The sequence below is a fragment of the Erinaceus europaeus genome, chromosome X (assembly GCF_950295315.1).
Source record: "Erinaceus europaeus chromosome X, mEriEur2.1, whole genome shotgun sequence".
In the NCBI taxonomy this organism is placed as follows: domain Eukaryota; kingdom Metazoa; phylum Chordata; class Mammalia; order Eulipotyphla; family Erinaceidae; genus Erinaceus; species Erinaceus europaeus.
Window position 1 is genome coordinate 22,166,203 of NC_080185.1, and position 72,089 is coordinate 22,238,291.

A 72,089-nucleotide genomic window follows, 5' to 3' on the forward strand; every position below is an offset into this window, starting at 1 on the left:
TGGGGGAAGGAAACTGCTCCCCAGGAAATGGGAATGGTGACAGGTGTGTCTTAGAAAGGTAAAAGTCAAGCTTGGGTGTAATAAACTAGATCTGTGGGTGTGGCATTCTCTTCCTAGGTGAGCCTTCCATTGAGATGAGAGTAGGAACTCTGAGGGGCACCTCTCTCTCTCTCTCTTTCTTCTTCTTCCTCTTCTTCTTCTTCCTCTTCTTCTTCTTCTCCTTCTCCTTCTCCTTCTCCTTCTCCTTCTCCTTCTCCTTCTCCTTCTCCTTCTCCTTCTCCTTCTCCTTCTCCTTCTCTTCTTCTTCTTCTTCTTCTTCTTCTTCTTCTTCTTCTTCTTCTTCTTCTTCTTTCCTCCTCCTCCTCCTCCTTCTTCTCTTTCTCTTGGCCTAACATGTGACTGTTCTCAATTTTCTTAAATAAAGTTTAAAATTCCTGAAAATTATGCTCTCTCCTCAATTCTTTGTTGTGTGATGAACTTTTAATGTTGGAGATACAACTCGGCTGGTCAATTCCCTCCGATACAGAGGGATGATGCTAAAAGAGATTGTATTTCACAATGCACACAAAGCTAAAGCTGTTTCTCAACATCACAGCTGCTAAGCAACACAAATATTTTCCCCATCTCCCAAACATTTGCTTATGCACTTCTGCATTCCAATGATGGCATCCAAAGGTTGTGTTGGAGTTCTCTATGATTCCGCTGCACAGAAGGAATATTTATTCCTTATAATAAATATTTTTTATTTATTATCATTCCATTTGCTGTAAGTCTGTGCCCCTCCCAACTTCCTATGCTGAGATCCTAACTCCCAGTGTGAAAGTATTTGGAGCTGAGGCATTTGGGAGGTGATTGGAGGTGGAGTTCTCATGAACGGGATTTGTACCCATTTAAGAGACCTAGAGGGCTTCCTCCCCATTCTTCAGTGTGTGGATAGAACAGATAATGGCTGACTCTGAACCAGGACACTGAATCAGTTGGCACCTTGATTTTGGACCTCCCAGCCTCCAGCGCAGTGAGAAATCTTAAATATCTGTTGTTTATAAGCTTCCAATCTGTGGTTATTTATTTATTTATTTCCCTCTGGGTTATTGCTGGGGCTCGGTGCCAGCACTACCAATCCACTGTTCTGGTGGCCATTTTTTCCATTTAACTGGATAGGACAGAGAGAAAGAAATTGAGAGAGGAGGGGGAGATAAAAAAGGGAGAGAGGAAGATAGACACCTACAGATTTGCTTCACCACTTATCCTCCACCCACTACTGGGGAGCCGGGTGCTCGAACCACGATCCTTGCACAGGTCTTTACACTTCGTATTATATGTGCTTAACCCAGTGTGCCACTGCCCAGTTCCACCTGTGATTATTTGTCATAACAACTAAAATGGACTGATTGACTTCAGAATTAGAAGTTTACAAGGTCACCATTCTTGACTGGACAGTGAAAGAAGGCAGTGGATGAGGTGACCATGGTTGCCTGTCTGAAACACAAAGACCAAAACTCTACCATTCAAGCAAGGTCTTGTCATTCATCAAGTCTAAGTGCCTATGCAGCGATATTACTTTTAAAAAATAAATCTTTGATTTTCAGTTTTCTTTACTCATTTATTGGATAGAGACAGCCAGAAATTGAGAGGGACAGGGGTGGTAGAGAGGGAGAGAGACATAGAGACACCTGCAGTACCACTCACAAAACTTTCCCCCTGCAGGTAGGGGACCAGGAGCCTGAGCATTGTAACATGTGAACTCAACCAGGTGTGTCACCACCTGGTCCCACAGAGATAATCTTTTGTATTATTAGGGTCAGGTCACCCAGGAAGTCAAGTAGAACTCAAGTTCATTCTCGTTCAGTGTCTCTACAATGTTTATCAGAGAAGGTGTTTTGAATACCTAGTATATGTTTATAATTTGTTTATACTTCCTTCTTTTGTTGGTTAATAAGTAAGGGTGTTTGGCCGGCTACATACTGCTTCCTTTTATAGAGGATGTGAAGTGGGTCACATATATTGATGTCACATAACAGGATTTAAAAAATGATTGATAGGGGAAATATGAGCCAGGGAAAAAGAACCTGGGGGTTGAAAGTACAGTGAAAACAGTACACAGAGGTGTACACAAGGACCATAACCCTAGAGATCGGCTTCCTGTTGTAGAAAGGAGAGAGGACCCCAAGATCCGGTACACGCAGTGTACAAGATCATTCAGACATTTGCTCAGGGTAAACGCAGCAGTTTTTCCTGGAACTGAAGCCTGAAGCCACTTGTGGAGCCTATTAGATTGGGGACAGTGTGCTCAGACAGACATATACCTTTGAGATTTGATCTTTATTAAATCAGTTTGAGTGTACCAGGGATCGCCCCTAGGGCCTTAACATATGTGAAGTGCGTGCTCTGCTACTCAGCCCTCCCTCCAGTCTCTCCCTATGCCTTTTATCTTAAATAGGTTTTTAATGCTTTTGTTTTGTTTTATTTTAAAGGTTTATTTATTTGTATACTTCTTTATGAGAAAAAGAGAGAGAGAGAGAGAGGACCAGAGCATCCAACACCTCAGCCACTGTGCCACCTCCCAGGTCACTCAAAATCAATTTTCTTGAGCTAGGGAGATGACTCAGCATTAGGACACAGCACTTGCACACCTGAAGCTGCACAGGTTCTGCCAGAAGCCAGAGCTGAGTGGTCCTCTGGCATCTCTCTCTCAAAAGGAAATAAGTAAATCTTTGAAAATGGAAAAGAAACTAACTTTAAAAACAATTAAAGGGGCAGGGGCAGATAGCATAATGGTTATGCAAACAGACTGTCGTGCCTGAGGTTTCAAAGTCCCAGGTTCAATCCCCTACACCACCGTAAACCAGAGCTGATCAGTGCTCTGGTAATAATTTTAAAAAAATTAAAGGAGCTCTATTATGGTATCTTTGACATACCATAAAATTACTCATTTTCAGTATATGACTCCCTATGTCTTCTTAAAGGTTTATACAGAAGAACATCTAAGGAGATTTTATAATCAGAGGATGGAATCTTTTCTTCAGATAAAGAGACTCATATAGGTAGTCATTCTTTTTATTTTTCTTTTTTATTGGGGAGATTAATGGTTTACAGTCAACAGTAAATCCAGTTGGTGGTACATGTGTAAAATTTCTGTTTTTACAAAACATGCTAACCACACCTAGGTCCTCCTCCACCATCACGCACCAGGACTTGAAAGTCCCCCCAGCCCCCCGCCGGAGTCCTTTATTTTGGTGCAATACACCAAACTCAGGCCAAATTCTGCCTTGTGTTTCCCCTTTCTGTTCTTATTTCTCAACTTCTGTGTGTGAGTGAGATCATCCCATATTCATCCTTCTCTTCCTGGCTGATCTCACTTAATATGATTCCTTCAAGCTCCACCCAAGATGAGATTAAGGGAGTGAATTCATCATTCTTAACAGCTGATATATATATATATATATATATATATATATATATATATATATATATATATATATATATATCACAATTTAATCAGTCACTCATCTGTTGTTGGACATTTGGGTTTCTTCTGAGTTTTGGCTATTACAAATTGTGCTACTATGAACATAGATATGCACAGAACTTTTGGGGTGTGTGTGTTTGGTTCCTTAGGATATATCCCCAGGAGAGGAATTGCAGGGTCATAGGGTAGGTCCACTTCTAGCCTTCTGAGAGTTCTCCAGACTGCTCTCCACAGGGGCTGGACCAATTGACATTCCCACCAGCAGTGCAGGAGGGTTCTTTTGTCCCCACAACCCCTCCAGCATTTTTTGTTGCAGTCATTTCTGATGTCTGACATTCTCACAGGAGTGAATGAAATCTCATTGTTGTCTTTATTTGCATTTCTCTGACATGACTTGGAACATTTCTTCACATGTCTGTTGATCTTTTGGATTCCTTCTTGGTGAATATTCTGTTCACATACTCTTCTTAGTTCTTGATAGGATCATTTGTATTTGTTGCTATCTTGCTGAGTTTGGGGAGCTCTTATATATTTTGGTTATTAGCCTTTTGTCTGATGTGTGTCATATAAAGATCTTTTCCCATTCTCTAAGGAGTCTATTTGAGTGGTGGTTTCTTATGCTGTGCAGAAACTTTTTAATTTGCTGTAGTATGGGAAGTCATTCTTTCTCTTTAGCAAGCAGTTCTGCAATTGTTAGCACATTCCTTCCAACCAATAATTATAAATATCCCAGCACTCATTCCATCTTGCAAGATGGCAAGCCATAGAGCAGAAAACATTGAGCAATTTAGTTCAAGTCAGATATTTAGCCATGACTTAACTTCCAACTGGACTGTGACACAAGTGGTATTCTGTTCCCCATTACTTAATATGGGTTGATTTTCCCCTGTGTGAGATTGCTATTCTTGCACTGTGTTTGATCACACTCAATTGAAGTCCAGAAATGAGAAATGCCTCCAAGAACTCAACCACCCTTAAGGCCCTCATTCCAGATTGCTAAAAACAGATTAAGTGTAAGTAACACCACTCCAGTTCTGTAAGTGAAAAGATGCTATGTTTGTTCTTTTTTTTATTTCTGGAGAAACAGATGAAAAATTAATTTTGAACCTCAAAATGTAGGTAGTACATTGGTGCAGAGATCTGTTTCTCAAAGCTTTGTTGCTGTTGGGTAGTGAACGCAATGTACTAGAAAGTCACTCACAAGCAGAATGTGACCTCTGAAGATGATATTGTGAAAGACCTTGTTAATGACCAGTTGTACATCAACAGAAGTATAATACAGAGTCCAAAACATTTGTAAATTCATCCTCAATGTTTGTCTCACAGTTTTGAACTCCTTGTAAATTATCTTACTGTGTCCAATAAGGATTTGACCATCCTGGAGCCCATAGCTCTCAAGTGGGGTATAATTATGATCTTTCCAGACTTGAGCCAAAGGGACAGGGATACCAGAAACTTTCGGGCATCATTTAAGAATTTATCACAGTGGGGGGCTGAGTGGTAGCACAGTGGGTTAAGCGCACATGGCACAAAGCTCAAGGACCAGCTTAAAGATCCCAGTTTGAGCCCCCGGCTCCCTACCTGCAGGGGGGTTGCTTCACAGGCAGTGAAGCAGGTCTGCAGGTGAAAAGAAAATAAAAAATAAATAAATAAATAAAAGGGAAAATAATTTATCACAGTGTTAGATAAAAATGTTATTAAAAGATAGCATGTGCAAAGTGTTTACAATAATTTTTATTTCATTTTTTGTGCTTACAACAATTTATGGCAGTATCTGAGGCGGTAATGTGCTGGTAGAACATATCATTTCCTTGTGTGTGGTCCTGAATTCAAACCCCAGAACTGCCTATGCCAGATTAATGCTCTTGTTTTCTTGCTCTTGCTCTCTTTATCATTCTCTCTCTCCCTCTCTCTCTTCCTCTCTCTCCCTCTTTCTCTCTCTCTCTCTCTCTCTCTCTTTCTCTCTCTCTGAATTAATGTTTGAAGGTAATCATGGTAGATACTAAACACCCAATAAGTACTACCTGGCTTATGTTTCCTGTTGACATCCTTACATTTCTTTCTTTTTTTCTTCCCTTCTTTCTTTCTCTTTTTTTTTTTTTTTGAGTTCTGATATTCTGATGGTGATTTCTTTTTTTAAAAATAAACTTCTTTTATTTGGGGTATACTGGGAATCAGTTCTTGGACTTCAGACTCACAAAACATTCATTACCACTAAGCTACATACCTGGCTGATTGATTCTTGATTCTATTTTTTTTTTCACATTCTTCTGGACTTCTATTTTAAATACTACCTATATAGTTATGAATCACAAACTTATCTCTGGGGTTCTTTATCCATTGAGTCATTTTTTCAAATAGCAGCTTGAATATTTTTGAGACTTTTGTATCAGATTTGTTGGTGAAATATTGAGTGTTTCTCTCTAAGATTGCTAACATGGCAAGGATGTCCACTCATAATCATTTTGTTCAACAACATATTGTAGGCCCTCGCCAGTGAAATAACAAGAGAAAAAAATTTTAAAAAAACATACAAATTAGAAAAGAGGGAGTAAACTTTTAATTCAGATAACATAATAGTATATAGAAAAATCAAATGCATCTACAAAACACAATTAGAGCTAGTAAGTGGATTAATCAAGGTTATAGGATACCAAGTCAATACATTAAAATGAGTATATATATTTACATGCAACGACACATTGGGAAACCAAACATTCAAGCACATTATTATTTATGATAATATCATAAACTTCAAAGAACCAGACAAATTACCCAGAAAATCAACATTCAATAAAATAAAATACATTCAAGTGCTCCTTTCTTATATTTGGGAGCTATTCTCTGCCCTGATCTAGCTTTCTACTCCTATTTCCAACTCTGACACCATCTCCCCAGACAATACTTTTTACCCCACCTGCATGTTAGCTGTGGGGCTCAGGCAAAAATTAGTAAAGTCATGGGCCCCTTGGGAGATATCTAAAATAGACCTACTAGCTTTTTCCAAGATGGAGACCCCAAATCTCACCTGCTATATTACTACCTTTAAGTTCCTGATTATTAAACAATTTGCTTTATATCTTAATGCTTTTTCAGCCACCAAGTTGCAAATGTTGAAAAGACTAGAATAGACCCTTTAAAGAAAATAGTTGAAGAGGTAATACAAATAAAATGTTCCCAAGATTATTAGTCATCACAAATGAGTGGAATTGGAGATGTTTTGAGTAAAGAGATGACATACGAGGTGACAGGCAACCACCGAATTGTTTTGCTTGTGTATGGAATATAAACAACTAAAGCCAACAAACTTGCAAAAATACAGTAATCAAACTATCTCCTAGACTTTGTAGATTTGTGGTAGTTACCAGAGGGAAGTGTGAGGGAACAAGAAGTTTTGGAGGCAGGGAGATGTGGTGAGTTATATATACACCTATGTGGGTGTGAATCCATATTCCTGAAAGATTACAGTTTTGTAAACCAATGTTAAAATCACCAGTAATAAAGATTATTTAAAAAATAAAAAAGATAGAATAAATGTGATTATTAGTCATTTGGGAAATGTAAACTAAAAATGTAATGAAAGTTCATGTCACACTCCCTAGATTTATTAAATAAAAGATTAACAGCATAAACTATTCCCAGAGCTAGGGAACTGTAGGGAATCTCACCCATTGCTGGGTGGGAGTGTAAAGTAGTATATATCGATGTGCAAAACTGTTTGACCGTATGTCTTCCCTGTGGCCTAATAAGTCTACTCCTAGGTATTTATCCAAAATAAATACAAGCATACAGCCATGAAAGGATTCATTCATCACCAGTAAAAAGAACAAATTACTGAAACGCAACACTATAGATTAATCTAAAAAAAAAAAAAAAAAGTTGACTGCAAGAAGCCAGAAGAATGCTCATAGCAAATTTGTTCATGCAGGGAAAAAAAAAAGAAAGGAAAATCTGGGGGCCGGGTGGTGGTGGACCTGGTTGAGCGCACGTATTACAATGCACAAGGACCAGGGTTCAAGCCCCTGGTTCCCACCTGCAAGGGGAAAAGCTTTGTGAGTGGTCAAGCAGTGCTACAGGTGTCTCTCTTACTTTCTCCCTCTCTGTTTTCGCCCACCCTCTCGATTTATGGCTGCATCTATCCAATAAATAAAGTTAATAAAAATTTTTTAAAAAGAAAAATTTTTGACCAAAACGTACTTACATTAACAGAAGAAAGGGTAAAGCGTGATAACTAGTCAAAATATTGGGTCATTCATCACCAGTAAAAGGAACAAATTACTGAAATGCAACAATATAGATTAATCTAAAAAAAAAAAAAAAGTTGGCTGCAAGAAGCCAGACATGAAAGTGTATACCGGGACTGGGTGGTGGCACACCTCATTGAGCGCATATGTTACAGTGCTCAAGGACCCGGGTTTGAGCCCCCAGTCCCCACCTGCGGGGGGAGGGGGAGGGGGAGAGCTTTGCAAGTGGTGAAGCAAGTACTGCAGGTGTCTCTCTTTCTCTCTCCCCTACAGTCTCAATTTCTGGTTGTGTTTATCCAACAAATAAAGATAATTAAATTTTTTTTAAAAAATGTATAAAAAAGTGTACACCAGATGATTTTATTTCTGTGAACTTCAAAAATAGGGATAATTGATCTGTAGGGTCACTCAGTGGGGGGAGGGGCACTAGAGAACTTTCTGGAGTTGTGGAGATTTGGTTCTGTGTTTTCACATTTTCCACTCTGCACACTGGGTTCGCAGCTCCTCTCCTGCCTCCCTCCTTTCGAGTCCTTGAATCTACCCCTAGAGATCATAACTAAGTTGGGGCCTGGCAGTGGCACACTTCTTTTAAAAAATTCATTATTAAATAAATTAATTTATTTCATATTTATTTATTGGATAGAGACAGCCAGAAATCAAGAGGAGATGAGAGAGAGGGAGAGAGACAGAGAGACACCTGCAGTCCTGCTTCACCACTTGCAAAGCTTTCCCCTGCAGGTGGGGACTGGGGGCCTGAACCTGGGTCCTTGTGCACTGTAACACGTGCGCTCAACCAGGTGAGCTACCACCCGGCCCCCAGTGGCACACTTCTTAAGTGCACACATTACCATGCACAGGGACCTGGGTTTGGGCCCCTGTTGCCCACCTGCAGGGGGGACAAGCAGTGAAACAGGTCTGCAAGTGTCTGTCTCCTAATTTCTCTCTGTCCCATCAAGTATAATAGAAAGGAAAAAATGGCCACCAAGAGCAGTGGATTCATAGTGCCGGCACTGAGCTCCAATGATAACCCTGGTGGTAATAAAAAGGAGGAAAAAAAAGTAGGGGGCAGGCAGTGACGTACCTGGTTCAGTGAGCAAGGACCCAGGTTCAAGCCCCTGGTCTCCACCTGCAGGGGGAAAAGCTTCATGAGTGGTGAAGCTAGACTGCAGGTATCTCTCTGTCTCTCTTTATCTCTATCTCTCCCTCCCCTCTCAACTTCCCTCTGTCCCTATCTAATAGCAAACAAAATAAAAATATTAAAAAATAAATAAATAAAATACACCATAACTAATTCTAAGTTTCATCCTGTGTTACCCCTGTCTTTCTTACTGCCACCTCCAGTCATTTTACTTGGGAGAATAATGGTAAACTGTTGACACATGGGTGCAATTTTTTATCTTTCCATTATAAGTGTCAGTACACCACTCCCATTACCAACCTAAGTCCCTCTCCACCACCAAGTACTGGTGCCAGATGCCCTCCACTCCTCCCCCACCTGCATCTTCCCCTAGTCCAGAGTCCTTTGCTTTGGGGAAATATGCCACACCCAGTCCAAGCTTCACCTGTTTTTTGCTTTTTCCCTTGTTTCTTAAACACCATCTATAACTGAGACCACCTGGTATTTGTCCTTCTCCTTCTGGCTTATTTCACTTAACACAATTCCTTCAAGTTCCATCCAAGCTATATAAAAGGAAAAGGTTAACCCCTTTAGACAGCATCTTCAGGACTTCTTTGTTAGCTATTTTCTGGTTGCAGTTAAGCAATGGGAGACACTGACAGGTGATCAGAGGTGGGGAATGAGGTCATGACACTCATTACCACTGCTTGCTGTCCCTTCCCTTTCCTTCCTTAACCAGATCCTGTCTGTGCCTGTGTGCCTTTGGCTCTGGGTCCCCATCCTTGGTGTTTCACCATCTTTTGGTTGTTGCTTTAAGCCTTCCTGTATCTCAGCTAATAGTTAATGGGATAAACATTTAACATTACCATGTAGATTGAACACAAACATATAGGTGTATGTGTATTTATGTATGTATATACATATAGAGCAAATAAGCAACATTAGTAATAATATAGAATGATTTATGATTTGGTTATTGCAAGCAAAAATATACAGATGTCTTGAATTACAGAAATACTGTAGAAGAGGACAAATTTGAATTATATTTTATAGGTAGAAACCACAGGACTTTATTATAGGCTGAGTGGGGGATAAGGGGGAGAAAAAGGAATGCAAAACAATGCTTGGGCCTTGCCTTCATCATGAAACAGCAGTGGTAGGGACTGCTACACTCTCCGAAGGGAGGCTGGGTTATCCAGCCCTGCCACTCAAGGAAAACTGGTGTGGGACTATGTGAAAACTTAGTAGTGCTTAGGGGAGCTCTCCCTCTCCCATGCTTGGATGGAGGTCTGGAAAGACACCCCACTTGTTCGCCTCTCTCCTTATAGAGATGAGCCAAGAGGGAAAAGTATTCCAGACTCAGTTTCTCCTTGTTAGTCTCTCAAGCTCACAGAAAGCCTACAGGCCTCTCACACTTAGTTTCCCCTGCTAGCAGCAGGCCGAATGGTTGCCTGCTTTAGGGTTTACTCAAAGTTCACACATCCACTTCACCTTTTGATCATAAAGGAGAACACACTCTATCATACACCTTCCCAACACCAGGCAGTGAAAAACCCCAAATTCTATTTCCTTGTGCCCTTTGATATCTGTGATTTACATCAATCTCTGTTTTTCTTCTCTACCTCACCTTACTGGTTTAACCCCTATGCTTCTCTCAAATGCCTTTGGATAATTGACTTGCCTGCCTCATGGAGACTAATCGTTTTGAACTTTATGTATCATATCAATTCTTGTCATACCAGCCCCCTACCATAGGGGCAAGCTGACCTGTAAGCAACCTGTAATTTCTGACATATGTGAAAAATGTTCTTTGTTTAACTCTCTATAAAATCTATAAAATCCTGTACCCATCTCCAAATAAATGAATGTTTTTACCAGAATATTCCCCGATGTCTCCTTTCTGAGTCACACAGCCCCTTGAGCTGGTGAGGGAGGGTTGGAGGCTTACCCCCTGGCTGGAGCCACTCCATGTGAGCACCAGCAAACTGGTCCTGAAATGAATGCAGCCTAGAATGTGCCTAGATGTGACCTTGAAATTTGAACTCAGACCAACTCAGAAGTTATACAGGATCCTGTGCTAAATATACTAAATATATATATGCCCTAGATCAGATAGATGGAGTAAACAGTTAATTTTATTCATAGATTTTTTTCAAGAATGGGAGCTACTCCTTGCTCTACTCTAACTTTCTAGCCCTTTACTCTGACACCATCTTCTCAGATGATACTTTTGTCTAATTCCATGTTAGCTATCAAACTCAAGCAAAAACTACGATGGTCATGGGCCACTAGGAATATGCCTAAAATAGAATTCATAGCTTCTTTCCACCCAAAAAAACCTATTCTCACCTGTTCTGTTCCTACTTTTTGTTTCTTGTTCATTAATCATTTTACCCTGCTTTACATCTTGCTGCCTTGAAGCCACCAAGTTGCAGATGCTACCATGAAGCCATCCTGACTTCCCTGGGTAGATGACCTCACCAGTGTCCTGGAATCTCAGCTCCCCAGATGCCTCCCCCACTAGGGAAATATTGAAACAGGCTGGGGGTATGGATCAACCTGCCAACACCCATGTCTAGTGGAGAAGCAATTACAGAAACCAGAACTCCCATCTTCTGTACCCCAGAAATAATTTTGATCCATACTCCCAGTGGGGAAGAAGTGATAAAGGGAAGATTACCAGAGGACTCTGAACTCCAACTCCAACAGGACCCAGAGAAAGAGAGGAAAAAGGGAGGGACATTTGGATGTAGTAATAGGTGTATGTGTGACTTGGGAAGGAAGAGAAGACAAGACCTTAAAAGAAATGGGCAAATATATACAAATATAAGCATATAGTTGTAGAAATACTAATTAACCCATATCTTCAACCTTGGAAGAACTTCTGTAGTTTACAATTGAGGAACTGGAGATTCAGAACTCTGGTGGTGACAATGGTACAGAGTTGTACCCCTGTTATTTTGTAAATAAATATTTTGTTATTTTGTAAAGAAATATTTTGTAAATAAATATTAAATCACTAATAAAAATAGAAAAGAAAAACATTTCCTAAGGTCAGGTGGTGGTGCACCTGCTAGAACACAGATGTCATCATGTACAAGGCAGGTTCAAGCCCCTGGTCTGTCTCTACCATCGTGGTGGGGGCAGGGGAGCCTCACAAGTGATGAAGCAGTGCCACAGATGTCTCTCTTCCCCTTTACCTCCCCCTTTCATCTCCATTTCTCTCTGTCTCTTTCCAATAAATAAATAAATAAAAAGAAATGCAAGACCTGGGTTTTGGACTTGAGTAATTGGTGGTGCTCTTTACCATGGCAGGAAATTTGACTTGCAGAGGTACAGATGTGGGAATCAAGGACATACTGTCTACCATGGTACGTTTGAATTGTCAGTTGTATGTCTGAATGAAGATGTCATATATATGTGCCAGCACACAGGTTTGAAGCTCAGTAGAGGGCTTGGCTAGCAATAGAAATCTGGGAGCTATCAGTGTGCTGTAGTATTTAATGCACAGGGGTAGGACACGATTACGTGCAGAGACAATGTGGTGAGAATCCCTACTATGTGAGTCATGCTGGGAGACAGGACCCACCTTCCTGAAAAGTCAGACATTCACATTCCCTGACCTCTGGCAGCCTGGAATGGTCATGTGACCTAGGTTCAACCATCCTAGGACCCATATTCAAGACTCTGAATCTAGGTCCAGTGTTGCAAAGAAACAAAAGAAAGTTTCAAATTCATTCTGATGATGGTGGCTGATGTGGTTATGGGCAATAGTTAGTGGTGACAGTGTCTGCATTCAGTGCTCAATGGGGATGGCAAAACCACCTAACCACAGGACTTGGGTTTCAATCATTTCCATTTCTGATTCACCAGCTTTTCCCCTCCACATGAGTTTCTGCCAGATAATTCATGTTCTCCTTAAGTTAACCAGAGTTGGTTTCTGTTGATTATAACTAAGAGCCCTTTAGCACAATGCTTTGAACTTGATAGGCAATGAAAAAATATTTGCTGAATAAGTGTCTGAATAAGTTTCCTCTTAATGTGAAAATACTCAGGATCCACATGCTTTCCCACCATAGCTGTCCATAGTCTAATAATAAGTATTCTTTTCAATCCATTGACACCATTCATGGAATTTTCTTCTTTTTCATTTATAAAAATGAAACATTGACAAAACCATAGGATAAGGGGGGGTACAACTCCACACAGTTCCCACCATCAGAACTCCGTATCCCATCCCCTCCCCTCCCCTGATAGCTTTCTATTCTTTATCCCTCTGGGAGTATGGACCCAGGGTTATTATGGGTGCAGAAGGTGTGAGGTCTAACTTCTGTAATTGCTTCCCTGCTGAACATGGGCATTGACAGGTAGATCCATACTCCCAGCCTGTCTCTTTCCCTAGTGGGGCAGGGCTCTGGGGAAGCGGGGCTTCAGAACACATTGGTGGTGCCATCTGCCCAGGGAAGTCTGGTTGGAATCATGGAGCCTGGTGGCTGAAAGATGAGTTAACATATAAACCCCCAAAATTGTTGACTAATCATGAACCTAAAGGCTGGAATAGAGCAGATGAAGATTTGGGGGTCTCCGTTTTGTAGATAGCTAGTAGGCCTATTTTAGTTATATTCCAATGGGCCCATGGCTATACTAGTGTTTTGTTGTCTGAGCCTGACATCTGATATGCAGGTGGATTCAAGTTATTGTCTGGGGAGATGATGTCATGGCTGGAAAAAGGATGAGAAAGCTGGATCAGGGAAGAGTAGCTCCAAATATTGTTTTAATTGCCTCCAAGGTTATCACCAGGATTCAGTGCTGGTACTATGGATCCACTGCTCCTGGTGGCTATTTTTTAATTTTATTTTATTGACTAGGACAGAGAGAAATTGACAGGGCAGGGGGAGACAAGGATAGAGAAAAATAGACACCTGTCGATCTGCTTCACCACTCCTGAGGTGGACCCCCTGCAGGAAGGGGACAGGGGCTCAAACTCGGGTTATTTGGCATGGTAAAATGTGCATTTAACCAGGTGTGCCACCACCTGCCTCCTGTCTACCCTCAGTCCCCATGTTTTACACAGCAGTTGTAGAAATCCTTGGACCCCCTAATGTGAAAGCATGTATCCATAATGAAACCAAGAACAATTTTTTCTTTTGCAGCTGGAATAAAGAGCTCACATTTCCTTTTTCAAAACTCCTCAAAGTATTCTATTCCTCCCTCCCTCTCAGTGTTTTAAAATGAAAACCAACTGTTAATCTTTGAGGAGACTTACATTATTGAAACAGCTGGAGTCTAAATGGCTTTGGCAACAGTAAAAACGACATGGAATTATCCTACACTGTTCTATTTTACTTTTTATTGATTTGGAGCTTCATGACGGGAAATGTGCTGGGACTTCTGAAAAGAAACCAACTTTCTGTCTCCAAGTAACTCCAGACCCAAAGAGTAGGCCAGTTCCCCAGCTGGAGTTTGAACTCAATGCAAGAGCATGGATGGTCAGTTGGAGCTACTGTTGATGGGGCAAAAATGGAGATGTCAGCCCATGGAGAAATAAGTGAACCTGCGGAAGAATACTACATCTGATGATAGACCCTGTTTATTCTACCTTAATAACTCTGGCTTACCTATAACCTAATCACCTGGGAATCTTGCTAGAATGCAGATTCTGATACATAAGGTATGTGGTGGAGCCAGAGGTTCTACCCAAGTGACTCTCTCCCAGGTGATACATACTACTGGTCTTGAACCCCACATGGACTTGCCAGCATCTAAGGCCATCATAGCAGCTCTGATGTGGGTCTTTGCAGCATCTTTTTAACTGAACTTCTGCTTACAGGCTTGATCATATTGTCAATTGATTCTTGACAGATGTCAGGTTGTGTTGCAGGGGAGAGAGAAGAGATCAGGAAGTCGTGGCTGAGCGGGAACACAATGCTTTATTCATGTGGATGCTCCAGAGTTGGATGTGAGCACAACGGTTTAGGCCACGTGGAGCTAGCAAAATGGTTGCCTCCCGCTATACACGCCAGCCCTTCTCCAGTCGGGATGCGGAAGAGAAAGAGGGCAAAACCAGAACAGCAGCGGGCTTTATAGGGCAAAAACTGGAAGTGGCAAGTCGGGAATGGGATTGGCTAGGAAAGGGGGTGGAGAGAGGCAAAAGGCATGCTGGGAAGCTGGAAGCATCCTTAGCAACTGTTGCAATGGTTTTAACTGAATTAGCAATACCCTGAGGGGATAACATGGTGGGCATCTTTCAGGCAAAGCAATGATTATGTAAATAGACCATAGTGTCAGCAATGCAGCAGAGCGGGGTGGGGGGGGGACTGGCTTTAAGGCCCAGCAGACAGAGAAGATATAAATGATTAAATTAGAGGGTCATCTTAGATCTTCAAGATTCTCCCCTCCTTTCTTTTCTTTCTCTTTCTTTCTTTCTTTCTCTCTTTTCTTTTTTTTCTTTTTTTGCCTCCAGGGTTATTGCTGGGGCTCGGTGCCTGCACTATGAATCCACTGCTCCTGGAGGCTATTTTTTTCCCTTTTGTTGCCCTTGTTGCTTATTGTTGTTGTTATTGCTTGTTGGATAGTATGCCAGCTCCCCCTGGCTTCTGCTTAACCATATGCCTATATAGGGATAGATTTAATCCCATTCAAAGCTTTGGTCTATTTACATAAATCACTTTTACATTTACATAAAGCACCACACTCCCTCCAGGGCATTGGTGGTTTAGTGGTAGAATTCTCACCTGCTCCACCCCCTCTCCTTGTCACACCCTGATCCTCTCCTTGTCACACCCTGATCTTCCACCAGTCACTTTTCGCTCCACCCTCTCTATATCACATCCTGTTTCCACCCTACTTGGAGAGTATAAAAACAGCTGCTCTTCTGATTAAAGACACTTGGAAATTGCTTTCCGGCTCCGAGAGTTCCAGAGTGTATCTCCTGCGAAGTTAGTGCGGCACGAGTTCCTGATCCCTCTCCCACGCAGCAGCCTAGATCGGCTCCAGTTGAGTTCTCTCCAACCCAGAGAGCACTAGCTCGGGAAGAAGTACCCTCAGGCTATCCCGGCAATTGCTGTCATTGTTGTTGGGTAGGACAGAGAGAAATGGAGAGAGGATGGGAAGACAGAGAAGGGAGAGAAAGATAGACACCTGCAGACCTGCTTTACCGCCTGTGAAGGGACTCCCCTGCAGGTGGAGAGCCGGGGGCTTGAACCGGGATCCTTAAGTCAGTCCTTGCACTTTGCTCACTTTGCCAAGTGCACTTAACCCACTGCACTACCGCTCGGCCCCTTATCCCCTCCTTTCTCCACTTAAATCCCCCCAGTGTTCTTAGAAAGCAATTAAAATATTTTATCATGGTGCTAAAGGTCACTATGCCCAGAAACCTCCAAATACCACTCTTCTCTGTATGCTTCTGAACTCCAGCCTTCCCACACTGCTGTTCTCTCTCATAGCAATATGTCTTTCAAATCTGGCTCAAACTTCTTCCAGTGGACTTACCCTTTCTATCGGTGTAGTGAACCATTCTCTGGCAAACATTTTCTTTCCCTCTAGAGTTCCTGCCTCCTTCAGATTTCTTCCTCACATGTTTCCCTACTGAAAATAACTCTACCATCAATTCTATGAAAATATGCTCTAATTGCGTATGCAATTATTCCCTAGAGCTAAATTGTGAGCTCCTCAAAAGCGTAGAGCTGTGTACACCCTCTGGTACATCAACCACCTCAGTGACAGATGACAAAACTGAGATTCCGCGAAGCCAAGTAAATCATCCAGTCAAACAACTTGCTGCTGACAGAGCTGAGATTGAAGTTGAGCCCCATTGACTGTCCAGCTCTCTTCCCATGTTGAACCCTGTACTTTGTGCCCTTCACAAATTTACCACCCCAGCACTGCAACCTATATTCAAGACACTGTGTAGCCCCATATTCCCTTGCTCTCTCTAATAACACCCCGCCCCTACAAAAACAACTATTCTCTCTAGTTCCTATAACCCAGATGCATGTTTGGTGTAACTTAAAAAGGGAATCTGTGCTAAAGTGCCAATGAGAGGCAATGGCTTGTTGTGAGTTAGCATCATCAGGTCAACTGCTTATGGCAAGTCAAGGATTAAAGTCGTTTATTGCAAAATCATTCAGGAAGGCAAGGTAACCAACCCTGTGGCTAAGAGTTGAAGTTTCATGGTATAAAGCCTTGGGTTCAAATATTTGTTATCACAACAATGTGCCTTGGAGCTCCGCTTCCCCAGAGCCCTTCCCCACTAGGGAAAGAGAGAGAGACAGGATGGGAGTATGGATCGACCTGTCAATGCCCATGTTGGGCGGGGAAGCAATTACAGAAGCCAGACCCTCAACCTTCTGCATCCCACAATGATCTTGGGTCCATACTCCCAGAGGGCTGAAGAGTAGGAAAGCTATCAGGGGCGGGGTTGGTATACGGAGGTTGGGTGGTGGGAATCTGTACCCCTCTTATTCTATGGTTTTGTCAATGTTTCCTTTTTATAAATAAAAAATTCTTTAAAATACTGGTTATATGGGCATTGGGAAAAGTACTTGTTCTTTTTGTGCTTTTGTTTCTTTTTTCTAAAAAATGGTTGTGATACCAGATTCTGTCACACTGCTGTGAAAATTAGAGAGTCTATGCAAGGTTCTTAGCACCATGCCAAGCATATGGTAACTCATCATAATTGACACATTTTTGCAAACTTAGACAATAAAAAGATGCATCCAAATGTAATTATTCCTTGGCAGTCTGGACGCTTCTGTACTCCCAAGTCCAGTGGTGTTCCTATACATGAATATACCTAGCCAACAACCAGACTAGTTTCATGAAAATAAAATTAAAAAAATATTGTTTGCCCATTTTGTCCTGCTTTCCACCTTATTGCCTTTCAGCCACCAATTTGCAGATGCTACTATGATTCTAACCGGAGTTCTCTGGGCAGATTGTCTCACTTCCTGGAACCTCACCTCTCCAGAGCCATACCCTACTAAGGAAAGATAGAAACAGGCTGGGAGTATGGATTGGCCTGCCAACACCCATGTCCAGTGGAGAATCAATTACAGAATCCAGAACTCCCACCTTCTGCACATCATAAAGAATTCTGATCCAACTCAATAATGGCCTGTTTGGTCAATATTACACCACTGATCATCTGGGGGCCTAGTTAGGGATTCCTTGGATCCCAATACACATATTATGGGCCTTGACCTCTAAAGGGTCCCTCTCTCTACTACCACTGGTTGCTTCCATAAGGAACAGCCTCTTGTGGGCCCTCTCATGGACCTTGACTCTACCATAAAGCAATGACGGTAGGGATAGTCCCAGTCTCCGAAGGTAGGCTAGGGGTATCCTGCCCCGCCACTCAAAAAAGACTGGTCCTGAAATGAATACAGCCTGCAGTATTCCCTAGATGTGACCATGAGCTATACGCTCAGACCAATAGGGACTTAAAGGTTACATGGGCTCTGGCACTAAATATAAATATGCATTTACATATGGGCCCTGGAGCAGGTGGATGGAGGTAAATAGTTAATTTTAGCCACAATTTTTTATAAGAATAGGAGCTACTCCCTTCCCTAATCCAACTTTACAGCCCTTTTCTCCACTCTGACACCATTCTCTCAGACAATATTCTCATCCAACCTCACTCAGGCTAGCTACCAAACTCAATCAAAACTACTATAGTTGTGTGCCCCCAGGAACATACCTAAAATGGTTCTCCTAGCTTTCTTCTACCCTAAAATCCCTAATCTCATCTGCTCTGATCCTACTTTCTGGTTCCTGTTCATTAACCACTTGTCTCACCTTAGGTCATGTCACCTTCCAGACACCAAGTTACAGATGCTACCATGACTCCACCCCAACTTCTCTGAGCAGACAACCTCACCAATGTGTACTGGACCCTCACATCTCCAGAGCTCTGGCCCATTAGGGAAAGATAGAAAGAGGCTAGGGGTATGGATCAAATTGTCAACGTCCATGCTCAAAGGAGAAGCAGCTACAGAAGCCAGAACTCCTACCTTCTGCTCCCCATAAACAACCTTGATCCAGACTCCCAGTGGGGGAGAAGTGATAGGATGAAGATAAGAGGGCTCTGAACTCCAGCTCCATCAGTATCTAGAGAGAAGGAAAAGGAGAAGGAGGACATGTGGAGGTAGTTATGATGTCATGAATGGCCTAGAGGAGGAAAAGAGGATTAAATCAGAAAAAGAGAGGGCAACCATGTATAAATATGGACAGACAGCTTTAGAGAAGATGGTTGGCCCATGTCTACAACCTTGGAGGAACTGTGGTGGATTGTAGTGGGGAGAGTGAAGATTCAGAACTTCAGAACTCTGGTGGTGGGAATGGTGTGGATTCAAACTCTGTCGACATATAATTTTGTAATATAAAAATATAAAAAAAGAAAAGAAAAAATAACTCTAAGGGCAAGAGACTAGCATACTTTAATGATGCCTCTTTAGTCACTATCAGGCCATCCCATCAGCTGGGGCTCTATTTGGGGAGTCCCAAGATTCCCATACAGACATGACGGGCCTAGACCTCAAATAAATCCCTCTCTCCACTGTTAGCGGTCATCTCTATCAAGAACAACAAAATAGACCCCTTTGTGGGCCCCCCCCATAGGACCTTGCCCTCAACTTGGATCAACAACGGTAGAGAATGTTCCATCCTCCAAAAGGAGGATGGACAACATACTCTATGCTACTCCTGAGGAAGATGGGTCGATACTGGGGCAGCTTGGAATGTTTCTACTCATGACCCCAGAATGTGAGCTCAGATCTACAGGGAAGCAGAGGTCACATAGGCTCCTAAGTTGAATATGGGCCCCAGACCAAATCAAATCAATGGGGTTTACAGTCAGCAATATTTATACACCTTTCCCATATTAGGGAGCTACTCTTTTCCCTGATCCAGCTTTATGTTCCTTTACCAGCCATGACATCATCTCCCCAGACAATAACTTGGATCCACCTGTGTATCAGATTTTAGGCTCAGGGGGAAAAAAACTAGTATAGCCACAGGCCCTTTGGAATTTAACTAAAATATGCCTGCTAGCTATCTACAAAATGGAGGACACCCCCACACACACACAACTCTTCATGTGCTCTATTCCAGCCTTTAGGTCCATGTTTGCTCAACAATTTGTTTGGCTTTGTATGTTAACTCTCTTTTCAGCCACCAGGTTCCAGATGCTAGCAGGATGCCAACCAGACTTCCCTGGACAGACAACCCCACCAGTGTGTCCTGGAGCTCAGCTTCCCCAGAGCCCCACCCTACTATGGAAAGAGAGAAGCAGGCTGCTTATGGATCGACCAGTCAATGCCCATGTTCAGCGGGGAAGCCATTACAGAAGCCAGACCTTCCGCCTTCTGCATCCCACAATGACCTTGGGTCCATACTCCCAGAGGGATAAAGAATAGGAAAGCTATCAAGGGAGGGCATGGGATATGGAGTTCTGGTGGTGGGAATTGTGTGGAGTTGTACCCCTCTTATCCTATGGTTTTGTCAGTGTTTCCTTTTTATAAATAAATAAAAAATAATAACAAAAAAAAAGAAAAAAATAACTCACACAAAAAAGAAGTCACTTTCAGAAAAATAAATAAATAAATAAACAACCTCTCTGTGGTTTCTAAAAAAAAAAAGAATTTTGGCCTATACTCCCAAAGGGACAAATATCATAAGTAAACCAGAGGACTCTGAACCTCCATTCCACCAGGACCCAAAGCATTTGCCACCAGAAATCTTGTTTTTATATCATCACTGAAAGGGAAGTGAATCTGGAAAACACCAGATGCACTGTTTCTCTTATCTGAAAGATAAAGAATAGGAAAAAAAAAGAAAGACACCTGGAAGTATTAATAGGTGTAGGAGTGACTCAGAAAGGAACTGAATTCAGCACCACAGGAAAAAAATGGCAAGAAAAAATGCATATGGATATAGGTATAGGTAGTTATAGAATCAGCCCATATTGGTGACCTTAAGAGGGCTACTGCAGTTTCCAATGGAGGGGATGGGAGTGCAGAACTCTGGTGGTAGGAACTGTACGGAACTATACCTCTATTATCTTACAATTTTGTGAATCAATAATATATATATAATTTGCCTTTTATAGAGATTTTTTGTTGTTGGCAAGGAATATGTTCATAAAAACAGAATAACAGTAGATGCATTGGAACCAAAATGGAGAACTGAGGCTATTAGCCAGAAAATGTGAGATGTCAGAGATCAACTGGAAATAAATTTCAAGTGAGACAGCTTTAGGCAAACCGAAGTCAAAGTCTCCATCCACTTGCTATGCTCAGCTTTTCTTATCAGTATCTAGAAGGACAAGTGAATTGAATTTAGAAGTGACATAAGGCTTGGAAGGGACAGATGCATACCTTGCAGAACAGATCAGGTTTCAAATTGATTCAGAAAGCAATTAGACTTCCTGACCCAATCAAAATGGAAGGATCCTTCTTACAACTACAAAGCTCTGAACGTAATAGAATAAAAATACGGGAATTCTACAAGGTGTGTGTGTGGGGAGAAGTATGTAAACTTGCTTAGGAATCTTGGGACTTTAGGAACAACATGCCAGTGAGTTCTCTGGTTTCTTGTTTGCCTTTCCATGTGTCCAGAGCAAGGCACTTGAAAAACAACATAGAAATACCTAGAGGTCCATATTGAAAAAGGGTTTGCTCTCTACCCAAAGAAGTGTAAAAAGGATGGTTTAACAAGACAGGAAATTTTTAAAAAAAAATTTTGCCTCCGTGGTTATTTCTGGGGCTCCATGCCTGCACCACAAATCCACTACTCCTGGAGGCTATTTTTTCCCCTTTTGTTGCCCTTGTTGTTTAACGTTGTTGTGGTTATTATTGTTGTTGTCATTGATGTCGTTGTTGTTGGATAGGACAGAGAGACATCGAGAGAGGAGGGGAAGACAGAGAGAGGGAGAGAAAGATAGACACCTACAGACCAGCTTCTCCACCTGTGAGGCCATCCCCCCTGAAGGTAGGGAGCTGGTTGCTCGAACCCGGCACTTAACCTGCTGCACCACTGCCCTACCCCTGACAGGAAACCTTTTTTGACAATACCTACCCCACTACAAAACACCACACTGTGTGTTTCCCCCTCCATGAATACCACACTATCCTGTTACCAAGCTATACACTAAGTCTTCTATTGAATAGAATGAATCCTCCCACTTTATTCTTCTTTTGTACAATTTTTAACTACTTTGGCTCTTGTCTTTCCATTTTAAGTTTATTTAAAAAAATCTTGACTATTTCTGCAAACCTTTTTGTATTAGTAATAATTATGTCAAATCTGTAGGTCATTTGGAGGAAGAATTGACATCTTTACTATGCTGAATCTTCCAATCTGAAAGAACAGTGCATCTATCATTTATTTATTATTTTATTCATTTCATCAACATTTTGGCACCTATAATATATAGATCTTATACAAGTCTTTGTTAGTTTCATTTCTAAGTGTTCTATTTCCTTGGCAACAATTTTTAATGGTGGTCCGTTTTAATTTATATTTTTCACATGTTCGTTACTGGTCCATAGGAAGTAACTTTCTTTTTTGTTTATTTGTTCATTTTGATCTTGCACCTGTAACCTTTCCAAATCCACTTTTCTTCTTCTCCGCATCCTCCTCCTCTTCCTCTTCCTCCTCCTCCTTTCTGGATAGAGACAAAGAGAAATTGAGAGGGAAGGAGAAGAAAGACAGGATGAGAGACACCTTTAGTACTGTTTCACTGCTCCTGAAGTCTAAATATGAAGCAAAGTTATACAATTTTTAGGAGAAAAAAAAACAGGTTAAATCTTTGTGACTTTGTGTTTGGCAATAAAAATTTAGATGCAGCACCAAACACAAAGTCATCATGTGATCATTTAGGTACAAGACCAAACACAAACTCATGTGACCCATAAAAGAAAAATGATATGGTGTCAGGTGATAGCGCACTGAGTTAAGTGCACATAATAAGAAAAAATGGGCCGAGGACATAGCATAATAGTTATGCAAGAGACATTCATGCCTGAGGCTCTAAGGTACCAGGTTCAATCCCCAACACCACCATAAACCAGAGTTGAGCAGTGTTTGTATCCATCTTTCTGTCTCTTTATCTCTATCTATGTAAAATAAATAAAATATTAAAGAAGCAAAATGCACACTGTAAAAAGAGAAAAATGGGACAGATACTCAGTGAAGTACTACTCAACAATAAAAGGATTATCTTGTTACTGCCTTTCAGCCACCAACTTGCAGATGCTACTATGATTCCACCCTGACTTCCCTGGGCAGACAACCTCACCAATGTGTCCTGAAGTCTCACCTCTCCAGAACTTTACCCCACTAGAAAAAGGTCAAACAGCCTGAGGGTGTGGATCCACCTACCACTGTCCGTGTCCAGCAGAGAAGCAATTGCAGAAGCCAGAACTCCCACCTTCTGCACCCCTTAAAAATTTTTGGTCCATACTCCCAGAGGGGTAAATGATAGAGAAATTAAACCAGAGGGCACTGAACCCTCGTTCTACTAGGTCCTGAAGCATTTGTCACCAGGAACCTTGTTTTTATAACCAACCATGAAATGGAAGCAAATCTGGAAACACCAGAGGAAGCCAGGCACTGTTTCTCTTACCTGAGAGAGAAGAGGAAAAGAAGAAGAACAAGGAGGAGGAGGAGGAGGAGGAGGAGGAGGAGAAGGAGAAGAACTCTTGGAAGTAGTAGTAGGTGTGACTTAAAAAGGCAGTGAAGATGGGACTGTAGGGGGGGAAACAGGGGAAAATGTGTATATATATATATATATATTTATGTATATACATAGTGATATAGATAGTGATAGAAAGTCAACCCATTATCTGTGACTGTGGAAGAATGACTGCGGTTTCCAGAGTAGGAGATGGGGACATAGAATTCTGGTGGGGGGGAGGGTTGGGAGGAAGCTCATTGGATTAAGTACACATGGCTAGAAACGCAAGGACTGGCGTGAGGATCTCGGTTCGAGCCCCCGACTCCCCACCTGCAGGGAGGTTGCTTCACAAGCGGTGAAACAGGTCTTCAGATGTTTATCTTTCTCTCCTCCTCTCTGTCTTCCCCTCCTCTCTCCATTTCTCTCTGTCCTATCCAACAACAACGACAACAATAACAACAACAATAATAACCACAATAAACAAGAGCAACAAAAGGGAAAAAAATAACCTCCAGAAGCAGTGGATTTGTGGTGCAGGCATGGAGCCCCAGCAATAATCCTGGAGAAAAAAAATTCTGGTGGTGGAAATAGTGTGGAATTATACCCCTATTATAATTTTATAAACCAATATTAAATCACTGATAAAAATAAAATAAAATGGATTGAGAGATATATTACAGAATTATTTTAAAAAGGACCAGTGGAATCTTTCCCTTCCATATGGTTACAATGATTTGATACACATATGCATAATGATTTAAATATTAATTTCATTTAGAAATTCCTTCACAGAAATCTCTAGACTGATATTTGACCAAACAGTTGGACATGGTGACTTACCCAAATTGACATACAAAACTAAGCATCATAGAGAGTATTTAATTTTCTGTTATAAAATGTGTAGAGGGGGCCAGGTGGTAGCAGCAGGTTAAGTGCACATGGTGCAAAGTGAATCACCAGCATAAGGATCTTGGTTCAAGCCTCCAGCTCCCCACCTGCAGGGGTGTCGCTTCACAAGCAGTAAAGCAGGTCTGAAGGTATCTATCTTTCTTTCTCCCTCTATATCTTCCCCTCCCCTCTCAATTTCACTCTGTCGTATCCAAAAATAGAAATTGAAAAAGTGGCTGCAGGAGCAGTGGATTAGTAGTGCTGGTACCAATAACCCTGGAGGCAAAATAAATAAATAAAATTTATAGAACCCCTATTAATTCATCTCAAAAAGTTTTGTAGAATTCTCCAATGAAATCATCTGGCTTGGACATTTATTCTTTTATTTTTGAAAATTTAAAAGTACCAATTTTATTTCCTTAGGTGTTCAAATGCTATGTTTCAAGTACAGTGAGGTAATTTGTGCAGTTATTATTATTTTAAGAACTTATTCACTTCATCCAAGTTGTCAAACTTATGTATATAAAGTTGTTTGTATTATGCTAACTCTTTATTATCCTTTTTATGTCTTCAGGGTCTGTAGTGCTAGCCCTTGTTTTATTTATGACATTTATGATTTATATTTTTGCCATTTGACAATTTTACTCAAAATATTTTTTTCACTTGTACTATTTCAAAAACCAACTAGTTTAACTGGCTTTCTCTATCATTTCTCTATTTTCCATTTCACTTCTTTTTTTTTAATAGAACCCTTTTAAAATTTTTATCTTATTTACTGTATAAACACAGCCAGAAATTGAGAGGAAAGGAGGTGATTGAGAGGGAGAGAGATAGAGAGACAACTGCATCACCACCCCTTCACCACTCGTGAAGCTTTCCCCCTGCAGGTGGGGACCAGGGACTCGAACCTGGGTCCTTGCACACTGTAACATGCACTCAACCAGGTGCACCGCCACCCGACCCCCTCCATTTCACTTTTCTACTATCTTTATTATTTCTTTCTTGATGCCTAGTTTGAGTATACTTTTCCTCTTCTCCTAGTTTCCTGAATTTGTCCATATATTATTGATTTGAGACACTTCCTTTTTCTATATAGTTCAGTGCTACATTTTTCTCATCAGTTTTAATGTAATTATGTCTCTCAAATTGTACTTTCATACTAATTTTGTTTGATGTACTATTTTATTTCCCCGGAGCCTCTTTCTTTGACTCATGAATTATTAAGAATCATGTTATTTAGTTTCCAAGTGCTTGGAGATTTTTCTGCTGTCTGTGTTGCTGGTTTCTACTTTGATTCCATTATGGTGGGGAAACATACTCTATATGGTTTAAACTCCTTTAAATTGGTTGTGAGTTACATGATAGCTGAAAATAGACTATTTTGGTGATTGTACCTTGAATGCATGAAAATACTGTGTATTCTGCTGCTGTTGAGTGTAGTGTCCTGTAAATGTTTATTAGTATTCAGCTGCTGTTGGGTGTAGTGTCCTGTAAATGTTTATTAGATATTGCTAATTAATTGCATTTCATAGTTCTATATCCTTGCTGATTATCTGGGTAATTGCTCTATCAGCTACTAAAGGTCACTTGTTAGAGTCTGTAGGGCTGGAGGGGGTCACGGGGCAGAGTATATGATGACTTGCACCTATCATGTCTGGGTATGAAAATACACCTCAAATGCAATCATTTTGTAAAATAATATTAAATCACACATAAAACATAAATGTGGATTTTCTATTTCTCCTTTCAGCAGGATCTGTTTTGATTTTGTATCTTGAAGCTCAATTATTTAATATTTTTGAAAATTTAAAAGTACAAATCTTATTTCCTTAGCTGTTCAAGTGTTGTATCTCATATTGAGTGAGGTAGTTTGTTTTATTTTTTTTAATTTTTTATTTTTTTATACTTTTTAAAATATTTTATTTATTTTTCCCTTTTGTTGCCCTTGTTGTTTTATTGTTGTAGTTATTATTGTTGTTGTTGTTGGATAGGACAGAGAGAAATGGAGAGAGGGAGGGGAAGACAGAGAGGAGGAGAGAAAGATAGACACCTGCAGACCTGCTTCACCGCCTGTGAAGCAACTCCCCTGCAGGTGGGGAGCTTGGGTTCGAACCGTGATCCTTATGCCGGTCTTTGTGTTTTGCGCCACCTGCACTTAGCCCGCTGTACTACAGCCCAACTCCCAGTTTGTTTTATTTTTTGAAGAACTGATTCACTTCATCCAAATTGTCAAATGTATGTATTTTGAGTTGTTTGCATTATAGTTCAAGAGATTCCAGCAAGGCTCTGCCCAATAAATTGGTGCTAATATCAGCTACCAAAGGACAAAAGTGTCCGGTAGTCCCTTCAGGGTCTTCCCACACAAACGAATCTCTTATGAGCAAATCTTGTGTCAAACCTCCAGTGCCATGTAGATGTGGTCCTGGAAGGAGTTCCCAACTCTGGGGAACCTCTGCTTGCCTTAAAATTGTTTTGTCTGCTCCAGTATCAATCAAACACTTAAAAGGAATTTTACCAATCCTTACTGTCATAGTAGGGTGACCCCTTTATAAAACAGGGGTGGTCCACAAAATCTCAGGCTCTGAATCCACACTGTTCGCTTGCTCCAGCCAGCTATTTTTACACTGGGAGTTCCCATACGCCACGCACTCCTCCTTCCACTCACCCTCTGCTGTTGTTACATGGTGTGGTGGGCAGAGCGGGTTGGGTCCCAGGCTGGGCTCTTGTTTACGGAAGAAAGGTGCTGCACCAAGCAGGCGACCCGTTTGACTCCCTCTTGAAGGCGGGGCTGAGGGATGCACACACCTAGTTTAAACAACTGTTTAAATCTAAATTCGGCAGGGACATGCCATTTTTATGGAAGTTAGACCAACAATCTTTCCTCAAATGAAATCTTTTCTGGCATCTAGGACAAGGTGTTTGGGACCTCTGGTTCCCTGACTGGAAGTGGGGTCGCAGTTTATTTTCTGAACATTGGTTACACCAATGCCCTTGGAGACCACACTGAAAGCAAGCCCCCTTTTGCTTATCTAGGGCAGCTGCAAAGGCCTGTGTCATAAGGATTGCCTGATAAGAGCTTGATCCAATCTCCTGTGTCACTAAAATCCAGGTGTCTGGGTATTCATTTTTAAGACTGAGGCATGCCTGATGGAAGTCAGAAAGCTTGCCATCCCAGACAATAGAACACAGAAGGAGAAAACAGGCATCAGGATCAGAAATCTTTCTCTTCAAACCTGAATGGACCCTGGTAATGAATTTAGCTAGGGATTCATCAGGTTCTTGGTGAAGGGAGATAATGGGGGCTGAGGACACTCCCATGGGGGGTGTTAGCCTCTCCCATGCTTGTAATGCACAGAGGCGTACCTGATCAAAATAACCGGGTGGAAACGTGGTCTCTGCCTGTTGAATTCCGGTTCCCAAACAACCCATTCCAAAAAGAGCCTCAAAATCTTGCTCAGGCTGATTCTGGCTATTTCTCCGGGATTGCTGTAAACATTCATCTCTAAAAAATGCCTCCTATTGAAGGAAGAGTGGGCCTGGGAGCATAGCACGAGTTATGACGCTCCAGTCTTGGGGGGTATTAAGGTTCTGAAGAAGGCCTTGTAAAATGGATCTGGTCCAGGGAGCATGAATGCCATCCTCCTTAATTGCCTAATGAAGTTCTTACAGATCTGTGGAGGAATATAGGTACCACGCCTGAGTTCTCTGTCTATTGGGGGCAACGTTTACCGGGAATGTGTGGACTTGCTCTGGAGGAAAAGCTCTGTAGCAAAGCTGGCAAAGGTATTCTGTGTCCGATGGCAGAGTAGTGGCGGGGGGGGGGGGGGCTGAGGTAGGAAAAGTTGCAGAAGTGGTGGCGGTAGCCAGAGATGTGTCTGCTGAAACGGAAGCCTCTGGGTGAAATGCAAAGGGCTTAGGGTGGGTCAAGCTTTGCTTTCTCAAGAAAGCATGTATGGTGCTGGGTAAGCAGAGTAACCTGTTCCCTTAAATCTTGGATTTCAGCCTCAAGGTCCCTCAGCCTTTTGGAAGGGGATCCTGCACATCTCCTGAAAGCTGTGACCATGATCAAGAGGATCCAAGGTGCTGCCCAGAGCTTAATGTCCCAGAGATAGAAAACATGTCTCATGAAAAAAGAGTAGAGGGTTTGGGAAACCTCTTCATAAGGAGGAAAGTCACCCATGGTAGAGGGGTCTCAGAAAAATAAGAAGAGGGAGAAAAGGAACTGCAGTGCCTTCATTAAACACGAGGCTGCAGAGAGCCAAGCGGCATATACTTATCTGGGGGCTGGGCAGGTTGGGTCCCACGTTGGTGTACCAAAATTCTGGGCTAGCTTCACCAGGGAGGAATGGTAATACAATTCTTTATTGGTGCAGAAGTTGAAAAATAAGATCAGAAGAGAAAACACAAGTAGAACCTGAAATGGAATTGGTATATTGCACCAAAGTAAAAGACTCTGGGGTGGGTGGGTGGGGAGAATACAGGTCCATGAAGGATGATAAATGACATAGTGGGGGTTGTATTGTTAAATGGGAAACTGGGGAATGTTATGCATGTACAAACGATTGTATTTACTGTTGAATGTAAAACATTAATTCCCAAATAAAGAAGTAAATTTAAAAAAAAAATTCTTTATTGGTGCGGACGCCCCAGAGTCGGGTGTGAGCACATCAGATTTAGGCCACGTGGAGCTAGCAAAATGGCCGCCTCCAGCTATATACACCAGCCCTTCTCCAGGTCTTCTCCAGGTCGGGACATGGAAGAGGAAGAGAGTGAAACCGAAACAGCAGCGCACTTTATAGGGTAAAAGCGGAAGTGGCAAGTCAGGAACGGGATTGGCTAGGAAAGGGGGTGGAGAGAGGCAAAAGGCATGCTGGGAAGGTGGAAGCGTCCTTAGCAACTATTGTGATGGTTTTAACTGATGGTTTTAACTGAATCAGCAATACCCTGAGGGGATAATGTGGTGGGGATCTTTCAGGCAAAAGTGATTATGTAAATGGACCATAGTGTCAGCAATGGAGCATGGAGCAGAGCGGGGTGGGGGGGGCTGGCTTTAAGGCCCAACAATAGTAATTCTTTATTATCCTTTTGATATCTTCAGGGTCTGTAATGCTAGTCTTCCCAGTGAATAGATTCTTTTGTCGTTGTGGAATTTCCCTCTTTTACCTGGCAATGTTTTGGGCTTGGTCTGAAGTCTATTTTATATGTTATTAAGACAGCTCCTCTCAGACAAAGACAACTAGCTGGTAATCTCACTCATAATGAAACTCAAGAAATAAGGGCAGAGAGGGAAAACACAAAGTGAAACTTGTCCTGGGTTGGATGTATTGCACCAAAACAAAAGACTGAGGAAGAAGGGAGGGGGTGGAAAGAACCTTGGGGTCATGGTCCTTGGTGATGGAAAAGCACCTAATCTGGGGGTGAGAGTGTTCTGTAGACATCTGTCACAGAGATAAACTGTGCCCCTGTGTCAACAACTGTTCTGTAAACCATTGAATAAAATGATTTTTAAATTAAAAATCCTTTAAGTGAAACCCCCAAATAAATATTAAATAAAACCTTTGAATGAAATGATAAATTATAAAGGTGATTAAAAGACAGCTTCTCTCACCCTTTTGTTCAAAATCATTTCATGGGGGTGGTGTTATTTCCAGTAGAGGCCTTTCACTTTCAGTCTGCCTATGCCATTCTATTTGACATGAATTTCTTGCAGTTGAATTATGTTTCTTAAAATATTTATTTATTTATTTCCTTCTGTTGCCCTTATTGTTTTATTGTTGTAGTTATTATTGTTGTTGATGTCGTCATTGTTGGATAGGACAGAAATAAATTGAGAGAGGAGGGGAAGACAGACGGGGAGAGAAAGATAGACACCTGCAGACCTGCTTCACCACCTGTGAAGCGATTCCCCTGCAGGTAGGGAGCCAGGGGCTCGAATCAGGATCCTTATACCAGTCCTTGGCTTTGCACCACCTGTGCTTAACCCCCCACCCAACTCCTTGAGGTATGTCTTTATTGCACTCTGATATTCTGATTTTTATTGTTTTAAAGTTAATTACATTTAATTGTTAATATGTTGGGATTTGTTTTTACCAGAACACTGCTCAGCTATGGCATGTGGTGGGGCTGGGAATTGAACCTGGGACCTTTAGTGCCTTTGGCATGAAAGTCCTTTTGCATAACCAGTATGCTATTTTCCCAGCACAATAGTTGGAATTTAATCCTGTAATTTTGTTTGTTTTCTCTTCTTTCTTTGTTTCTTTTTTTTCCTGCCTTCTTGTGGGTCACTTGAACATTTCAGATTTAGATTTTTGTTTCCCTTTATTTTTTAAGCGAAGACAAATTTTGTCTTACCAACATTCTCTTTATAATAAAATATGTATTCTCTAAAATAACATAGGCTTTTTCTACTGTGCTTCTGATATCCTCCTGAGTCCTCCTTGGCAGAATCTTAAACACCAATATTTATATCAACAGACTTTCTCAAGACCATGTAGGCTTTTTTTTTAAATCACGCTTTTCAAAATTCTACCAGGCTCCAAGTGTCACCCAATTCCAAAGTTACATTAACATATATATATATATATATATATATATATATATATATATATATATACCTACTTTGAAAGATTTATTTATCTTTATGAACTCTGCCATATGTATTGTTAGGGATAGAACTTGGGGCCTCTGGGGCCACAGTGAACAAGTCCTGTTCTCTAATGATGACATATTTAGATATTAGTTCATTCTTATATTTACGTATTAGTTGCAATAGCATTTTGTTGGCAGTAAAGTTTGTACCAGTCAGGCTTCAACAAGAGAAACAAAACTGATATGAAAATACATATATGCACATATACATATGTATACTATTTATTGCAAGAAATCCATTTATGAGTTTGTGGGGGCTGGTAAGGAAAGCCTGAAAACCACTGGCTAGAACTAGAGAAAGAACAGTCTGAAACTCTTGGTCATGAGTTGAAGGTGCGGTTCACAGGCAGCATTTTTTCTTCTGACTGAGGAAAGCCTCAACAAGGCTCTTCAGCCTTACTATCCATTTGCAAGCTTAGACTTTCTCCTAGTATTTAAATCCTTGACTATGATTTGTTTTATCCGAGTCAGAATTCAGTTTATGGAGTCTGGCTTCAAGTTAGGGAGGAAATATTGTGGTCTAAATTGACCTTGCGTCTTTTTTTTTTTTCATATGCAATCTCTTAAGAGTCGTTAGTGAAGATACTTAGAGTAAAGCACAAAATGTTTTGTTTGTTTGTTTATTTATTTATTTTGTTTTTGCCACCAGGGTTGTCACTGGGGCTCAGTGCCTGCATGACTCCACCTTTTCTGGTCACCATTTTTTCTTCTCTAGATAAAAGATGAGAGACAGAGAAAGAGACAAAGACAGAAGGAGAGACATTGTCGCATCACTCCACACTTCTTGAAGCTTTCCCCCTGAAAATGCTCCCATGTGGTAACCCAAGGCTTAAATCCATGTCCTATGCATGGCAGCATGTGCATGCTACCTGGAAGGCCATTTGTCAGCCCCCTCCAAACATAAATCATTTGAACTAGAGAGGAACCCAAAATAGAAGGTAAGCTCCTCTGGAGTTCTGGAACCTCTGTAAAATGGAGCTCATGTCAAGTCCTAACATTATCTTTTCAGAAGAGAAAAGCTACTTCAAAATACTATATCATCTATCCAGTCTGCTGATGGGGGCACACGTTTCTAAAATTTGCCTCTGTCAATTGACATAGAAAATAGTTTATGATGGCTCTTTAATAACATCTTTGCATTCCAGGGCTGCTACAGTGGGTAGAGCATTCAATTTGCAGGCATGAAATCATGAGGTCATGAGGTCACGAATTCAATCCCCGGAACTGCGTATACCAGAGTGATGTTAGGGAGATCTCCCTCTTTCTCCCTTTTTCACTCTCCCTCACATTAATTGATAAATACATATTTTATTAATCTTTTAAATATTTTATTGGACAGAGACAGTGAAATTGAGAGGGGAGATAGAAGATAAAAGGGAGCTAGAGAGCAACAGAGAAACAGACACCTACAGATCTGCTTCACCACTTGTGAAACCTCCTCCCTCTCTGCAGGTAGGGACTGGGGCCTTGAACTCATGTCCTTGCACATGGTAATTTCTGAGCTCAACCTGGTGCACCACAGCCTATCAAAACTAATCCTCCAAAACTAAAGTCCAGCTATGTAGAAAACCCACCAGATATTTATGCTCACTATAACGTGATTCCATTTTAACTGTTTAATTTAGTAGCGATGACATCGATCATAAAGGATTGTCCTAGTAAGTGTTGGTCAACCTGACCCTGTTCAGAATGCAATGCTTATTTTATTATATGGCTGCAAAATATTGTCACAAATATTTATGACTACAGAGTACATACAGTTATTAAAACATTCTGTTACTCAAGAAGTAGGAAAATTACACCAACAAAATAAAGCCAGAAGCAAGCATATTTCATTCGCTTAACTAGGGCTAAAGGAGCCATTGAAGCACAGCTTCTGACAGGCTTCAAGGCAGCAGTGAGATGATTTCAGTGATGATATGACATGATAAATTGCCTTTGCCATTACACAATTTCCACTCCAGAAGATAATTCATCACATTGTTCTTTCTCACTGATGCGTGTGTCAGTTTTGTCATCTATGAAGTCTAAGCAGGACAACATTTGCTTTTGTAGCTGTAGCTCCAAAGATGCAAGACCATAGAGTAAAAGAATATATATATATATATATATATATATATATATATATATATATATATATATATATGCCCCCCACCCTGGCACAGCCTGTTGAACACCTTTCTACAATGTAAATGGCACCATTTGGGTTTCAGTTGCATGTGGTTGTGGAGGATCTGAAAACAGTCCTAAAAGGTATCTTGAGACAAGGGCAGTCATGCTAGGACTCTATGGGAGCTTACTTGTGGAGTCTTAGCACTTGTCAGGTGAGTGACTTGGGACAGCTTGCTGCATTCTCTGTTCCTTCACCATCAACATATAGGTGATAATACAAATCCCTGGTGTGGTTATAAAAACCAGGTAATGTTGAGAACGTAAGGTGTCCACTCTTAGCGTTTCTTTCTGTTAATTTGTACCTGATATTATCATTATGTCATTTAACAGAGAAATATCACCCCACATCTACTTGCCAAGCACTAGGCTGGTGCTGGGAATACAACAGTGAATAAAGACATCAAAATCCCTTTCTTATTAAATCTTAAATCTACTGGGAGAAAGCAAACAATAAATGAAACAAATGGGTGCAAGATGTAATTTTTCAGAAAGCAGTAACATCCAGGGAGGGACGAAGAAGCAGGGACGGAGAACAGATGGAACTGAGTGGGGAGTTCCAATTGTTGACGGGTGGGGTCCAAGATGGTGATATGTAAGCAAAGACCTAAAGGAAGGGAATGAGTAAGCCACGAACTCTCAGTGTTTCTAGGGGAGCATGTCTCAGGCAAAGGGGATAGCAACTCAAAAGCACTGAAATAGAAGCTTGCTTGGGATTGTTCAGAGTTGCAAGGTGGCCAGGGCAATGGGGCATGAATGCCAGGGAAGAGTAACAGGAAATTACATCAAACAAGTAAGGGGACCCAGATCATGTAATGCTTTGCAGTATCTAACCTATAACAGAGACTATAGAGGGAATAAGTATCATTTTTAATATTTATTTTGAGAAAGAGAGATTAGCCAGAGCAGCACTCTGGTATATGCAATTCTGAGAATCAAACTGGAAACCACAAGCATGAAAGTTCAGAATTCTACCACTGTGCCACCAAGTTGTTATGTAATACCATTGCCTTCATTTGACTTAAGTACATAACTACTTATTTATATATTTAGGGGTTCCAGGGATTTTATCCAGGGCTTCAAAGATGAGAAACCTACTCTCTACTACTGAGTTACATCCCTGGGCCATGACTTAAATATTGAATGAGTCACTTCTTTGTGGGTTGAAAATAACAGAAACCACACGTGTGATATGGCGCCCACTATATTGAAATAACCATATGAGGTCCAGAGATATATCTCAGTTGGACATTGTGTTGCTTTGCCATCAGTGCAAGCCTGGCTCCCAATGCACTGAAGGAACCATTGGTGTTATGATATCTTTCATTCTATCTCTCTGTCTCTAATAAAATCCACAAAGATGAAAAGTAGATTTATGATACTAAGAGGCTGGAGTTGGTATGAGTGAGGAGTGACAGCTAACCAGTAAAAAGAATGTTCTAGAAGTAGAGAATAGTGATAATTGCCCAACTCTATGAATATCTAAAATTACTTAATTGCACATCATAGAAAAGTAAAATTAAGGTGTTCAAATTATGTCTGGATTAAAAAATAATAAGTCAAAAAGTGGACTGGGAGGTAGCACAGTGATAGAACACAAGACTTGTAAACCTGAGGTTCCAAGTTCTATTCCTACCACCACAAACATCAGAATTTTGCTCTGATTCTCTTTGCTCTTTCCACACACACTCTCTCTTCTCTCATTCATTTACAAATAAATAAGTAAATATTTAAAAGATAAGAATTAGGAGGCCGAATGGTGGCACACCTGATTAAGTGCACATGTTATAATGTGCAAGGACCCAAGTTCAAGCCCCAGTCCCCACCTACAGAGGGAAAGCTTCACACATGGTGAAACAGGTCTGCAGGTGTCTCTGTGTTTCTTTTCTCTCTATCTCTGTTGTTTTTTAACTTAAGAGGGGCTTGGCGAGCTGAGGCATAGAAAAGGTTTCACAGCGGGGAGCTGGAAATGGGTTTAAACAATACAAGGTTTATCAGGGCATTACAAAAGCATGGGGCATATATTTAGATACAGAAAATAAGCACTTATCATCAGGGGTTAAGAGTACACTAGGTCCATAAAGTCTGAGTACAGTTATCAAAAGTGTAGACCCATAAGATAAACAATTATCAGCTGAGGTAGAGGTTGCTTATGGCAGGACCCATCTTCTTCAGGTGGTAGATAAGGTATGCTATACAACCCCCTTCGGAGGATGGAACCTTCTCTACCACTGATGATCCACATTGAGGGCAAGGTCCTATGGGAGCCCCCAAAGGGGTCCATTATGTTGTTCCTGATGGAGATGCGTTTGGTAATTTCTTACACAGCTATCCATCATCTCATAATACATTCCAGCAATCATTTTTCTGAAAAAGAGCTGAAAATGTATGTTCATATAAAAGTCCACACAGAAATGTCTATAGTAGCTTCATTAATAATTACCAAAACATGAAAATAACCACAAGGCTCTCCAGTATGTGAATGAATACACTGATCCATTCAAATAATAGAATGATATTCAGTGCTTCTTCTTCTTCTAGCATTTGCCCTTCTTCCATAGCCAGTCAACAGCGTCAGGTTGAAAGCTGTCAGGAGCTACTTGTTGCTGGCTTTGAAAGTGACTGGGATCCATGTGGATTCAGTAGGCTAGGAAGGATCGTCAGTTTCCCCAATGAATGGGTACTCACGGGATGCACCACGAGAAGGTCGATCTAATGCATCCCATATTCAGTGCTAAAAAAATATCAGTAATAAAGGCATGAAAAAACACAGAGGAGGGGGCCAGGTGGCGGGCACCTGGTTAAGGGCACAAATTACAATGTGCAAGGATCCAGGTTCAAGCCCCTGGCCCCCACCTGCAGGGGAAAATCCTCACAAATGGTGAAGCAAGGCTACAGGTGTGTCTCTCTCTCCCTCTCAATCTCCTCCTACCCCCTCAATTTCTGTCTTTATCTAATGAAAAATAAATAAAATAGATAAAAATAAAACACAGAAGAAACTTAAACACATATTGCTTGTGAAAGAAGTTAATCTCAAAAGGATTCCAATTATATGACATTATAGAAAAGACAGAACTATGAAGAGAGTGAAAGTGCTGGTGATTTGCATGGCTTGGCAGGAGAGGGATGAAAAGATGGAGTGCAGAGATGTTTTGATTTTTAAAAAATATTTTCATGCCTGAGGCACCAAAGGTCCCAGATTCAATATCCTCTTTTTAATTTTTTAAATATTTTATTTACTAGTGAGAGGGGTAGGAGGAGAGAGAAAGAACCAGACATCACTCTGGTATATGTGCTGCTGGGAATCAAACTCGGGACCTCACACTTGTGAGTCCAATGTTTTATCCACTGAGCCACCTTCTGGACCACCAGAGATTTTTTAAGGCACTTAAAATACTCTTTATGGGTTGATATGGATCGACCTGCCATTGCTCATGTTCATCAGAGAAGCAATTACAGAAACCAGATCTTCCACCTTCTGCGCTCCATAAAGAATTTTGGTCCATATTCTCAGATGGGTAAATGTTAGGGGAAGATGAACAGAGGGCTTTGAACTCCAATTCCATCAGGACCTGAAAAGAGAAAACAAACAAACAAATGAAAGGAGGACACTCCGAAGTAGTAGATATGATGTAAAAAGGAAGAGAAAGCAGGACCATAGGAAAAAAAGGGCACATATGTATAAATATTAATAAACAGTTATAGAAATAATAGTCCACCCACATCTGTGATCTTGGGAGAACTACTGCAGTTTCCAGTGATAGAATGGGGACACCGAACTCTGTGTGATGGCAAAGGTGTGAAACTGTACCCCTGTATCTTCTAATTTTGTAGATCAATGTTAAATCACTAATAAAACTTTTAAAAGGTACTCTTTATGGTATTAGAATGACAGATATATGTCAGTATATGTTTGTCCAAACTCACAGAATGTAGCACACCAAGAATTGTAACCTACAATGCCCCACTCTGGTGGGGGAGCATTAATACTGGAAGGAGCTGTGTTTGTGTGGTGGGAGAGGGTGAATGAAAACTTTCTGTGAAGCAAGCAAACTGTTTCTATGACTTGTGAGAAATATGGTGACTATCTTTGGGAGGAGGGAGTGCTGCGATACAGAGCTTTGATGGTGAGTGTGGAACTATACACTGTAAAGTGACAAACTCGTAACATACTATTAATAACAAATTTTTTTAAAAAAATAAGAGAAAACTTTCTGTTTCTCAGAGGAGATACCATAATGGTTATGCGAACAAACTTTCATGCCTAAGGCCCCAGAGGGCCCAGGTTCAATCCCTGGCACCACCATTACCAAGAGTTGAGCAGTGCTCTGGATAAAAACAAACAAACAAATAAGTAAATAATAAGACAACTTTGTCTTTCTGTAAATTTTTACTACTAACCTTAGATTCTGTAAAAAGAAAGCCAATAGGAGAATATTAACATACTAGCTTATTATGGGGAATCCAGTTTGTTTGTTTGTTTTTTTCTGCTACGACAGGAAATCCCATCACACATCTCAGAAAGTCTCATAGCTTTCATAGACTTACAGAGTTGTCAAGATTAGATGTTTTATTGCTGTGTTTTCACATACTTCTTATAAACTAGAACTGAGACCTTATTCAAAGTCTTTCAGACTTGGAGAGTGAATATCTAGAGAAATAGTTTGGTTACCAAGCAACTTGAAGGACATATTTGTGGTCTGTGGTCATGGATTTCAAGTTAGGCCAGGTATTGTGGTTTTGCCTTTTTCCTTCAGCAGCAGATGCAGAACAGATAAAGAGGTGAACTTAACCAGAGTTGGGGGTTCTCCATGTAAGTGTGCATGGATGAGAAATATAACTAGCTAGGGTATGTGCACAGGAGTGGTTACCATGAGTGAACTCAGTAAGGAAGGAAGAGAGGACACTAATGAAACAAGACATAGTGAACAAGTACTGGATGGGAAGTCTCATGGTATCAAGAGATAATTGGGGTCACTAGTGGGCATGATTTGGATAGACACGGGGTGCTATTCTCCTATCTAGTCTTGTCAGGACATTGAAGAACTTGATGTAAATTTTGATAATGACCAGGTTTAGGGAATGACTATGGAAGGAGTGAGAGAGCCAAGGGTGGGTCAGACCATGGAAAGTCAGGGAAGTGGGAAGCTCTAATAGAAGGTTCTTCCACACAGAAATTGAAGTGCCAGAGTTGGGAATCAATAGAATAAGTTATGGTTTTGTCAAGAGCCCCAGCAAAAGGACCAGGTGGTGGTGTACCTGACTGAGTGCACAAGTTCCAATGTGCAAGGACCTGTGTTTGAGCCTCCGGTTCCCACCTGCAGGGAGAAAGCTTTGCTTGCGAGTGATGAAGTAGGAGTGCAGTTGTCTCTCTTTCTCTCTTCCTCTCTATCTCCCACTTCTCTTTCAATTTCTTGCTGTCTATATCCAATAAATAAATAAATATAATAAGTTCTTGTAAGAAGAGCCCCAGCAGATGTGGTTGTTGTTGAGAAGGGAGAGAATTCAAATGTCTCCCCATTCAATGAACTCTTTTCTGACTACCCTTGTCTAATACCCCCCCTTAAAATTGCACCTCAAGTTTTTCCCTACCCTCACTGTACATCCCATTACTGTTTTTTGTATGTGATGCCTGGGATGGAACACAGGGCCTCATGTATGCAAAGCATGCAAGTCAAGGTGAGCAAACAAGGAAAGGGTAGAACTGAGAAGGTTGGGAAGGAGACAAAAAATGTGTTTTTTTCTTTTTCATCAGTTTCTGCTCAGGAAAAAAAAGAAGAGAAAAGAGAAGGGAAGAAAAGAAAAAAAGGAAAGGAAAGGAAAGAATGTGTATGAAAAAGACAGTACTCTGAACTAACCCAAAGTTTCACATGTGCAAAATACAGAAGATTTGTCTCAATCTTGGAGCCCAAAAATGATGCAATATTAAGAAATGTATGTGTCCCAGCCTCTTGTGATAAATATGAAGAGATGTTGCTGGGCTAGCCTGAGGGTGTTTCTTCCAGTGCTCTCCGGGTTGGAGAGAATTTGACCGGAGCCAACCTAGGCTGCTGCTTACTCAGCAACACGGGAGAGGAACCAAGAACTCTTGTGGCTGAGCCAGAACGCAATGCAATGTTTATTGATCAGAAAAGAATCTGCATTTATACTTTCCAGGAAGGAAGTGGCAGGGTGGAAAAAAGGAAGTGACTAAGAGAGGGAGCGGAGTGGAAAAAGAGTGCGAACCAGTGGGGATTAAACCAATGCCCTGCAGGCAGGGCGGGTCTCAGACCAAACAATGATTATGTAAATAGAGCACAGCGTTAAGCAATGCAGGGGAACAGAAGCAGAATTAGCCAAAGGAGAAATGATGACCAACAAGATGTGGGCCCCAGGTCAGATTGACAGAGTTTAGAGTTCATGATATTTATGTATTTCCCCCATATTTGCAAGCTTCTCTGCCCTTATCCAGCTTTCCAGTCCTATCCTCAACTTTGACACCATTTTCCCAGACAATATATACATTTTTTTTTTTTGCCTCCAGGGTTATCGCTGGGGCTGAGTGCCTGCACTATGCTCCTGGAGGTTATTTTTTCCCTTTTGTTGCCCTTATTGTTTATTGTTGTTATTATTATTGTTGTTGCCATTATTGCTGCTGTTGTTGGATAGGACAGAGAGAAATGGAGAAAGGAGGGGAAGACAGAGGGGGGAGAGAAAGATAGACATCTGCAGACCTGCTTCACCGCCTGTGAAACAACGCCCCCACCCTCACAGATGGGAAGCAGAGGGCTCAAACCAAGATCCTTATGCCAGTCCCTGAGTTTTGCACCCTGTGAGCTTAACCCACTGTGCTACTGCCCGCACCTCCCTCCAGACAATACCTTTAGCCCACCTGCATGCTAGATGTTGGGCTAAGGCAAAAATTAGTAAAATTGTGGGGCCCTTGGAATATACCTAAAATAGAATCCCTAGCTTCTTCCCACACAAAGAATCCTAACTTCATCTGATTACTTGGGTTTCTGATGATTAAATAAATTGTTCTGCTTTTTATCTTAATACTTTTCAGCCACCAACTTGCAGATGCTTCCATGACACCATCCTGACTTCCCTGGACAGATGATTTCACTAATGTACCCAGGAGCCCCGCCTTCCCAGAGCCCTATCCAACTAGGGAAAGACAGAAACAGCCTGGGGGGTATGGATTGACCTGTCAACACCCATGCCCATAGGAAAAGCAATTACAGAAGCCAGACCTTCCAGCTTCTGCACTCCATAAAAACTTTGGTCCAGGGTGGGGTGGTAGCGCAGTGGGTTAAGTGCACATGGCACAAAGTAGAAGGATCCCGGTTAGAGGCCCAGGCTCCCCAACTGCGGGGGAGGGAGGTGGCTTAACAAACAGTGAAGCAGGTCTGCAGGTGTTTATCTTTCTCTCCCCCTCTCTGTCTTCCCCTCCTCTCTCCATTTCTTTCTGTCCTATCCAGCGACAACGACATCAATAACAACCGCAACAACAATAAAAACAACAAGGGCAACAAAAAAAGGAAAATAAATAAATTAATTAATTAAATATTTAGAAAAAACTCTTTGGTCCATACTCCCAGAGGGATAAAGAATAGGGAAGCTTCCAGTAGAGGGGATGGAACACGGAACTTCGGTGGTGGGAACTATATGGAACTGTACACTTCTTATACCACAGTCTTGTCAATCATTATTAAATCACTAATAAAAATTATTTTAAAAGAAATGCATGTGTCTTTATGGGTTGGGGGAGATAGAATAATGGTTATGCAAAGAAGCTTTCTGGCCTGAGGCAACAAAGGTCCCAGGTTCAGTTCCCAGTAATACTATAAGCCAGAGACGAACAGTGCACTGGTTAAAAAATAATAATAATAATAAATAATGTATATGTCCTCCATTTGTCCCACATTAATTCTCATAAATGAGAATCACTGAACCAAGATATAGAGCACTCCACGAACCATGGACCTTTCTGTATGCCAGGCTCTGGGTTCAAATCCTGGAGCCACATGAGAGCATTATGGACAACACCAGGATAGCTCAATGGTTGTGGAGTGGTGGAGTGATGCAGTAGTTTGTTGCCTTGGTCTCTGTCTCTCTCTTTCTGCCTTTGTTCTCTCTGGCTTTCAAATAAAGAATGGGAAAACATGGGCCAGGGAGATAGCATAATGGCTATGCAAAAAGTCTCTCATACCTGAGGCTCCAAGATCCCAGGTTCAGCCTCCTGCACCACCATTAAATACTGAGCAGTGCTCTGGTAGAAAAAAAAAAAAAGAAGAAGAAGAAGAAGAAGAAAAGAAGAGGAAGAATGGAAAAAAAACAGTCTGAGAAGGTCATTCACTGATCATCCCACACAGGGATGAGGCTGTGGGTTCATTTCCCGGCACCACACACAAAACCAGTGAGACAGCCCATGTGGAGGACTCTTGTTTTGCCAAATGTGTAACCTCAGTTCCAGGCCCCATTACAGAGTATGGGAGTACAATGACACCAGGGAAAACTTCACTATTAGAAGGTATCTCCCTCTTTCTCTGTTTCTCTGCCTTTCTCTCTCTCCTAAAAAATATAAAATGGGGGGGGGCAGGTGATTAAGTGCACATAGTACTAAGCACAAAGACCCATGCAAGGATCTAGGTTCGAACCCCCGGCTTCCCACCTGCAGGGGGGGATGCTTCACAAGCAGCAAAGCAGGTCTTCAAGTGTCTCTCTTTCTCTCACCCTCTCTATCTCTCTCTCCACTCTCATTTTCTCTCTGACCTATCCAATAAAATGGAAAAGATGGCTGCCAGGAGCAATGGATTTTGTAGTGCCAGCATCATGGCCCAGCAATAACCCTGGAGGCAAAAAATAAAATAGTGCTAGGGTGGTGGTTTACTGGCTTGCGTGCATATGTTACCATGCAAGAGGCCTTGGGTTCAAGCCCTTGGTTCCTACCTCTAGCTTAACAAGTGGTTATGCAGTTCTTCTCTCTCTCTCTCTCTCTCTCTCTCTCTCTCTCTCTCTCTATCTCTATCTATCTATCTATCATCCATCTCTCAACCTCTATCAAAAAGAAGGAAAAATGGCCTCTGGGAATGGCAGAGACCAACAGGTACGGTGCACTCAGTGAGCAATAACTCTGGTGGTAAAGATAAATCAAATTAAATCACACTAAAATAAAACAGCAGTTGGGAAAATGACTCAGCTGCTAGAACACTGAATTTACATGCCTGAGGTTTTCAGTTGATCCCAACCCAACATGAGTGTACCTTAATGATGCTCTGGTTTCTCTGCTTGCCTGCTTCATGTTCTTCTTCTTCTAGCGTTTGCCCTTCTTTCGTAGCCAGTCAACAGCGTCAGGTTGAAAGCTGTCAGGAGCTGCTTGTTGCTGGCTTTGAAAGTGACTGGGATCCATGTGGATTCAGTCGGCTAGGAAGGATCGTCAGTTTGCCCAATGAATGGGTACTCACGGGATGCACCACGAGAAGGTCGATCCAATGCAACCCATGCTTCATGTGAAACTCTAACACAGGCAATAAATTTAAGAACTTTTGGGTGGGGGTAGATAGGATAATGGCTATGCAAACAGACTCTCATGCCTGAGGCTCCGTCAAGTCCTAGGTTCAATCTCCTGCACCACCATAAGCCAGAGCTGAACAGTGCTCTGGTTCACGGAGTGGAAATTATGTGCCCTATTTAAAATGGGACTAGTAATTGTTTCTCCATGAAGTTACTGCATTAAGTTATTGCTACCTGCTGTAGCCAGCTCAACAAGTGTTCCATTGCCTCCCCCTCAGAGCTCAGACCCAGCACTGGACATAATGTCCCGTCCCACCTCCCTGAAGTGCTTTCCCTCAGGTCTCTCCTCTCTCACTTGCTGCTGCTGCTCCTCTGTTTGACCTCCATATATGGCTATGAGGGTCTCCCTCACAGCTGGGCCATTGGCCCTCTCATTGCTCCACCTACATTCTGTCCCCCTTGGCATTGCCTGTTTACTTTTGTGGAAAACAACTGCAAAGATCCCATCTGTCTTGGCTGAGATCAGAACACTTTTCTGAGACTCTGGATGCCAGTATTTCCAACTGCTGACCAGACATCTCAATCTCAACATGCCCAGAATAAAGCTCTTCTCTTGATCTTGCTTCCAATGCATCATCAAATATTCTTTTAAAGTGTTTAAGATTTATTTGGGGGAGAGACAGATGAGAGAGAGAAATAGAATCAGAGTATCACTGTGGCACATGTAATGCTGGGGATCAAACTTCAGACTTCATTCTTGAGAGCCCAACACTTTATCCACTGCACCACCTCTCAGGTGGCCTAAATCTTTTTTTTTTCCCTTGAGATTTATTTATTTTATAAAAGACACCAAGAAAGACCATAGACTACTCTGAAATATGTTGTATTGGGGATCAAACTTGACTTCACTGGACAGATCACCTGACCAATGTACCCTGGAACCTCACCTCTAAAGAGCCCTGTCCCACTAGGGAAAGAGAGAGACAGGCTGGGAGTATGGTTCGACCTGTCAACGTCCATGTTCAGTGGGGAAGCAATTATAGAAGCCAGACCTTCCACCTTCTGCATCCTATAATGATCCTGGGTCCATGCCCCCAGAGGGATAAATAATAGGAAAGCTATCAGGGGGAGGGAATGGGATATAGAACTCTGGTGGTGGGAATTGTGCCCCTCTTATCCTATGATCTTTTCGATCATTATTAAATCAATTTTTAAAAAAAATGGTTTACGAGACTGTAGGATTACAGGATACATATTTCCATACAACACCTACGACAGAAGTTCTGTGACCCCAACCCTACAATGACAGACAACATATTTCTCGCAAAGTCTTTTTTTTTTAAGTATTTATTTATTTATTCCCTTTTGTTGCCCTTGTTGTTTTATTGTTGTCTGATATGACAGAGAGAAATGGAAATGAGGGGAAGACAGAGAGGAGAAGAGAAAGACAGACACCTGCAGACCTGCTTCACTGCCTGTGAAGCGATTCCCCTGCAGGTGGGGAGCCGGGGGCTCGAACTGGGATCCTTATGTTGGTCCTTGTGCTTTGCGCCACCTGCGCTTAACCACCTGCACTACCGCCTGACTCCCTATTCTCACAAAGTCTTTATTTATATATATATTTTTTTTTTATTTAAGAAAGGATTAATCAACAAAACCATAGGTTAGGAGGGGTACAATTCCACACAACTCCCACCACCCAATCTCCATTTCCCACCCCCTCCCCTGATAGCTTTCCCATTCTCTATCCCTCTGGGAGCATGGACCCAGGGTCATTGTGGGTTGCAGAAGGTAGAAGGTCTGGCTTCTGTAATTGCTTCCCCGCTGAACATGGGCATTGACTGGTCGGTCCATACTCCCAGTCTGCCTCTCTCTTTCCCTAGTAGGGTGGGTCTCTGGGGAAGCGGAGCTCCAGGACACATTGGTGGGGTCTTCAGTCTAGGGAAGCCTGGCCGGCATCCTGATGACATCTGGAACCTGGTGACTGAAAAGAGAGTTAACATACGAAGCCAAACAAATTGTTGAGCAATCATGGACCCAAAGCTTGGAATAGTGGAGAGGAAATGTTAGGGGGGGTACTCACTGCAAACTCTAGTGCACTTCTGCTTTCAGGCATATATTTTGCAGTAGTTTATGGATACGTGTGAACATATGCTCTCTCTCTCACAGAAACTGGTGTATATCTAGGTTTTGGGACTTTGTTAGAAAGTGAACCACCTGAGATGAAATTAGAGTATACTATGAAAGGAAAGGTCTCACCGAGTAATGAAGTTGAAGGGTTGTCATTCCACACGTGAAGTCTCTGGACACAGTCTGAAGTGAAGCATGTTGAGGTGGCAATCGTTGTGTTGGTTAGGTTGTGATCGGCGGATGCAATGTTATTTGGTATGGATTGGGAGAGGCATACAGGAAAGTGGGCCCTATCCAAGGGTTCCAGGACTGGGGGAAGTAGAGGCTCTATAGTGGAGATGTGAGGTTCCTGCTGTCTTAGGGTTCCAAAAGACAATCGATAGTTAATGTTATCATCACATTGTTTGGTAATTGGGTTAACTTTGAAAAGTCCTTTTGTTAGGGTTTGCTGTACAGTACCCAGTATCTTGTATATAGCTGTGCTATTGGTTGCTTCTGATCTACTTGGTCTAGGCTTTTGAGAGAGTCTGCATATCAATTACACTGCATATATTGAGAAAAGATTCAGCTTGTGTTTTGAAAAACTTCAAGACATACAATGAATTTCCCCCCCTCGTATTAATTAACTAGTGATTTATATGACTACATTTTACTAGGAGTGTACATAAACACCATTCCCACCACCAAAAGACTACTCACAAAGTCTTAAAGACAATTTGTTTACTTCTGTTTTTTTTTGTGGGTTTTTTGGGGCAACTTTTTAATTTCAGTTCTCTAGGTTCTATATGTGGGAGTGAAATCATCTGGTAGTTATCTTCATCTCTTTACTTAGTTTGCTAAGCATAATTATTTCTACTTCCATTTATTTTGCCCAAATAAAGAACACAACAACATATTTTTATTGTGGAGTAGTGTTCCATAGAGAATATATCTCATGTCTTCATTATTATTATTAGTGATTCAATATTGGTTTACAAAATTACAAGATAATAGTAAAATTCCACACCCTTCCCACCACCAGAGTTCTGTGTCCTATTTCCCTCCATTAGAAACTGCAGTGGTTCTCCCAAGGTCACAGATATGAGCTGACTATTATTTCAATAACTATCTATCTATCTATCTATCTATCTATCTTTTTGCCCATTTTTCTCTGGTCCTGCCTTCTCTTCCTTTTCAAGTCATACCTACACCTACTACTATTTCTGAATGTCTATCCTTTTTTCCTTTTCTCTTTCAGGGTCCTCATGTAATTAGGGTTCAGAACCCTGTCGTCTCTTGATTTCTTTATCCAGTCATCTATCGATGGCATCACTCAACCTTATGCTTTGTCTCTTTTGTCTTCTTCAATGGTTCTAGCATTTGCATTTGTTCCTCAAATGCTAGAACAAAGCCTGGGAGGCACTACTGGTTCTCTCTCCTTTACTCATCTCCATCCACAAATCTCTCACCAAGCCCTGACAATCTGAATACCTCACAAATATCCCCACTGATCTTTGTCTCCCCCAACCACCTTGAGGCAAGCCAACATCTTCTCCCACTTAAATGGTCAGGCTTATCTGCTAACCCCTCTTCTTGTCTCCACTCTTGCTCTCCTACAGTCCACTACCCTCAGAGCAGCTAGTGTGATGGTCTTTTCATAGCGTAAACAAGAAGACATCTCTCCCCCACTTAAGAATATCCCACCATCACTGGACTCACTTCCATCAGGAACATCAGCATAAGCCCTCTGTGGGCCTTTCCAAGCAAGACCTTTCTCTCAAAGTAGAACAACAATGGTAGGGATTGCTCCATTCTCTGAATAGAGGCTAGGTCAGCCTACTCTGCCACTCATGCAAGACTGCTCCTGAAATGAGTGCAACTTAGAGTGTTCCTAGCCGTGACCATGGACTGTGAGCTCAAACTGACAGGGTTTCAGAGGTTACACAGGCTACTGTGCTAAATATGAGTATATATGGGCCCTAGGTCAGATCGGTGGCATTTACAGTTAATGTTCATGCGGGTGGACCAAAGGTATTGTCTGGGGAGATGAAGTCAGAGTTGGAAATAGGACTAGAAAGCAACCCTTCAGCTCTAGCACTCTGCTGAGACCGTTCCTAGTTCACAGGACTCCTCAATTATGTACTGAGTGGCGCATCTCCTAAGAACGTCACAGAACCTAGATATAGATCAGGGTCCATGAGACAAACACATGTGCACATATGCCCATAAGTTAGGGGAAAATATGCACCTTAAAGCAAAAGTGAACAATAGTTTGCAGTGACCCAAAACAGCAACCACATAGAAAGACCCCAAAACAAAGACACCATAAAATGATACGTATATACTTCTCCCATATATGGCAGCTTCTCTCTGCCCTTATCCAGACTATACTTTTATTCCACCTGCATGTTAGCTATTGGGCTCAGGCAAAAATTACTAAAGTCATGAGCCCCAGGACACACTGGTGAGGTCATCTGAAAGGCAGCCACCAAGTTGCAGACACTACCATGATGCCATCCTGACTTCCCAGGGCAGATGACCTCACCAGTGTGTCCTGGAACATTACCTCCCCAGAGCCTTACCCCACTAGGGAAAGACACAAACAGCCTAGAGGTATGGATTGACCTGTCAACACCCATGTCCAGCAGAGAAGCAATTACAGAAGCCAGACCCTCCCACCTTCTGCACCCCAAACAGAATTTTGGTCCATACTAGGGAAAAGACACAAACAGCCTAGAGGTATGGATTGACCTGTCAACACCCATGTCCAGCAGAGAAGCAATTACAGAAGCCAGACCCTCCCACCTTCTGCACCCCAAACAGAATTTTGGTCCATACTCTCAGAGGAATAAAGAATAGGGAAGCTAGTTGCATTGATGGTATAGTGGTGAGCATAGCTGCCTTCCAAGAATAGGGGAGCTTCCAATGGGTGGGGGGTAGGACATAGAACTCTGGTGGTGGGAATTGTATGGAACTGTATCTCTGTTACAATCTTGTTAATCATTATTAAATCAGCAATAATTTTTTACAAGTATCTTACAGAACCATTATTCTACCTGTCCTGCCCTTCATTCTCATCTTTTAAAGTGTGACTACTCAACTCTGAGGATAAAAGTCATCTTCTTATGGATGTTGAACCATGACACCCCACTCCCATAGCAATACCTTTCATTCTCTGTGTAGCTTGGCCTTTGGGTATTTTTGTTGGTTGTGTTTCTTGTCTACTTATTGCTATTTTTCTTGACAGAATGGATGCTCCATGGGAAGGGGGACTTTGGTTTTTGCCTCATACTGAAACATAGGCTTGACATAGGATAGGATGAATGATGAATCAGTTGAGTGAATGACCAATGAATGACAGACACAAACAATCAAAGGTAAATCTTTAAATTAAGTCCTGTGAGACCTCAGTAGAGAACTAAATTTGGTCATCAGTGATTCTCTGAGGGCCAAGGCCTACAGTCTCTCAGTACAAATTGCTGAGAATAGACTAGAGAAGTTTTTGGTTTTGTTTTTTTTTTTTAATTTCCAAATGGGATAGATCCTTGATACCAAGAGAGGAACAAATTATCTCCCATGACAAGCTGGCAGAGAGGGTGGCTTCTTATAACTTTGAGTGGGTGCTGGAAACTGGTTAATCAGTGACAGGCGAGGTCAAGGCACAGATGTCACATGAATGTGCCTGAAAAGGCCAGTGTATCATGATCAGGCCCAGGGCAGGACTGAGCTGTCTGGAGCCTACTGGTTCCCCCTGGAACAGGCTCAGCATTTCCAGAGGATAGCAAAAAGGACTACTGGCTACATTCCTGCATTCCAGGCCCTGCCTTCCCACCTCCCCACTCTCCACCCTTCACCACCAAAGGCAGGAACAGAAGCTCTGCCCATGGAGTTATGTCCAAACTGATTCAATCAAAACTCATCATGCTAATGAATACTAAGAAGGGAACCTCAGTGGCGCCCTTGCCAATATAACTTCTCTCTGGCTTGGCATCAAAATCAAAGTCCTGAGTTTTCCAAGCCACATTTCTGAAGCCACTCCTTTCTTTTTTTAGCACTACAAACTAAAGAACCTCTCTCTTTCTCTCTCAGGGTCCCCCCTCCCTCTCTCTTTTTGGTGGAGAGATGCCAGTTTGGACAACTCCCAAGGACCAGACTTTTGTGGCCAGACTTTGTAGGAACAAAATACAAGTCCCCTCAACTGTTGCTTGATTGATGGAAGCCCTGTGAGATCTGACCCTGAGGGGATTCATTCCTCAAGTTTGTTATTATTATCATCATTATTATTAAGTGCTACCAGGAATAGACGCTAAGCTTGAATACAAAACCAAACACCCCACCCCAGACTTCTATTTGTTTGGTATTTCACAAGCTAGTGTAGACAACTCAGTGTGCGAAGTGCCCTTGGGTTCTACTGGACTAGTCCCCTGAGTTTTGCTACCCTAACATAGAAGATATAGTTCCTACCCTTGGAGAGCTCACTGGGATCTAGTCAGCATATGTACTGAGGACACATGCAAATGAAGAAACATGTTGCCCAGAACCATCTGATGTAACCAAATGCCCATCTGTGGTGAGGAGTTTGAGGCACCCTGATTTCTTTTTTTTTTTTTTCCTCTAGGGTTATTACTGGGCTCGGTGCCTGCACCATGAATCCACTGCTCCTGGAGGCCATTTTTCCCCCTTTTGTTGCCCTTGTTGTTGTAGCCTCTTTGTGGTTATTATTATTGCCATTGTTGATGTTGTTCGTTGTTGGATAGGACAGAGAGAAATGGAGAGAGGAGGGGAAGACAGAGAGGGGGAGAGAAAGATAGACACCTGCAGACCTGCTTCACCGCCTGTGAAGCGACTCCCCTGCAGGTGGGGAGCTGGGGCTCGAACCGGGATCCTTTTGCCGGTCCCTGCTCTTTGCGCCACATGCGCTTAACCCACTGCACCACCGACCGACCCCGGCACTCTGCTTTCTTTTGGGTCCAGTAACATAAAGACCTGGCTTCATAATGTCAAGACCAGGCCTCACTCCTCACCCAGGGCTCAAGATGACAGTTACAAGTTGAATTTTGGTCTCATGCACAAGAGATTGTCAGAAGAGCAATAAAGCCTACTAACCCAAATTATCCTTACTGGATTTTTTTTTTTGGGGTGGGAGATAAAGATAGTTTGCTCTCTATGCTGCCATTTTATAGTACAGGGGATTGAATACACAATATGTGCTTTAGGGCTGAGCTGTTTCTCAGGCTCCTCCAACTGATTCTTTAAGAATTGATTGGAACACAGTGAAGTATGACTCCACTGTGAGATAAGGTGAACTTTTGCTGCATAGATGGATCTGGAAGGGCTCATTCTATGTGAGATAAACTAGAAGGAGGGCTAATAATGGACAATTCAGTCTTGTGTGGAATTTAGGTAAAAAGCAAGAGGAAATCCAGGATGAAGTTAATAAACCATCAGCTGATCTGAGCATGCCTGGGTGAGGTGAGATCTAAAAGAAAGTTGGGAACCTGGTAACTGACAGTGAATGACAATTTGGTGGGTGAGGTGTGTTTATACCCATTTTAGGAAGATGTGAAATTGCACCTCTGAGAGGACAACAGTAATTCTTTTTTTTTAATATTTCTTTATTTTCCCTTTTGTTGCCCTTGTTCTTTTACTGTTGTTGTAGTTATTATCATTGTTATTGATGTCATTGTTGGATAGGACAGAGAGAAATGGTGAGAGGAGGGAAAGACAGAGAGAGGGAGAGAAATATAGACACCGGCAGACCTGCTTCACCACCTCTGAAGCGACTCCCCTGCAGGTGGAGAGCCAGGGCTCGAACTGGGATCCTTATGCCGGTCCTTGCGCTTTGCGCTACGTGTGCTTAACCCGCTGTGCTACCACCCAACCCCCCTTTTTTACATAGAGACAGAGGGGCAGAGAGAAAATGACAGAGACCACAACACTGAAGCTTCCTTTAATGTGGTGGTAGCCAGATTTGAACCTGGGTCACACACATGGCATAGCAGCATGCTATTATGGTATTTATGGTATTACGGTATTATGGTATTTCACCACCCCAACAACTATTTTATAAAGTCACCTTTTATTTTTATATTTATTTATTTACTAGATCACTGCTTAGCTCTGGTTTATGGTGGTGTGGGGGACTGAACATGGGACTTTGGAGCCTCAGGCATGAGAGTCTTTTTATGTAACCATTTCATTATTTATCCCTGCCTACCTTTTTCTGAATTAAAAAAATGAAAGTAGATCTGAGAAGAAAACATAATAGCTATGCAAACACCTTCCTTTTTACCTTCTTCCCTTCCTTCCTTCCTTCCTTCCTGTCTTTTTTATTGACACCACGGTTATTGCTGAGACTCTGGTGCCGGCACTATGAATCCACTGCTCCCAGCGGCCACTGCCCCTCCCCTTTCTACTTTCTATCCATATATTATTTGATAGCACTGACAGAAATTGAGAGAGGAGACAGACAGAAGTTGAAAAACAAGATCAGAAGAGAAAACACAAGTAGAACCTGAACTGGAATTGGTGTACTGCACCAAAGCAAAAGACTCTGGGAGTGGTTGGGGGGAGAGGAGAATACAGGTCCAAAAAGGATGACAGAGGACCTAGTGGGGGGCTGTATTGTTATATGAGAAACTGGGAAATGTTATGCATGTACAAACTACTGTATTTACTGTCAAATGTAAAACATTAAGTCTCCAATAAAGAAATTAAAAAATATATATTTCAAGGGAAAAAAAAGAAATTGAGAGGAGAGAAGGAGATAGAGAGGGAGAAAGAAAGAGAAACACCTGCAGACCTGCTTAAACATTCATGAAGTGTTCCATTTTGCAGGTGGGAAGCATGGGCTCAAACCCAGGTTCTTGTGCATGGTAATGTGTATGTTCAACCAAGCGACTTTCACGAAAGACTTTCATGACTGAAGTCCTGGGGACCCAGCTTCAATTCTCAACACTGCCATAAACCAGAGCTGAGCAGTGCTCTGGTCTTTTTCTTTTCTTCTTTTTAGTTTTATTAGTGATTTAATATTGATTTACAGAATTATAAGATAACAGGGGTATATTTTCATACTGTTCCACCATCAGAGTTCTGTGTCCCCATTTCTTCCGTTGGATATTGCAGTAGTTCTCCCAAGGTCACAGATAGGGATTCACTATTTTCTACAACTATCTATGTATATATGTATGTGTCCATGTTTTTTTCTATGGTCCTGCCTTCTCATCCTTTCTAAGTCACAGCTACACCTATTGCTACTTCTAAATGCCTTTCCATTTTCCCTCTTCTCTCTCTGGGTCTTGATGAAATTGAAGTTCAGAGTCTTCTGGTCATCTTCCCCTAATATTTCTCCTCTTTTAGGATATGGACCAAAACTATTTTGGGGGTGCAGAAGGTATTAGTTCTGACTTCCGTAATTGCTTCCCCACAGGGAATGGGTATGGGCAAGTGGGCCCATACACCAAGACTGTTTGTACCTTTCCCTAGTGGAGTAGGGCTCTGGAGAGCTGAGGTTCTAGGATACATCACTGAGGTTGTCTGCCCAGGGAAGTCAGAATGGCATCATGGTAGCATCAGCAACTTGGCTGAAAGGTAGTAAGATATAAAGCAGGGCAAAATGTTTAGTCAACAGGAACCAAAATGTAGGGACATATCAGATGAGAATAGGGATCTCAGGGTGGAAACAAGCTAGGATGTCTAATTGAAATATGTTTCTACAGCAACAACAAATTCCGGAGAGGCTGTGGGAACAATGGTACCCTTTTGCACTGCTGGTGGGAATGTAAATTGGTCCAGCCTCTATAAAGAGCAGTATGGAGAACTCTCACAAGGCTAAACATGAACCTTCCATATGACCCAGTAATTCCTCTCCTAGGGATATCCCAAGGACTCCATAACACCCAACCAAAAAGATATGTGTACACCTATGTTCATAGTAGCACAATTCGTAATAGCTAAAACCTGGAATCAACCCAGGTGCCCAACAACAGATGAATGGCTGAAAAAGCTGTGATATATATACACAATGGAATATTATGCAGCTACTAAGAACAATGAACTCACCTTCTCTGACCCATCTTGGATGGAGCTAGAAGGAATTATGTTAAGTAAGATAAGTCAGAAAGACAAATACAAGTATGGGATGATCCCACTCATAAACAGAAGTTGAGAAAGAAGAACAGAAAAGAAAAGTCAAAGCAGAATTTGACTGAGTGTAGAGCAGGGCACCAAAGTAAAAATCTCTGTGTTGAGGGTGAGGGTGGATGTTCTGCTTCACTGGGAGGGGATGGGATGAGACACATTCTTTTGGTGGTAAGAATAGTGTTTATGTACACTACTATTAACTTCTAGTCATAAGTCACTATTTAATTAAAATGAGAGGAAATTGATTTAATGTTTCATACTTTTTAATGAATAGATGATAGGCTGAGTCTTTTAAATGTTGACTCTCTAAAAAGCTTAGACCAGGGGCAACAGAAGGAACCAGTGGCATTACTCTATAAGACACAGCTATATACAAATAAGTCAAAGGATAAATTACGGTGATATTCTGTATGATACAGCAAATATTAACAAAGTAATATTTCAAAGTTAACCCAATTGCCAAATAATGTGATTATAGCAATAACTATTATAGCAATAACTATTGTCTTCTTAACCCTAAGACAGCAGGAACCTCTCACTTCCTCTATAGAGACTATATTTCCCCCAGTTCTGGAACCTCTAGGGTGGAGCGCACTTTTCTGCATGCTTCTCTCGATTCATATCAAATGATATTGCATCTGGTGATCTCAACCTAATCAACGCAATGAGTGCCACCTCAGCAAGCTTCACTTCAGACTGTGTCCATAGACGTCAGGCATGGAATGTCAACCCTTCAGCTTCATTACTCAGGCGAGACCTTTCCTTTCATAGGATTTTCTAATTCCATTTCAGGAGGTTCACTTCCTAACAAAGTCCTAAAACCTAGATATAGACCAGGTCCCATGAGATAGGGCATATGTTCACATGTATCCATAAATTAGGGCAAACTATACACCTGAAAGCAAAAATGCACAATAGTCTGCAGTGAGTCAGTATATACAGCAAGCAAGTAAAAAGACCTAAAAAGACACCATAAATTTCCTAATGAAGTAGTGTCTACTTAGAAGTAGATAACCTCCTCACCTACCTCCTGTTACACTTCCCTCAGTCACTCCAAAGCTAACCTTATCAAAGTAAGGACTGCAAAAGCTGAATAAGGACAAGATACTGGCATACTTTAATGATGACTCTTTAGTCTCTATCAGGCCACCCCATAAGCTGGGACCTTATTCAGGGAGTTCTGAGATTCTCAAACAGACAAGATGGGCCTAGACCTTGAATAGATACCTCTCTCCATTGTTACTGGTCATCTCTATGAGGAACAACACAATAGACCCCTTTGTGGGCTCCCATAGGACCTTGCCCTCAACTTGGATCAACAACGGTAGAGAATGTTCCATTCTCTGAAAAGAGGCTGGACAACCTACTGTATCTTCCACCTGAGGAAGATGGGTTCTAAAACTGGGGCATCTTGGAACGTTACACCACAGAATGTGAACTCAGATCTACAGGGATGCAGAGGTCACATAGGCTCCTATGCTAAATATGGGCCCCAGATCAGATCAAATCAATGGGATTTACAGTCAATAATATTTACACACCTTTCCCATATTTAGGAGCTACTCTTTTCCCTGATCCAGCTTTCTGATCCTTCTGCCAGCCATGACATCATCTCCCCAGACAATAATTAGGACCCACCTGCATATCAGATATTAGGCTCAAAAAAAAAAAAAAAAAAAACACTAGTATAGTCATAGGCCCTTTGGAATATACCTAAAACAGTCCTACTAGCTATCTACAAAACAAGACCCCCAAATCTTCATCTGCACTAACCCAGCCTTTAGGTTCATGATTAGTCAACAAATTGTTTGGCTCTATATGGTAACTCTTCTTTCAGCCACCAGGTTCCAGATGCTACCGTGATGCCAATCGGTCCTCTCTGGGCAGACAACACCACCAATGTGTCCTGGAGCCCTGCTTCCCCAGAACCACGTCCCACTAGGGAAAGAGAGAGACAGGCTGGGAGTATGGTTTGACCTGTCAATGTCCATGTTCAGCGGGGAAGCAATTACAGAAGCCAGACCTTCCATCCTCTGCACCCCATAATGACCCTGGGTCCATACTCCCAGAGGGTTAAAGAATAGGAAAGCTATCAGGGGAGGGAATTGGATATGGAGTTCTGGTGGTGGGAATTGTGTGGAGTTGTACCCCTCTTATCCTATGGCTCTTGCAGTCTTTCATTTTTATAAATAAAAATTAAAAAAATAAAAAAGAATATGTTTCAAGGGGCCCATGACTTTAGTAATTTTTGCTTGAGCTTGATAGCTAACATGTAGGTAGACTAAAAATATTGTCTGGGAACATGGTGTCAGAGTTGAGAATAGGGCTAGAAAGCTGAATTCTGGCAGAGAGTAGCTCCCAAACTCGAAGAAAATACATAAGTACAATTAACTGTTGGGGCTGGGTGGTGGCACACCTGGTTGAACACACAAGTTAGAGTGTGCAAGGGGCAAGGGCCCAGGTTTGAGTCCCCGGTCCTTATCTGTGGGTGTCTCTCTTTCTCTCTCCCTATCTTTCCCTACCTTCTCGATTTCTTGCTGTCTCTATCCAATAAATAAAGATAATTAAAAATAAATAAATACAATTAGCTATTTTCCCATTGATCTGACCTAGGGCCCATATATATTTATCTTTAGCACAGGAGCATGTATAGCCTCTGAGTCCCTGTTAGTCTGAGCTCACAGTCCATGGTCACTGCTGGGAACATTCTAGGCTGCACTCATTTCAGGACCAGTCTTCTTTGAGTGGCAGAGTAGGCTGATCCAGCCTCCCTTCAGAGAGTGGGGCAGCCCCTGCCATTGCTGCTCTACCTTGAGGGCAAGGTCCTGGAGAGGCCCACAGGAGGGCTTGTGATGATGTTCCTGATGGAAGTGACCCGTGCTGGTGAAGAGAGAGATCTATTAGAGGATTAGGCCCATTATATATTTGTGGAATCCAAGGATTCCCTGACACATCTCTCTCCCCCCATACTCATAAAATAAATAAAAAATATTTTAAATTCTGATTGGAAATCACTATCCCTAAATTCCAGAGCTGGGGTGGGATGCAAATCCAGGAGCACTGGGAAGGGATTTCTTCCTTCCTTACCTTCCTTCCTTCCTTCCTTCCTTACCTTCCTTCCTTCCTTCCTTCCTTCCTTCCTTCCTTCCTTCTTATCTTCCTTCCTTCCTTCCTTCCTTCCTTCCTTATCTTCCTTCCTCCCTTCCTTCCTTATCTTCCTTCCTTCCTTCCTTCCTTCCTTACCTTCCTTCCTTCCTTCCTTATCTTCCTTCCTTACCTTCCTTCCTTCCTTCCTTCCTTCCTTCCTTCCTTATCTTCCTTCCTTCCTTCCTTACCTTCCTTCCTTCCTTCCTTCCTTCCTTCCTTACCTTCCTTCCTTCCTTCCTTCCTTTCTTCCTTATCTTCCTTCCTTCCTTCCTTATCTTCCTTCCTTCCTTCCTTCCTTCCTTATCTTCCTTTCTTTCTTTTTTCTTTTCTTTTCTTTTTTCTTTCTTTTATCTTAACCTCCAGGGTTATCACTGGCACTCAGTGTCAGCACTATGAATTCACTGCTCCTGGCAACCTTTTTTTTCTTCCTGTTTTCATTAGATAGGACAGAGAGAAACTGAGAGGGGAAAGGAAGATAGAGAGGGAGAGAGAAAAATAAACACCTGTGGACCTGCTTCACCACTTGTGAGACGACCTTCCTCCAAGGTGGGAAATTGGGGGGCGGGGTTGAACCAAGATCCTTGCATGGATCCTTGTGCTTAGTACTATGTGTGTGCTTAAGCCAGTGTGCCACCACTAGGCCCCCCGGGGAGGGATTTCAACATGGAGCTCCCATCTTTATCCTCCAGGCTTCTCACCATCCACTTGGCCATCTTCCTTGATATAAATGCATCAACTCTGATGGGAAGTTGTGATGCAATCTCAGATCATAGCAACTCCCCCAGACTCCTAGCCTGCCATTCCCAGCTGGCAGAAATCAGTGAAGCCTCCCTGAGCTCATCAAGTGGAGACATTCTGTGTAGGAGGCAGTGTATCTTGGGAGAACGAGAGGGAAGAAGGATGAACTTCTCCCCCCACACACACCCAGAAAAAAAAGAAGAAAAAAAACCTTGTCCAATTGCTTATCTCTTTGCTCCAGGGCTGGCCACACAAGATCCTGTTTGCAGAATGAGTCATAGGAAGATGAGAAGGCAGAAATGTGGAGTGGTCAGGAGGCATTTATTTCCTAGTTTTCAGAAACCGCTCACTCAAGACCTCCACTGCCCTAGTAGCCCAGAACCCACAGCAAGAGAGAGCAGTTGCTGGCATGCCCACTGCCTCCAGCACTGCCCAACCACCCCTGGCCCACCCACAGGGAGGCATCATATCTTCTCCTGGGGGGCCTCTCCCATAAGAACTTGGCTGTGCAAAAGGGCCTGGAGCAAAGACTTCCCTCATGTCTTACCCAGAGCTGTTTTTAGACAAATAGGTACAATGCACCAAACCACAGCAAAGCCTGCTGGGGATATCCTGGGCAGATGGTAGAAGTGTTTGAAGTATAGAAGCGTCTCTAAAAATTAGGAAGGAGGAAGCCACTTGTCTCATCTTGTGAGGACTCAAATGGCCCAGATGCAGCCTTGCCAAGTCCAAAGTGTTTTCAAACTAAAACCTGGACCCTCAATTCCTTAGCCAAGACTCAGTGCATTTTTAAAAGCCACCTACAGAGCCTTCAGACGGACCCTTGGAATAGCCTTTGTGTTGAATTGAATATTTTTTCTTTATATAGATCTTTTTAAAAGATTCAGTGAGAGCAGGGCTATAGAGTAGCAGCAGCTGTGTTTCTCCCCTCTCCTCTGTCAACTAGGAATATCAAAGGAGACCACCTGGGACCACAACAAGACAGAATTAGAACCACTTTGGGAACCCACCAAATCACCAGAGCATCCAGAGACCACAACTCTCCCCAGACCTTCAGTTCTACCCAGTTGAGAAACTTCTATAAAGAACAAGGAATCTCAAAGATCACCTGAGACGGCAACAAGACGAGACTGGGACTATTTTGGGAACCCACCAAATCACCAGTGAGTGAAAACACATGTGGCTTGTGGACAGAGAGAAGCCTAAGGAGAATTTCCTGGGACTAAAGCCCATATTTGAGTGGCTGGTAACATTCTGGCAATACCAGTTGAGGCACCATCTACAGTCTATTTTACCAAAAAAAAAAAAAAAAAAAGACTGCTGAAGGGAGGAGAGGACTCCCTTGAGACTCACCAAATGCAACTGTGAGTCTCCATTTGCAACTTCCCTCAGAGGCTGGAGCAACAGGGGGAGGCCCTGTGCTGACATCGGGAGGCAGAGAACTGACCAGAAAATTCAGGAGAAGATCTACACCCTGGTGGCCTAGAGATAGGACTGTATAGTGGGAGTCTTCCACATTGTTCTCCTGATGAGAACTTTGTGAATAATTGCCTCAAAACCTACAGACTATAAACAGGACTTGCTTAGAAACTCACAGGGCCCAGCAGTGCTGCCCAGCTTAGCATAGAAGCTTAATTGAGCCCAGAGCCTTGGGTCCTTGGGGTGTGAGAGTCTCTTTGCATAACCACTGTGCTATCTCCCCACCTGCTTTATCAGGAGTGAATGATTAATCTAAGAAACCTACTTACAGGTAAAAAGCCCTCAGGCTACATATAGCCTACAAGGAAGAAAAAGAACAAAAAAGGCTTGAAGAGCCACTGTGCTTCAACTCAGGGACTGAGATAACATTGAAACAACTGTTAATTTCCACAGCTGTGAACTCTTTAAGTACATTACTTAGACACAAGTCAATCCAGGCAAGAGTGATAAGTGGACTGAAAATTTCTGAGAGAAGGACCTCATAACACACTATAATAATGGTTAAACCAAGGAGACACATTGGAGACATGAACCAGGACAGTGGTCCAGGAGGTGGCACAATGGATAGAGCATTGGATTCTCAACCATGAGGTCCCAAGTTCAATCCTTGGCAGCACATGTACCAGAGTAATGTCTGCTTCTTTCTGTCCTCCTATCTTTCTCATGAATAAATAAATAAATAAATTCTAAAAGAGAGAATGAGAGAAATGAATCAGGACAAAAGTCCAGATAAAAGCCCTCCAAAGGTAGAAACAAAGAAGAATGAGGTCAGCATCCAAATGCTAGCTAAGGAATTAGTCACAGAAGTGAGGAAAGAGTTTGAAAAAAATTGTCAACAAAAATTCAGAAACAACAAATGAATCTCTGAAAGAAAGCACTATCTGGAGGTAATTAGAGAGCTGAAAGCTGAAACAGCTGAGATAAGAGCACAACTAGCTGAACAAGCTTATACAGTATCAGAACAGGGTAACAAAATAGCTGAGCTACAGAAAAACAACAGAGGGGAGAGAGAATAGACTAAATGAAGCAGAAAGCAGAATTAGGCAAGATTGAGAATGAATTAGAGAAAACTAAAAAAGATGTAAGAGATCTCAAAAAGAGATTAAGAAATACTGAAAACAACAGAGACAAATGGGATGACTTCAAAAGAAATAATATATGCATCATAGGTCTAACAGAGGAAGAAAGAAAGGGAGAGGAAGAAAGCATTCTACAGGACATAATAGCTGAGAACTTCTAATCTAGACAATATAAAAGACATAAAGGGTCAAGAATCCTAGAGGGGGAGTCACATGGTAGACAAGCAGGTAACTACAACAGTAAAACAACAAGGGCAACAAAAGGGAGTAAATAAATAAATAAATGTTAAAAAAGAATCCCAGAGGGTCCCAAACAGAATAAACCCAGACTTAAAGACACCAAGACACATCATATTTAGAATGGAAAGGCATAAGGATAAAGAAAAGATCCTGAAGGCTGCAAAAGAAAAACAAAGAGTCACCTACAGAGGAAAACCCATAAGATGAACAGCAGACTTCTCCACACAAACACTACAGGCCGGAAGAGAATGGCAAGATATCTATCGAGTGCTCAATGAGAAAGGCTTTCAACCAAGACTACTGTGTCCTGCTAGACTGTCATTCAGACTAGATGTTGTCCCACCTAACTCAACAAGACAAACACAGACTCAAAGTGAAAGGATAGAAAACTACCATACAAACCAATGGACCACAAAAAAGGGCAGGAACATCTATGCTCATATCTGACATGATAGACTTTAAAATAAATAAAATTTTAAAAGCTAGGGATGGACATTACTTAATGCTCTCTTACTTCTTTCTTAGTTTTCTCTAATTCATCCTCAACCTTGCCTAATTCTGCTTTCTGCCTCATTTATTCTATTCTCTCTCCCCTCTGTTGTTTTTCTGTAGCTCAGCTATTTTGTTACCCTGTTCTGATACTGTATAAGCTTGTTCAGCCGTTGTGCTCTTATCTCAGATATTTCAGCTTTCAGCTCTCTACCTCCAGATAGCACTTTCTTTCAGAGATTCATTTGTTGTTTCTGCATATGTTGTCTGCAGGAATCCCACCTAACTCAACAAGACAAACACAGACTCAAAGTGAAAGGATAGAAAACTACCATACAAGCCAATGGACCACAAAAAAAGGGCAGGAACATCTATGCTCATATCTGACATGATAGACCTTAAAATAAATAAAATTTTAAAAGCTAGGGATGGGCATTACTTAATGCTCAGAGGATCAATCAATCAAGAGGACTTAATAATTGCCAACATCTATGCACCCAAGGAGAGGTCATCTAAATACATCAAACATCTACTGCAAGAGCTACAGCAATATATTAACAACAACACAGTGATAGTAGGGAACTTCAAGACCCCACTCTCTCAACTTGACAGATCATCCAGGCAGAAAATCAACAAAGAAACGAAGGAGCTAAATGAAGAGATAGGTAAACTAGAACTATTGCACATTTTCAGAGTAAAAATGGTAATTTCACCGCTTTCAGCCCATCTTGGATGTAGCTTGAAAAAAATCATCTTAAGTGAAATATGTCAGAAACAGAAGGATGAATATGGAATGATCTCATTTGCAGGCAGAAGTTGAAAAACAATATCAGAAGAGAAAACACTAAGCAGAACTTTGTGTATTGCACCAAAGTAAAAGACTCTGGGGTGGGTGGGTAGTGGTGGTGGGGTATTTCAGGTCCTGGAACAGGATGGCAGAGGACCTAGTGGGGGTTATATTGTTGTGTGGAAAAATGAGAAATGTTATGCATGCACAAACTATTTTATTTACTGTCAACTGTAAAACATTAAACCCTTAATAAAGAAATTTATATATATATATATATATATATATATATTATAGAGACAGAGATAAATTGAGAGAAGGAGACTGAAGAGGATATACCTACTGAGAGAGAGAAGAGAGAGAGATAGAGAGAGGTCCAGGTGGTGGTGCCATGTATTCTCAAGCATTAAGTCCTGAGTTCAATCCCTTGTAGCACATGTACCAGTGATGTCTGGCTCTATCTATCTATCTATCTATCTATCTATCTATCTATCTATCTATCTCTCCCCTCTCCCTTCTCCTCTCTTTCCCCCCTCCCTCGCCCCTTTTCCCCCTCTCTTATCCCTCTCATTAATAAATAAAATTTTAACACACACACACACACAGACCTGTAGCAGTGCTTAGCTATTTGTGAGGCTCCCCCACCACACACACACACACACACACACACACACACACACACACACACACACACACGTGGGACTAGGGGTTTGAGCCCCAGTCTTTGTGAACCGGTATTAATATGCACACTCAACCAGCTGTGTCACTGCCTAGTCCCTTGGATTGAAAGTTCTTTGTCTCAATAAGCCAACACTGGTTCTATGGCAACTAGGCAGATATTCTCAGGCTGCACTACTTTGAGTCCCAAAAGGAGGTGATAGGGATTATTTGAGGTGTCACACATCTGGGCTGTGCTAAAACAGCCCGGTGATGTCCGTCCAGTGTGCTGGCAGCTGTGTTGGAATAAGAGCGCAATCTCCCCAGGGATCTTCTTGGAAGGGCAAGGTTCATTTATTAAATGTAAGGGTTCTGATGTCATTGAAGAACTATGGGAGCTCCGATATGCTTGTTAAAAACCTATTTCTCCTCTTTTTTTAAAAATTACGCCATGTGTTCAGGAAGTGGGGTGGGGGCCGATTTATGTACTCTCTTCTGAGGTGGGGAGGGCTGGAGGCTTCAGTGACAAACCAAGGGCCAGAGAGTAGATCTGTCCAGTTTTGTGGGGCATCTGGGATCTGTCACATAAGCTCAACTCCCTTTGCAGCTTGCAAACAGCCAGAGACAATCTGCAAACTGACAAGCATGGCTCTGTGCCAATAAAACTTTATTTGCAACAAGACAAAACAAAAACTAGCAGGAGTGGGATTTGCTGGATTCGGACCCCAGGTAGTTCGCAACCCCTGCTCTCCACAGAGCACTCATTGGCAGAAATATTAGTCAGCCCTTCCAAACAGCTTGCTGAAAGGTAAGGGGGCAAGCAGAGGTCCCTGGGCACCCATAATCACTTCTTTTCAGCCATTCTCAGTTGAATCCCATGATGTCATTCTCTAATGCAGTGGGTCATCGACGGGGTCACATTACTCACAGCAAAACAGGATGTTTGACACCTAAAATATTCAGAACCAGGCCAGAGCTCATCGCTGCAAAAAAAAAAAAAAAAAAAAAAAAAGTTATTATATAATGGGAAGCAAGGGAACAGGGAAGACAGTTGAGTAGGAACAGTCACTCCCAGAGAAGTCTCCTCAGAGAAGATTTGCTGTCTCCCCACCAACTACACAGACACCCCGAATGCATCTCTTTGAGCAGCTGTCACTCCAGTGGACAGATGACTTCATTTCAATCCACCACCACCACCACCACCCCACACACACAAGTAAAGAGGCACTAATCACTCATTTGGCAGAAATACCATATGGTAGATGCTTTGAAAGTTGTAAGGGAAGTGCAGAATACTTAGGAGAAGAAAGCCACTTCCAAAAGCATGAAATGGGTCTTGAAATGGACCGGGTAGTTTCTCCGAAATGCCATCACTTCCTAGAAGATTGGGTCTGCAGTGGCAGGATTAGATAACAAGAGAGGCATTATTAAGGCCAGTCAATGTGGAGTTCTGTTTGGGGGTGTTTACATTCTTTGAATGCAGCTCAAATCCACACCACTTCTCCTCAAAGTCCTCCTGTGACCTAGCCTTGCTGAGATCCACAGCCCCTCCACCTCCGTGACTTGTACTCCAGTCTCAAAATAAAGAATATTTTGAATTCCCCCAAGACTCGGGCCTGTGGCTTTAGGCCTTGGGGCCTTTGCTCATGGGGATTGGTTGTTCTGGAAGGCTCTCCTAGCCCTTCAAAAAGCATCCTCCTTTGGCTGATCTCTGCTTTTCCCTAATATGTCCATCGTCCTCTCTTCTCTAGACACAGTTCCCCTGTTGACTTACCTCACTGGCGAGTCATGTATTTGCTTATGTGAAGATTTTTCTCCACTAGAGCTGGAGCCCTTGATTCATTTCTGGGTCCCCAGAGTCTAGACCATGCTGGGTTCATGGGAAGGAGCTCCACAAACATTTGTGGAATTGGATGGCCAAGAGTGGGGTCACCTGACTTGTCCGGTAGGTTTCTCTTGCACCAGAACTATGGTGTCCGACCAACCTAAGCCAAGTCAAGACCTCTAGAACATAATGCTCTGTAGCCTAACATTCCTGAGCTGAAGCTCCAGTCAACTGGGCCCCTGGTGTGGCTTTTTCAAAACGTTGTTTTGTAGCAGGAAGAGAAGCCAGAGGACCAGCCCATCATAGGCTGTACCTGCGACGGAGCCCTCAGAATCACACATGCAAGGCCTGAGCTTCACTGCTGAGCCACCTGTCTGATCCTTCATTAACTCTCTTAGCCAAAGTCTGACCCACCAGGAGTACCCAGTCTACTGCAGGCATACTTTGTTGCACTTCTGTTTTGCAGATATTGTAGAGTTTGGGGTTGATGTTTGCAAAAACTTTTAAATATTTTTTTTGCAATATATGGGCCTTGTGCATTGTAAAAACAGGAGCCCTACCTAATAAGCTATATCTCTGACCCTTTATACATATATTTTTAAATATTTTACCGGTTAGAGCCCCCAGCTCCCCACCTGCAGGGGAGTCACTTCACAAGCGGTGAAGCAGGTCTGCTGTTGTCTATCTTTTTCTCCCCTTCTGTGTCTTCCCCTCCTCTCTCCATTTCTCTCTGTCCTATCTAACAACGACGACATCCGTAATAACAACAATAACTATAACAACAATTAAAGCAACAACAACAAGGGCAACAAAAGGAAAAATAAATAAAATTTTGTAAAAAGGAAAAATATATTTTACTTGTGATGGGAAGATGATGGTGCAATCAGTTAAGCACACACATCACCATCCACAAGGAACTGAGTTCTAGCCCCTGCTCTCTACCTTCAGGGGGTGGTGCTTCATGAATGGTGAAGCAGGTCTTTAGATGCCTTGCTCTCTCTTCCACTCTATCTTCTCCTCCCCTCTCAATTTCAACCTGTACTATCCAATAAAAACAAAAAGAAAAAAGAAAAAATGACCACCAAGAGTGGCGGCTTCGTTGTGCTCCAAAAGATAATCCTGGTGGAAATATATATATATATATATTTCAATGAAAGAATGCTACAGAAAGAGGCAGAGAGAGACAGAAACCAGAGTACTGCTCCACTATGGCTTATGATGACACTGGGGATTGAACTGAGACCTCCGAGCCTCAGACATGAAAGTCATTTGCAGAACCATTATGTTTTCTTCCAAGGCCTAATTTTTATTTCTCTTTTAATTTTTTTAATTGATTTAGGAGCCAACAAAATAGCTTACTTAAATAAAGTGCTGTTTCGCCATGTGTGTGACCCAGGTTCAAGTCTGGCTTCCCCTGCATGGTACAAAGCTTGGTTTTTGCCACCCACCTCTAAAAAATAAATAAGAGTAAATCATAAAAATAAGTGGCCTCGTAGTGGCAGTGCATTTGGTTGAGCTCACACATTACAGTGCACAAGGATCTAGTTTTGTGCCCCTGGTCCCCACCTGCAGGAAGTATATATTTTTTTGCCTCTTCCAGGGTTATTTCTGGGGTTTGGTGCCTGCACTATGTATGAATCCACTGCTCCTGGAGGCCATTTTTCCCCTTTTGTTGTCCTTGTTATTGTTATTGCTGTCGTTGTTGTTGGATAGGACAGAGAGAAATCGAGAGAGGAGGAGAAAACAGAGGGGGCGGGAGAAGTGACCCTGCTGCAGGTGGGGAGCCGGGAGCTCAAACGGAGGAAGGAAGTTTCACAAGTGGTGAAGCAATGATGTAAGTGTCTCTCATTCGCTCTCCTCCTGTCTTCCCCCTTCCCTCTCAATCACTCTCTGTCTCAATCCACTATAAATACATTAATTAAATAATTAAAATGAAATTTATTTTAAAATTTTAGTAAGAAATTTTATTTTTTTTAATTTTTTATTTATAAAAAGGAAACACTGACAAAACCATAGGATAAGAAGGGGTACAACTCCACACAATTCCCACCACCAGAACTCTGTATCCCATCCCCTCCCCTGATAGCTTTCCTGTTCTTTATCCCTCTGGGAGTATGGACCCAAGTTCATTGTGGAATGCAGAAGGTTGAAGGTCTGACTTCTGTAATTGCTTCCCCACCGAAAATGAGCATTGACAGGTCGATCCATACTCCCAGCCTGCCTCTCTCTTTCCCTAGTAGGGTAGGGCTCTGGGGAAGTGGAGCTCCAGGACACATTGGTGAGGTTGTCTGTCCAAGGAAGTCTGGTCAGCATCATGCTAGCAGATGGAACCTGGTGGTTGAGAAGAGAGTTAACATACAAAGCCAAAAAAAAAAAAAATTGACCAGTCATGGACCTAAAGGTTGGAATAGTGCAGATGAAGACCGGGGGGTCCTCCATTTTGTAGACAGTTAATAGGCATATTTAGTAAAATTCCAAAGGGCCTGTGGCTATACTTGTTTTTTTTTTTTTTTCCTATTTGTTTTTGCCCTTGAGCCTGAAATCTGGTATGCTAGTGGATTGAAGTTATTGTCTGGGAAGATGATGTCATGGCTAGAAAAGGAACATAAACTGGATCAGGGAACAGAGTAACTCTTTCGTATGGGGAAGGGGTATAAACATTGTTGACTGTAAACCCCATCAATTTGATGTGATCTGGGGCCCATAATTTGCTTAGGAGTCTGTGTGATCTCCGCATCCCACTAGATCTGAGCTCACATTCTGTGGTCATGAGTAGGAACATTCCATGCTGCCCCAATATAGACCCATCTTCCACAGGTGTAGCATAGAGTATGTTGTCCATCCTCACTTAAGGGGATGGAACATTCTCTATCATTGTTGATCCAAGTTGAGGGCAAGGTCCTATGGGGGCCCACAAAAGGGTCTATATTGTTGTTCCAGATAGAAATGACTTGTAGCAATGGAGAGAGGGATTTATTCGAGTTCCAGGCCCATCAAGTCTGTTTGGGAATCTCAGGACTCCCCAGTTAGGGCCCCAGCTCATGGAATGGCCTGATAGTGACTAAAGAGTCATCGTTAAAGTATGTCAGTCTCTTGCCCTTATTCAGCTTTTGCAGTCCTTGCTTTGATGAGGTTAGCTTTGGAGTGAGTGAAAGAACTGTAATAGGAAGTAGGTGAGGAGGGTATCTAAGTCTAAGTAGACACTATTTAATTATGAACTTGATACTAACTCACTACAGACTATTGTGTATTTTTGCTTTCAGGTATATATTTTGCCCTAATTTATGGATACATGTGAACATATGCTCTATCTTATAGGACCTGGTCTCTATCTAGGTTTTGGGACTTTGTTAGGAAGTGAACCTCCTGGAATGGAACTAGAGAATACCATGAAAGGAGAGGTCTCACCCTAGTAATGAAGCTGAAGGCTTGACATTCCATGACTGACCTCTCTGGACACAGTCTGAAGTGAAGCATGCTGAGGTGGTACTCGTTGCATTTATTAGGTTGGAATCGGCAAATGCAGTATCATTTGGTATGATTTGAGAGAAGCATGCAGGAAAGTGAGCCCCATCCCAGAGGTTCCAGGACTAGGGGAAATATAGGCTCTATAGAGGAAGCAGGAGGTTCCTGCTGTCTTAGGAAGGCAATAGATAGTTATTGCTAGAATCACATTTTTTGGTAATTGGGTTAACTTTGAAAAATCCTTTTCTTAGGATTTGCTGTATCATACCCACCATCACTATATTTTATTATTTGTATATCGCTATGCCACTGGTTGCTTCTGTTCTCCCTGGACTAAGCTTTTAAGAGAGTCAACATATCAAAGACTCAGCCTATGTATTAAAAAGACTCAGTCTGTGCTTTAAAAAGTTCGAGACATTCAATCATTTTTTCCCCTCTCATATTAATTAAATAGTGATTTATATGACTACCAATTGATAGGAGTGTACATAAACACCATTCATTCCCACCACCAAAAGACTGTGTCCCATCCCATCCCCCCCATGAAGGTGAACATCCACCCTCACCCTCAACCCGGGGTTTTTACTTTGGTGCCCTACTACAAATTTAGTCAGATCCCGTTTTGAGTTTGCCTTTCTGTTATTCTTTCTCAACTTCTGTTTATGAGTGTGATCATCCCATACTCGTCTTTTATCTTTCTGACTTAACTCACTTAACATAATTCCTTCTAGTTCCATCCAAGATGGGTCAGAGAAGGTGGGTTCATTGTTCTTAATAGCTGCGTAATATTCCACTGTGTATATATACCACAGCTTTATCAGCCATTCATTTGTTGTTGGGCACCTGGGTTGATTCCAGGTTTCAGCTATTACGAATTGTGCTGCTATGAACATAGGTGTACACATATCCTTTTGGTTGGGTATTATGGGGTCCTTGGAGTATATCTCCAAGAGAGGAATTACTGGGTCATATGGAAGGTCCATGTTTAGCCTTGTGAGAATTCTCCAGACTGCTCTCCACAGAGGCTGGACCAATTTACATTCCCACCAGCAGTGCAGAAGGGTTCCTCTGTCCCCACAGCCTCTCCAGCATTTGTTGCTGCTGTCCTTTTTGATGTATGCCATTCTCACAGGAGTGACGTAGTATCTCAGTGTTGTCTTTATTTGCATTTCTCTGACAGTCAGTGACCTGGAGCAATTTTTCATGTTTATTACCCTTTTGCATCTCCTCTGTAGTGAATGTTTTATTCATATCATCTGCCCATTTTTGCATGGGGTCATTAGCTTTTCTGTTGCTAAGTTTGCTGAGCTCTTTATATATTTTGTTGATTAGTCTCTTGTCTGATGTTTGGCATGTGAAGATCTTCTCCCATTCTGTGAGGGGTCTCTTTGTGTGATAGTTTCTTTGGCTGTGCAGAAGCTTTTCAATGTGATGTAGTTCTATTGGTTTGTTTATACTTTAGTCTTCCTTGCAATTGGATTTGTTTCATCAAAGATGTCCTTGAGGTTTAGGTGGGAAAGTGTTCCACCAATATTTTCCTCTAAGTATTCGATAGTTTCTGGTCTAACATCCATGTTCTTGATCCATTTGGAGTTGATTTTTATTTCTGGTGAGATAAGGTGGTTCAGTTTCATTCTTCTTCATGTTTCAACCCAGTTTTCCCGGCACCATTTATTGAAGAGAGCCTCCTTCCTCCATTTAATACTTTGAGCCTCCTTATCAAAGATTAGATGTCCATAGGTGTGAGGGTTTAGTTCTGGGCTTTCAATTTTGTTCCACTGGTCTGTGTGCCTATTTTTGTTCCAGTACCAGGCTGTTTTAATAATGATAGCCTTATAATATAGTTTGAGATCTGGGAGTGTGATGCCTCCATTTCTGTTTCTTTTCCTCAGGATTGTTTTGGCAATTCTAGGTGCTTTCTGGTTCCAGATAAATGATTATAGTTTTTTTTTTTACTCTCTTAAAGAAGCTTGGTGGAACTTTGATGGTTATCATGTTAAATTTGTATATGGCTCTGGAGAGAATATTCATTTTGATGATATTTATTCTTCTAATCCATGTGCATGAGATGTCTTTCCATTTCTTGGTATCATTTTCTATTTCCTTTAATAGTGACTCATAGTTTTCAGTATACAAGTCTTTCACTTCTTTGGTCAGCTTTATTCCTAGGCATTTTATTGATTATGCTGCAACAATGAATGGGAGTGATTTCTGGATGTCTTCTTCTTCAGATTTAGTGTTTGCATAAAGAAATGCCACTGATTTTTGTACATTGATTTTGTAGCCTGACACCTTGCTATATTGCCTAATAACTTCCAGTAGTTTTCTGCTGGATTCTTTACGTTTTTCTGTGTATACTATCATATCGTCTGCAAATAGTGAGAGCTTGACTTCTTCCCTTCCAATCTGTATTCCTTTGATTTCTTTCTCTTGCCTGATTCCTATGTCAAGAACTTCCAATATTATGTTGAAGAGTAATAGTGATAGTGGACAGCCCTGTCTAGTCCCTGATCTGAGGGGGAATGCTTTCAGCTTCTGTCCATTGAGTATGATGGTGGCTGTAGGTTTGCTATATGGACTCCACTATCTTGAGGAATTCCATATCTACTTCCATTTGCTGTAGTGTTTTGAGCATGAATGGGTGTTGGATTTTGTCAAAGGCTTTCTCTGCATCTATTGAGATAATCATGTGGTTTTTGGTTTTGCTTTTATTGATGTGGTGAATGACATTGATTGACTTACAGATGTTGAACCAGACTTGGATCCCTGGGATAAATCCCACTTGGTCATGATGAACAATCTTTTTGATATACTGCTGTATCCTGTTGGCCAAGATCTTGTTTAGTATTTTGGCATCTATGTTCATCAGAGATATTGGTCTGTAGTTTTTCTTTTTAGTTGTGTCCCTATCTGCTTTTGGTATCAGGGTGATGTTGGCTTTATAGAAGGTGGAAAGGAGTGTTCCTGTTTCTTCAATCTTGTGGAAAATCTTTAGAAGTATATAGGTATTAACTGTTTCCTGAAGGTTTTGTAGAATTCATAACATTGGCGTAGAATATTGTAAGATTTTAAAGATACAGCTTCACATCTATATCTGTGTGTGACTCATCACAGCCACCGCCAGCATTCCAGAGTTGTTACACCAGAGTCCCTCCACCTAACTCACTTTCTCTCTGTTCCCTCAATAACCATCATAGTTTCACAGTCAAGAGAGTTTAGCTACTGTGATTTTTAAAAATTCTCTATGTTCCACACAAATGACACCACTAGTTCCACTCTCTTTGTCCCCAAAGATACAACATAATCTTTTCTCTTCTGAATTGTATTCCATTGGGAATATATCCCATAACTTCTTCTCTTCCCCCTTCCCCCGAGCACTGCTCAACTCTGGCTTATGGAGGTGCAAGGGTTGAACCTGGGGCCTTGGAGCCTCAGGCATGAGTTTCTATGTAAAACCATTATGCTATCTCCCCCTATCCTATCTCATAACTTCTTTTTCCCCCACTTTATTGGGGGGGGGACTTAGTGGCTTATTTTTTATTAGTTATTTAATATTGATTTACAAAATTACATAATCACAGGGATACAACTCTGCTGTATTCCCACCACCAGACCTTTAAATCCCCAGTCCTTCCATTGTAAGGTACAGCAGTTCTCCTAAGGTTGACGATATGGGTTAACTATTATTTCTACATCTGTATATATATTTGCCCATTTCTTTTTTAATGCTTTTTTAATTTTTAATATTTATTTATTTTCCCTTTTGTCGCCCTTGTTTTTTAAAATTGTTGTTGTAGTTACTGTTGTTGTTATTGATGTCGTCATTGTTGGATAAGACAGAGAGAAATGGAGAGAGGAGGGGAAGACAGAGAGGGGGGAGAGAAAGACAGACACCTGCAGACCTGCTTCTCTGCCTGGAAGCGACTCTCCTGCAGGTGGGGAGCTGGGGCTCGAACCGGGATCCTTGAGCTGATCCTTGCACTTTGTGCCATGTGTGCACCCGTTTCTTTTTTAAAGGTCCTGTCTTCACTTTCTTTCCAAGTCACACATACACCTATTACTACATCCAAGTGTCCCTCCCTTTTCCCTCCCCCTCTCTCTGGGTCCTGATGGAGTTGGAGTTCAGAGGCCTCTAGTCATTTCCCCCCTATCATTTCTCCTTCACTGGGAGTATGGATCAAAATTATTTTGGGGTATAGGAAGGTAGGAGTTCTGGCTTCTGTAGTTGCTACTCTACTGGACATGGGTGTTGGCAGGTCAATCCATAACTCCGGTCTGTTTCTATCTTTCCCTAGTATGGTAGAACTCTGGAAAGGTGAGGTCCCAGGACACATATTGGTGAGGCCATCAACCCAGGGAAGTCGGGATGAAATCATGATAGCGTCTGCAACTTGTTGACTGAAAGGCAGCAAGATATAAAGCAGGACAAGATGATTAATGAGCAGGAAACAAAAAGTAGGAACGGAACAGATGAGAACAGGAATCTTGGGGTGGAAAGAAGCTATGAAATCCATTTTAGGCATATTCCTAGCGGCCCACGACTATCACTTTTGCTTGAGTTTAATCACTAACATAGTTTATTACATAACTTCTTTATCCAATCATCTAATAGCTTGTAGGTTGCTTCTACTCCTTAGCTACTTACTGTAAATAATGCACCTATGAGTGTAGGGATATGTTTTATGTCCTTTGAATATGCCTAGGGTGCTATTGCTGGATCATACGGTATTTCCAGTTTTGGTTTATCATATCCAGACCGTTTTCCAGAAAACTTGCTCCAGTCTGAATCCCACCAGTTTGGTTCCTTTTTCTCCACATTGTCTCTAACACTTGCCGTTTCTGCTCTTTTTTTGATAGACCATTCTCTGTAGTATGAGGTGCTATCTCATTGTGTTTTTAATTTGCATTTCCCTAATGATAAGTGAGGTGAAATATTTTTTTCATGTCTATGGGCCACCTCACTTGTAAGTCTTCTTTATATTTTATATACTTTTTAAAAATATTTTTTTTAATTTATTGTTGGCTAGAGACAGAGAGAAGTTGAGAAGGGGGAGAAAGTAAGAGAAAGAGACAGAGAGACACCTGCAACTCTGCTTCACCATTTGTGAAGCTTTCCCCCTGCAGGTGGGGACCAGGGGCTTGAACCCGGGCCCTTGCGCACTGTAATGTGTGCACTTAATCAGGTGCGCTACCGCCTGGCCCTGTAAGTCTTTAGAGAACTGCTT

General features: G+C 41.8%; 2 long non-coding RNA genes across 2 annotated transcripts; one reads left to right on the forward strand and one right to left on the reverse strand.

Moving 5' to 3' along the window:
* The first annotated feature begins 947 nt into the window (after window positions 1-947).
* On the forward strand, window positions 948-49,010 carry LOC132535781 (uncharacterized). The gene is made up of 4 exons (XR_009547488.1): window positions 948-1,015; window positions 38,968-39,146; window positions 40,258-40,386; window positions 48,906-49,010. It is a non-coding gene; the product is annotated as an uncharacterized LOC132535781 (long non-coding RNA).
* A 13,214-nt stretch (window positions 49,011-62,224) lies between these two features.
* On the reverse strand, window positions 62,225-64,841 carry LOC132535824 (uncharacterized). Its single transcript, XR_009547554.1, has 2 exons — window positions 64,759-64,841; window positions 62,225-62,557 (listed from the first exon to the last, which is right to left on the reverse strand). It is a non-coding gene; the product is annotated as an uncharacterized LOC132535824 (long non-coding RNA).
* Window positions 64,842-72,089: the final 7,248 nt, after the last annotated feature.